The sequence below is a fragment of the Anas acuta genome, chromosome 29, assembly GCF_963932015.1.
Source record: "Anas acuta chromosome 29, bAnaAcu1.1, whole genome shotgun sequence".
Lineage (NCBI taxonomy): Eukaryota > Metazoa > Chordata > Aves > Anseriformes > Anatidae > Anas > Anas acuta.
Genome location: NC_089007.1, coordinates 1,899,802 through 1,961,463, shown reverse-complemented (window position 1 = coordinate 1,961,463; position 61,662 = coordinate 1,899,802). Strand labels below are relative to the sequence as shown.

General features: G+C 61.5%; 7 protein-coding genes across 15 annotated transcripts; 3 read left to right on the top strand and 4 right to left on the bottom strand.

Annotated features, from left to right (window-relative positions):
- Positions 1-9,978: 9,978 nt before the first annotated feature.
- Positions 9,979-25,319, bottom strand: SENP1 (SUMO specific peptidase 1). Of its 4 annotated transcripts, none has more exons than XM_068663438.1 (17): positions 25,198-25,319; positions 24,367-24,491; positions 23,465-23,537; positions 23,178-23,337; positions 21,830-21,989; positions 21,529-21,632; positions 21,204-21,451; positions 21,002-21,056; positions 20,637-20,675; positions 20,461-20,545; positions 20,069-20,215; positions 19,705-19,836; positions 19,120-19,323; positions 18,179-18,258; positions 12,615-12,699; positions 12,129-12,224; positions 9,979-11,540 (listed from the first exon to the last, which is right to left on the bottom strand). In XM_068663438.1, the coding sequence occupies exons 2-17, from the start codon at positions 24,478-24,480 to the stop codon at positions 11,478-11,480; spliced, it is 1,845 nt and encodes a 614-aa protein (XP_068519539.1). In that variant the 5' UTR covers positions 24,481-24,491; positions 25,198-25,319; the 3' UTR covers positions 9,979-11,477. The 4 variants fall into 4 exon arrangements, with proteins under 4 accessions (XP_068519539.1, XP_068519540.1, XP_068519541.1 ...); XM_068663439.1 differs by having other exon boundaries at positions 25,154-25,306; XM_068663440.1 differs by having other exon boundaries at positions 24,367-24,494; positions 25,154-25,292.
- A 2,003-nt stretch (positions 25,320-27,322) lies between these two features.
- PFKM (phosphofructokinase, muscle) lies at positions 27,323-34,792 on the top strand. The gene is given in 24 exon segments (XM_068663460.1): positions 27,323-27,535; positions 28,286-28,359; positions 28,450-28,527; positions 28,772-28,961; positions 29,160-29,325; positions 29,406-29,450; positions 29,537-29,645; positions 30,224-30,319; positions 30,415-30,507; positions 30,605-30,730; positions 31,529-31,593; positions 31,873-31,942; positions 32,006-32,152; positions 32,393-32,432; positions 32,435-32,462; positions 32,551-32,638; positions 32,735-32,887; positions 32,988-33,093; positions 33,096-33,151; positions 33,619-33,680; positions 33,743-33,854; positions 33,956-34,055; positions 34,178-34,283; positions 34,403-34,792. Coding segments are annotated over 24 exon segments (2,349 nt in total). The 5' UTR covers positions 27,323-27,444; the 3' UTR covers positions 34,551-34,792.
- Positions 34,793-35,102: 310 nt separating this feature from the next.
- ASB8 (ankyrin repeat and SOCS box containing 8) lies at positions 35,103-38,567 on the bottom strand. The gene is made up of 3 exons (XM_068663455.1): positions 38,230-38,567; positions 36,948-37,052; positions 35,103-36,670 (listed from the first exon to the last, which is right to left on the bottom strand). The coding sequence occupies exons 1-3, from the start codon at positions 38,344-38,346 to the stop codon at positions 36,038-36,040; spliced, it is 855 nt and encodes a 284-aa protein (XP_068519556.1). The 5' UTR covers positions 38,347-38,567; the 3' UTR covers positions 35,103-36,037.
- A 1,262-nt stretch (positions 38,568-39,829) lies between these two features.
- On the top strand, positions 39,830-42,591 carry LOC137845923 (zinc finger protein 853-like; the record flags this gene model as incomplete). Its single annotated transcript, XM_068663459.1, has 3 exons — positions 39,830-39,909; positions 40,038-40,132; positions 41,805-42,591. Coding segments are annotated over 3 exons (744 nt in total), but the record flags the coding sequence as incomplete, so codon positions are not given.
- Positions 42,592-43,085: 494 nt separating this feature from the next.
- Positions 43,086-50,289, bottom strand: ARHGAP9 (Rho GTPase activating protein 9). 5 transcript variants are annotated; one of them, XM_068663436.1, is made up of 18 exons: positions 50,022-50,289; positions 48,921-49,254; positions 48,557-48,750; positions 47,665-47,892; positions 47,123-47,185; positions 46,848-46,958; positions 46,702-46,763; positions 46,008-46,095; positions 45,773-45,868; positions 45,422-45,520; positions 45,224-45,347; positions 45,028-45,141; positions 44,568-44,666; positions 44,410-44,487; positions 44,225-44,278; positions 44,006-44,140; positions 43,817-43,922; positions 43,086-43,562 (listed from the first exon to the last, which is right to left on the bottom strand). In XM_068663436.1, the coding sequence occupies exons 2-18, from the start codon at positions 49,222-49,224 to the stop codon at positions 43,382-43,384; spliced, it is 2,136 nt and encodes a 711-aa protein (XP_068519537.1). In that variant the 5' UTR covers positions 49,225-49,254; positions 50,022-50,289; the 3' UTR covers positions 43,086-43,381. The 5 variants fall into 5 exon arrangements, with proteins under 5 accessions (XP_068519537.1, XP_068519536.1, XP_068519535.1 ...); XM_068663435.1 differs by having other exon boundaries at positions 47,123-47,191; positions 50,022-50,288; XM_068663434.1 differs by having other exon boundaries at positions 47,111-47,185; positions 50,022-50,287.
- Positions 48,294-57,059, top strand: MARS1 (methionyl-tRNA synthetase 1). Of its 2 annotated transcripts, none has more exons than XM_068663432.1 (22): positions 48,294-48,426; positions 51,646-51,736; positions 51,832-51,910; positions 52,013-52,147; positions 52,308-52,383; positions 52,468-52,640; positions 52,760-52,872; positions 53,008-53,124; positions 53,738-53,941; positions 54,099-54,300; positions 54,402-54,476; positions 54,559-54,729; positions 54,817-54,912; positions 54,996-55,113; positions 55,336-55,549; positions 55,625-55,756; positions 55,852-55,956; positions 56,032-56,215; positions 56,314-56,385; positions 56,477-56,503; positions 56,608-56,721; positions 56,800-57,059. In XM_068663432.1, the coding sequence occupies exons 1-22, from the start codon at positions 48,309-48,311 to the stop codon at positions 56,950-56,952; spliced, it is 2,769 nt and encodes a 922-aa protein (XP_068519533.1). In that variant the 5' UTR covers positions 48,294-48,308; the 3' UTR covers positions 56,953-57,059. The 2 variants fall into 2 exon arrangements, with proteins under 2 accessions (XP_068519533.1, XP_068519532.1); XM_068663431.1 differs by lacking the exon at positions 48,294-48,426 and adding an exon at positions 51,123-51,519.
- Positions 57,022-58,463, bottom strand: DDIT3 (DNA damage inducible transcript 3). Its single transcript, XM_068663458.1, has 4 exons — positions 58,351-58,463; positions 57,976-58,023; positions 57,701-57,865; positions 57,022-57,611 (listed from the first exon to the last, which is right to left on the bottom strand). The coding sequence occupies exons 3-4, from the start codon at positions 57,839-57,841 to the stop codon at positions 57,198-57,200; spliced, it is 555 nt and encodes a 184-aa protein (XP_068519559.1). The 5' UTR covers positions 57,842-57,865; positions 57,976-58,023; positions 58,351-58,463; the 3' UTR covers positions 57,022-57,197.
- Between the last annotated feature and the right edge of the window lie 3,199 nt (positions 58,464-61,662).

Below are 61,662 nucleotides of genomic sequence, written 5' to 3'. Positions count from 1 at the left end.
GGTGAGGAGGGGATTTGGGGGGATGAGAGATGGATTTGGGGGGGTGAGGGGGGGTAATGGGGGGGTTAGAGGGGTAAAGGGGAGTCTGGGGGGTAAAGGGGGGGGTAGGGAAGGGATTTGGGGGGGGTTAGGGGGGTAAAGGGGGGGTTAGGGGGTGGGGAGGGGGCCCCCCCACACCGCTGGATGCCCCCCTCCCGGCTTTGGTATGAATCCTGGTGGGGGGGGGGGGGGTGAGACCCCCACCCCCAAGATCCCATCCTGGGGGTCTTAAGGAGTTCGGACCCCCCCATCCCATCCTGGTGGTCCCCGGTAGTTTAATCCCCCCCCCAGGTCCAACACATCCTGGGGGTCCTGGGGAGTTCAGACCCCCCCATCCCATCCTGGGGGTCCTGCAGAGCTGATGGCCCCCCCCATTCCCATCCCATCCCATCCTGAAGGTCCCATGGGGCTGAAATCCCCCCCCCCCCTCCCCAAATGTCCCATCCCGGGGAGTTGAGCCCCCCCCATCCCATCCTGTCTGGGGGGCCCAGGGGGCTGAGACCCCCCCCCCCACACTCCAGTCCCATCCCATCCTGGGGGTCCTGGGGAGCTCCCCCATCCCGGGGGGGGGGGGCAGCAGGGGGCTTTAGCCCCCATCCTATCCTGGGGGTCCTGGAACTGGGCACAGTAGACCCCCCCCCCCAAAAAAAAAAAATAAATCAGGAGGGACAGGACCCAGCATGACCCCCTCCAGCCCCCCCAAGCCTTGAAAATGTGCCCCCCCCAAAAAAAAGGGGTTCAGGATGTTGGGGGGGGTCCCTGCACCCCAAGGCAGCTGTGGGGGGGGGCCACAGTGGGGGCTGTGCAGTGGGGGGGGGACATTTCCCAGCTCACTTCGAGCTCCAGAAGAGGGGGGGCTCTGCACCCCCCTCCCCGCCACGTCTGCACCCCGGGAGGGCCCGGATGGGGACATGGGGGGGGGGGGGGCCTCCTTGGTGGCCCCCCCCCAGCATCAGGTGATGCTGGGGCCGGCCCCAGGGCTTAAAAGAGTCCGGGGGGGGCTCCCAGAACGGCCCCAGTCTGCCGAAAGGGGGGTCCCCAATAAGGGGGTCCCCCCCATGGGGGTCCCCAACAAGGGGGTCCTCAATAAGGGGGTCCCTAACAAGGGGGTCCCCAATAAGGGGGGGGGTCCCCAGCCCATTTCTAGGAGTGCCCCATAGAAATAAACGTGTGGGGGTGGGTGGGTTGTGGGGGGGGGCAGATATTGGGGTACAAAGGGGGGGGCAATGGGGAGCACCCCCAGGGCTCTGTCCCGCAGGGTTTTTGGGTGGTGTGCACGGGGATGGGGGGGGGGGTCCCCGGGGTCTGTGGGGGGGTGGGGATGGGCAGGGGGTGCTCCCCCCTGGCCTGTGGGGTGGGGAGGGTCAGGACCAGGGAGGCTGGGGCTGAGGGGGGGGCGAGGACCGGGGAGGGAGGCTGCGGGGGGAGGCCGGTGGTGCTGGGGGGGCACAGCTGGGGGCACTGCTGGGGGCACTGCTGGCCTCCCCCGGCCTCCCGACCTCCCCCTCCTCCTCCCTGACCTCCCCTTCCCCCCCCCCCCCCCCACCCCTCCCCGACCTCCCCAGCCTCCCCCAGTCCTCCCCAGCCTCCCCCAGTCCTCCCAGTCTCCCCAGTCTCTCCATTCTTCCCAGTCTCCCGACCTCTCAATCCTCCCCCAGTCCTCCCCATCCTCCCCCGTCCTCCCCAGTCTCCCCATTCTCCCCAGCCTCCTGAACTCCCCAGTCTCCCCCAGTCCTCCCCAGTCTCCCCCAGTCCTCCCCAGTCTCTCCATTCTTCCCAGTCTCCCGACCTCTCCAGCCTCCCCACGTCCTCCCCCATCCTCCCCAGTCTCCCCCAGTCTCCCCAGTCTCCCCATTCTCCCCGGCCTCCTGACCTCCCCAGTCTCCCCCAGTCTCCCCCAGTCCTCCCCAGTCCTCCCCAGTCTCCCCATTCTCCCCAGTTTCCCGACCTCCCCACCCTCCCCACGTCCTCCCCGTCCTCCCCGACCCCCCCAGCCTGGGCTCTGCCCCGCAGCCCCCCACCAGGCCGGGGGGGGGGGGGCGGACAAAGCCCCTGTGTTCCCGCTGCTGCGGCGCCCACGGCCCAAAATAAGCCCCCGGGGGGGCCTCGCCTTTGGGGGGGGGGGGGGCTGCAAACCTCGCCCACCCCCAAAACGCTCCGCAGGCAGTGGAGACCCCCCCATTTTATCTACAACCCAAGGGGGGGGCTGTGATGCTCCTGCTCTGTCCCAGCACGGACCCCCCCCCCCCCCCCCGTGCCTCAGTTTCCCCAGGTGGTAACGGGGAGCGGAGGCCACTCAGGGGAGGTTTTTTGGGGGGGTCACCACCGTGCTGTGTGTGTGCCCCCCCCCACGGCCCCTCCAAGGAGCAGGTGGAGGAGCCCGGCCCTTGGCGGCGGCAGCACCCGGGAGCGGGGCCAGGCCCTGGCCCCGGCACCACTTTCCAGTGGATTTTAACCCAAAAGCGGGACGGGGGCGCACAGCCCCGCTGCACGGGGGGCACCCCCTCCTCGTGATGCTCCCACTTCACGGAACCGTTTTCTTTTTCCTTTTTTTCCCACCCGCAGCCCTGCACGTCCCCCCCCCTCCCCCCCCATTCCTATCAAGCCCGTGCTCGCCCATCTTGGGGCGATTTGCTGCTTTTTCCCCATTTCTGCGGGAGCGGAGGGCTCTGGAAAGGCAATCAGGCCGGGAAGCATCCAAGTCAGCTCAGGAATTCGAGTGGAAGGAATGAAAACGGCCTTAACTCTGCCCGCCCCGGCTGCCACCGCCACTGTCACCGTCACCATCGTCACCTTCATCACCTTCATCACCATCATCATCGTCATCATCATCGTCATTGTCACCGTCACCGCAGGAGCCCCCTTGTTTGGGATGCTCTCGGTTTGGGGCTGTCCCCATCCTCGTGCTGCAACCCAGGGCGATGTCCCCATCCTGATGCCACCAGCACAGTGGGTTGTCCCCATCCTGGTGTCACCTGCCCCGGGTGGACGTGGTGGTGGCAGCTGGGGCTGCTGTCCCGTCCCCGTGTCCCATCCCCATGTCCCATCCTGTCCCCATGTCCCATGTCCCCGTGTCCCGTCCCCGTGTCCTGCGTCCCCCCCCGTGTCCCGTCCCCGTGTCCCGTCCTGTCCCCATGTCCCATGTCCCCATGTCCCATCCCTGTGTCCCATGTCCCCGTGTCCCATCCCCATGTCCCATCCCTTCTCCCCATCCCAGAGGATTGTCCCCAGCGCGATGCCACCACCCGTGCTGAATGTCCCCGAGCTGATGCCACCAGCCAGGACAAGTGTCCCCTCCACGATGTCCCCACCGGTTTTTGGCCCCGTTTTGCTCACTTTGGTGATTTGGGAACAAAACGTCCATCCCTCTCCCTCCCGTTGCCCCATCGCGAGCCTTTTGTCCCAAAACACCCCAAACGGCCCCAAAACCTGCTTGGGAAAGCCAAACAGCAGCTTTCCAAGCACCCCCCACCCCCAAGGAAATTGGGGGGGGGGGGCTCAAAAGCAACCCTGGGAAATTTGGATGATGGGAGCTGGGCATCGCCCTGCCTCTGAGCCCCATTTTGGCCCAATTTTGGCCCCATTTTGGCCCCGATTCAGTCCCATTTCAGCCTCATTTCTCCCCATTTCTCACCCTGCTCATCACACCTCCCAAAATACACTCGCCCCCCCCCCCCCCCCCGGGGGCCATCCGTAAAAATAGCCTCAAAATAGAGGGACTTCCTCGCGAGCCAGCCCGAACACACGCTTGGTTGTTTGGTTTTACGGGCAAGGAGGGGGTGACCCCCCCCCTCGGTGCTCTTTTTTTTTTTTTTTTTCCTTTAAAAAGAGCGTTTTTCAGCAGGGGTAAAAAAAAAAAATAATATAATCCACTTTTCTCCCTCGAGCGGCGCAAGTCAAACCTGGCAGCTCCCATTAACCTCAGACCTTCCCCCAAATATTTCCCCTGGCTCGGCCGGCCGGCATGGGAACGGGGAGCAGAAAGGAGCTTTGTCCCCGCCGTCCCCAGGGTGCGGGTTTGGGCCAAAAAAAGGCCATTTCACTCCCTTGCATGATGCTATTTGATTTTATTTTTATTACTCCCGTCCCTCCCCGGTGTCTCCCGGTTCCCAAATACACCGGGGCGAGCCCAAAAAGTGGCGAGCTGTTGGGTGCTCGGCTTCCCCGAAAGCTGCTTGATGATGCAACGCTGCAGCATGCCGTGAGCAGCCCCATTTAAGGGAGAATTTGCCCCAAACCAGCCCCTTTGCTGCAGTTCCTCCCCGCCGAGACCCTCGTGGAGGTTTTTTGGGTCCAAAGGGGGTGAATCGCACGCCTCCAGCATCCTTCCTGCAAGCTCCAGGGCCAGGCTCCAAAAACACCCCAATTCCTGGAATTTCTCCCCAAAATCCCACCTGAATCCCTCCCCAAATCCCCTTCATGCCCACATCCATGCCTCTTTGCATCGCCGGGTGGGAATCCGGCCCCGGCTCCTTTCCCAGCTGATCCCAGAGCCGCACGCGGGAAGCGTTAAAGACTCAAAAAGGGATTTTTTTCCCCCATTTTTTTTTCCCCTTATTTTTTTTCCCCCCGCATCGCGTCGCACACAGCCCCTTTGTCCTCTTCGCCTTGCCCCCCCCCACCTCCCCATTCCTCGCCCCTCCTCATCCAAAGCTCTTCTGCCCCGGCCCCTCGTGGCGCGGCGGAAAGGTGGGAAGGGGGCCCCGGGGCCGGGGGAAGACGCCGGCATTTTTGTGAGATGATGTCAAATAACTGCAGCCTTCGCTCAGCCCCCTGCCCGGCCTCTTCCTCCTCCTCCTCCTCGTCCTCCTCCTCCTCCTCCTCCTCCTCGGTCGGAGGTGGCGGGGAACAGGCGGCTCTTTGGGAAGGTGGCGATGCACAAAGAGCTCCTTTGAGCCGCGGCAGACGCCAGCCTCGGCCCGCTCGCCGCCCACAGCCTCCCCCGCGGGGGGAGGTTTTTTGGAGCAAACTGGGGTGATTTTGGGGAAAAGGCCCCCTTACGCACCCCTCCAGGCTGGTTTCTTTCTCCCGTGAGGCACGGGGAAGGGGGTGCTGGGGGGTGCCGGAGTTTGGTGCCGAAATGGGGGACCCCAGCATGTTTGTCCTGGCAGGAATCTTGCCCCAAACCGTGCCATTATCAATACATCGAACTGGATTCCAGAAGGGTTTATTTCAGGAGGGGGCTCCCCAAATCACAGCCCTTCACCCCCCCCCCAAAAAAAAAAAACAACAAAGAGGAGCAAAACCCAACAGCACCGTGTGGGCACAACCTTGTAGTAGCCTCCAGAGAATCCCCACGGCTTGGGGACGCCTCCAGCAGAGCCCAAGCATGGGCTTGGTGGTGGCTTCTCGGGTGTCTCGTAGGGATGAAGCCTGGACCCTGCTCCGGAGCTGAGCGTCCCTGCAGAAAAATCTGTTAACAGCCCCCCCCCCCCCAACCCCATCCCACCAAAAAAAGAAAAAAATCAGGAAAAAAAACGAAACAAAGCCGCGGGCGCCGGTGCCAGGGAGCGCGGCGGGGTCGGGCGGCACTGGCAGGCGCACGCCCCGCTAATGAGAGCGGCGATTATCCCAAATTAATGAGGGCTGCAGGGAGGCCGGCAGCGTTTGCAGGGCTGGGGAGGTTTGGAGGTGTTGTGGGGGGGCGCTGGATAAACCCCCACCCACCCCCTTCCTGGCTTGTAGATTTGGGGTAAAATCCCTCCTGTTTGGGACAGTTTGTGCAAAAAGTGTGACTTTTTATTTTTTTTTGGTAGTTGAAGTGATGGAAGTGGCCTCAATGTGTGGTCACTGGGGGTGACAATTCAAAGGGGGGGGTCTTTAGGATGTCACCAAAGCCCCGTCCCCTCCCAGTGGTGTCACCTGGATGGAGACAACCCTGCCACCGCCGTCCCTCTCCCAGCCTGGGGGGTCCCTTAAAAAAAGGCAGAAAAAGGCTAATTACAGGAGTTATAAACCCCGCCCTGCATCCTGAGCATCACAACGCCTCCTCCGACCCCAAAACACAAAGCGTTGCAGGTGGTCCCCCAAAAAACACCCCCGGCACCCCAAATCCACCCGGGGGGGACGCGGGGACGGGCGTCCAGGTCCAGCCACTGCAGCGTTCCCAGCACGGCGCCGTCGCACTCCGGGCTCCTCGAAAACCAGGAGGATATTTTGGGGATTTTTTTTTCTTTTTTTCCCATTTTTTTCCCTGCATAGGGAGCGATTCAGCCCCCTTTGAAACGCCGCCCCCCCAAAAGGCCACCTATTTACGGTGGAAAGCAGCCAGGGCGCAGCCCGAAGCACTGCCCCGCGGCGTCCTCCAGCCTGCACAAAGCCACCCTCTGTGTCCCCGGCCCCGGCCGGAGGATGCCGGAAAAAAAAAAGGAAAAAAAAATAATAATAATAAAAAAAAAAAACTAAAAGCAGCTTTTTTTCTTTCTTTTTTTTTTTTTTTTTTTTTTTCGAGGGTCCCGGGGCTTGAACGGAGAAAGGGCTCGGGGCCACGGCACCCCAGGGTGGCCGTGCGGTGGGACGAGGCCGTGGATGGGTGGTTTGGGTTTTTTTTCGGGGGCTTTTTCTGGATGGCAAAACCCCAAGCAGCGGGGTCGTGGGGCCTAATGAGCGGCGGGGGCCGAGGGATTAGCGAGGGACCCTGGGGGGGGGGACGCGTTGTTAGCAGAAATTACGATCAGGAGTGTCGTGGAGTGTGCAGCCCCCCCGCCTGCCCTGTGGCTGTTTTTTTTTGGGGGGGGCTGCCATTAGGGTGCCCTCCCCCCCACATTAAACATGAGCATGAATTGCCTGATTTTTTTTTTTTTTTTTTGAGGGGGGGTAAAGCAGAGGTGGCATTTGCGGGGGGAGAGTGACATCTAGAGGTATTGTCACCTCCCCCTCCGTTGGCAGCTGGGGGGGGGCAGGAGGGGAAACTGAGTCACCGCACGTGTGTCCATCCCTCCACCCATCCGTCTGTCCCGTTCTCCACCCCCCACCCCCCAAAAAACTCCTTTTTCAACCCCCCCTTGGTGGGTGGGGGGGTTTGGGGGTGTCCAGCCCCAGGGGTTCCCCCCCAGGGTCTCAGGGTGTCTGTGGTGTCCCCAAATGTCACCTGCCCTAAGGACAGGATGGGGTGGGGGGTACAGGTGGGATGCTGTCCTTGACCCCCCCCTGGTCCCTAAATGCCACGAATTGAGCCCCCTACCCCATCGTTGGACCCTGAGCTCGGATGGGGACCCCTCCCCTGCCTTTCTGGGGGCTCCCCCTGTTGGGGCCGGGGCTGCTCGCCCTCCGCCGGCCCCCCCCAGCCCCCTGGCACAAGGGCAGCTGTGTCCGCAGCCGCCATAAATCTGGGGCCGAGCCGGAGCGCCGGGAAGCAACCCGGAAAGGCCGATGTTCCCGACAAAGTTTACCCAACAATACGGATGCCAATCGCAACACGCAGCCGCGCGCTGCAAGCCTACAAAGGGCATTTCTGTCCGGGACGGCTTCTTTTTAATTAACGCCGCGGCCCCGTCAGCCGCGCTGGCGGCGGAAATGAAGCTGTAGGGGAAGGAGCGGCCACCCCATAGGTGATGGGGAGCTGCGGGACGAGGAGATGGCGCCGCGTCGGCACCTCCCTGCATGGCCAGCAGGGTTGGGGTGATGCGTTGTGGGGTCGCTGAGATGTGTTGTGGGGTCCCCATGGTGTGTTATGGGGGCCCTATGGTGCATTGTAGGGTCTCCAAGATGCATTGTGGGGTCCTTGTAATGCATTGTGGGGTCCTCATGATGTGCTATGGGGGCCCTATGGTGCACTGTGGGGTCCCTGTGATGCATTGTGGGGTCACTAGATGTGCTACGGGGTCCCCATGGTGTGTTATGGGGGCCCTATGGTGCATTGTGGGGGCCCTGTGATGTGCTATGGGGTCTCTATGGTGCATTGTGGGGTCGCTGAGATGTGTTGTGGGATCTCCATGGCACGTTATGGGGGCCCTAAGGTGCGTTGTAGTGTCCTCGGGATACATTGTGGTGTCCCTGTGATGAGTTGTGGGATCCCCATGGTGTGTTGTGGGGTCCCCATGGTGTGTTGAAGCGTTCCCCTGGTGTGATGTGGCATCCCCATGGCACACTGAGGTGTCCCCACAGAGAACTGAGGTGTCCCCATGACATATTGAGGTGTCCCCACAGAGAACTGAGGTGTCCCTGTGGCACACTGAGGTGTCCCGGTGATGGCGGCACACACTGGAGGACTTCTTGGAGCTCAGGGCTGATGGATCAGAACCTTGTGGGGCTGCGAAGACCCTCGGGCCGCAGAGCATCCACCAGCCACACCACACATCCCTCCTGCAGGCAGCTCCTGTCCCCACCTCCCAGTGGGGCCTGGAGGCCTCCTGGTGCCGGGGCCTCCAGTTTGGGCCGTTTTCCACCCATTTTCACCCACCCCCTCCATGCCTGGCCCGGCTGCAGCCTAGCATGGGTGGGGGAACCGGGAGCCATCAGTGCCCGGCCCTCAGTGTCCCGGCCTCCCCCCGGCAGCCAGGAGCGGGTGGGGAAGGCTCCCCGGGCACGGCGGTGCGGGAGGAAAGGAACAAAGCCGACCCTTTTAGCAACCCGCACCGCATCTGCAGGCCGGTGCGAAGAGAGGGAGGGTTTCAGCCCCCGTTTTGGTGCGATTTCACTCAGAAAAGGGGTCGGGGACGTCCCACCCCGCAGCGAGAAGCGGACGGGGGAAGCGCCAGCTCCTCCTCGCCCCCATCTCAGAGGCCCTGCGAGGAGCCCCCTGCCCGGCGCGACGCGAGCTCGGCCGCCTTCGAGGCACGGCTCGGCTCGGCGGGTGGATGAATGGGGCATTGAGGCTCCTGGGGGGGGGGAGGCAGCGGCGGGGGTATTTACAGAAGCCACGCGTGTGTTTGGGAGGAATGTCAGAGAGGCTGACAACCGGCTCTTTGGAAGCACCGGGCAGAAATCTCGCTCATGTCTAGGAATAAGGATCCAGGAAGGAGGAAAAAAGTCAATATGACCTGAAAATCCCCAGACTGGGACAGGCGGGCTGGGCAAGGTGATTTATTCTATTAATAAGCCAGGGAGAAGGGCAGGGATAAATGCTGAATGCATTTTTGGTGGCCGCAGAGGGCTGGGAGCCGCGCGCGAGCCCCTGTAGGTTAGGGGCACACGCAAGGCACAAGCCGCCTTTGACGGGGCCCTTTTCTCCCTGGCTTTTTTGGAAGCAGAGAGCCAAGGAAAACAAGGGGCGCCTTGAGCTCGGCGCAGGGACGTGGTGAGGGGCTGCTGCGGCCGCAAACTGCTGCTCAGGGGGGCTGAGCCCAGCTGATAGCAGGGAAGGGACGCAGCCCCCAGCCTGGGAATGAGCCTGGGAACGGCGCTGAGGCCCCCAGCCCCAAACCCAAGGGCGAGGGCGCCCACCCTAGGGCTGCAAAGGGTTTTTAGCGCTCGCAGCAGCGTTAAGGAAGAGAAAGCGCCGGCTGTTTCCTCCCCGTCACGTTGGGTTAGGTGAGAACCACGAGCACTGAACCTCCTCTGTCTTCGGAGAGCCTGAGCCTGCTGAGAGTGATTTATTTTAACTAGAGGGGGAATTATGCGAGGCAGCCGTCCCCGAGCAAGCCCGGGATGCTAACAAAGACTCCTGCTCCTGGTGCTAGCAGGGCTACGGTTCACAGCTAGTTTTATTTCACAGGGAATCATTACACGCACCCCGAGAAAAGAAAAGATAGCAGTCTTTTTTTTTTTCCTCAGATCTTTACTTGCAGTAAAAGATAGAAAAAGGTAGTAAATGAACTCAGTATAAAACACACAGAGGGGAGAGGAAGGAGAGGGAAGGATACAAACCAGCCTACAAAGAACACAACGCGGCAGGGGCAAGGGCTAGAAGGGAGAACTTTTGTACAAAACTACTGCTTACAGGTACAGAAAATGTATAAAATGTCACTCCCTATCTGGAGACAAAAATACAAAAGTGGACATTATTTAATTCTTTACTTATACTTAAAAAGGTTATGTACACGAGAGAACAGAACCAGGGTCAGCTGCTGGGGAAGCCTCTCAAACACCCACCGCTTCCTCCCACATCGCACTTGAGAATAAATTAAAAGAGTTGAAAGCAGGAGCAAAGCCCCACGTGAGCCCAGAGGATTCAGGCGCCCGGGGTAAAATGTTCAGAAGCCTCAAGGGCCCCCGGATCCCAACTGCGGAAGGGGTTAAGTGCTTCTGAATATTCTACTTCTCCCCCCAGTTGACAGGGATGAAGATCGCTCATCCTCGAGGCTCCCGGGAGGCGCACGCCGAACGTACTCAGATACCTTTGGAAGCACTTCTCAACTCGCTGCCTGCCTTCGCTGCAACCTTTGACCTCGTGTCAGCATTCGGCCCCCAGGCAAAACATGTGCAAAATATCACGGAGAGAGGAGCGATTCATCCTGCTCAGCTGGGGCTGTCCGCACAAGGACAAAGGTGGCAAGAAGCCGCGGCCCCAGCTCCTGCGAGGAGGCGAAGCCAGGGCGGAAAAAACGCAGACTTTGTTCTCTGTCGCTCTGGAAAACGCTTGGAAATATATACAGAACAATTCAACGTTGGCTCTACTCTACAGTAAGTCAAACTTGTACCTGAATTTCCGTAAACACTTGATGCTAAAGAACCGGGAGATAAATTCCTCGAGGGGAAAAGCAGCTCCGCAAAAACGGGACCAAAGTTTCCCCCCCCCGGAGACCCCCCAGCTCCTGGAGGATGCCCCCAGCCCGGCTGTAACCTCAGGAGGTGACAACAGGCAGAGGTTGGGGTGGGCGAGGAAATGCTGGCTTTGGGGATGGAGGGGAGGCGATGCAGGAAAGGACAAAGCAAAAACCACTTCGACCAGTGAAAAGGAGTCAAGTCCCACTTCCCGCTTCCTCCCAGCGACTGCTGGCCCAGCCCTCTGCGGGATATCCATGCTGGTGTTCAAGCAGGGCCGCCTCTGTGGGCAAACTCTCCCAACATCCACCCCCAAGCACATTTTTGCCCACCCCCAACCCACTCGCAAGCCCCCTCGGTGCAGAGCAGAGCATCCAGAACCACCTAAGTGCTTTCTCCTCCCCTGCAATCCCCCGCCCCGAGAGTCGCGCCGCCATCGGCACAAAGCTGGCCGCAAAGGGCTGAAAAAGCAGAAAAAAATAATAAAAAAAAAAAGTTCCTCCAATGGCCAAAGCTGCCCCCTCAAGTCTCAGCACCTGAAATTGCTTGTAAAAATAGGTCTCGGAAATACAAAAAAAATAAAATAAAAAGGCAAGTGTGCTTCTGAGCATTTCTATTGCGCATTGGTCCGTGAATGGTGTTTTATCAAAAATATCATACAAGAGTTCGTTTGCTGTTTCTTTGACTGAAGCCCTGGGCAGATCCACGCTGCCATGGCTCAAAACCGCTGAGCTGGGCAAATTTGGGCACTTCTGATACAATCTCGCAGGGAAGCAGCTTTCGGCACAGCGTCATCATAGCAGCTTGCGGTGCAGGATCTCCCAGGCCATTCGCTTTCGGAAATAGGGCATATGTTGCTTTTTTTGGGGAGAAAGAGAGAAAAGAAAGAAAAGGGACATCAGCCCTACAGGACCACACGTCTAACGGCCGCTCTCCTGGGTGCAGCCTTTCTGGGGGCAGGTTTACTTTCAGATTATTTAAAACAGCTCAGTGAACGAGATGGGATTTAGGTAACAACTTTGATGACATTCTCTAAGCAAAACAGTAAAATAATCACGCATGGGATACCACACGGAGGCTGACAACGTCAGGTAACCTCAGAATTTCTTTGGATTCAGGCCACAATGCCCTACTTTCTCTGCAACTATGACTGGGTCCTGTTAGGGGTTTGTGAGCTATCACCAGCCCCGTGGGTGACATGCCCCATGTGTTTCAGCGTAACAGACGGCCTGAGGAAGGCTTCTGAGGAATTTTGCATGGTGTAAAGAACTGCCCCGGTGCCTTGTGTCAGCTCAACTCCAAGGAACGTCAGCACGATCCGTGCAGAGGAGCCTTAAACCAATGGAGAAGGGAGCAAAGGGCACTTGGAAGAATGAGAAGGTGCACAAGGGTCCCAAACCCGTGCCTCTCGTGATGCACGAGGATCACGGTGAGGTGGGGTTTACCTGCGTGAAGTTGATGGGCTTGTCTTTGGTAATGCAGTCGGCGTATTTGCAGGCAAACATCCCGCAGTCGCTGCCGTTCATCTGCTGCGGGATCTCCTACAACGAGAGGACACAAACCCAGGCGTCATTCCCCGAGGAGCCAGACCCCAGGTGTCAGCTCAGAGAAGCGAGGAGCCTCTCCCAAACGAGCCCTAACGAAGCGTGGGTGGGTGAATGCCCACAGGAGTAAGGGGAGCTGAGGGCAAGCCTCATGCAGCAGGGCTCGAGGTGGCACTGTGGCACCCCCCGGCCTCCCTCCCTGCTTCCACGCAGGGCTGGATGGGAATTCCAGCCTGCCACGGAAGCCCTGTGATTTGCTCACCCCCTAGAGTTACCACGAGAACACGGCCACCAGAAAAACCAGCCAGGAAAGGTGCATCCAGGCCAGGAACAAAAGCAAGGACCAAGCCAGACCCCTTCTCCACACCTCAGACTGTGCAAACCCACCTGACTCTTCTTGCTCAGCAGCGACCAGCCATTAGTGTCGAATTCTTTCCTTTTCTTGTCAAGACTTTCCTGTTTTAAGTATTGCCTGTAGGAACGAGAGAACAAAAAGGCTTACTTAGAGGAACGGGGAAAGCCAGCCAGTATACTATATGTCAGTTTACCTAAAGTGTCCTCTGCCATGTTTGCAGAATTAATGCAAAATGGAAGTCCAATATTTTCTTCTCGGTACTGGCCATTTTAAAAAGGGCTCTATAGACCCGGGCTTTGAGGCAGCCAAAAGAAGGACCAAGCAGAACCTAAAAACCCGTCCAAAATAAGTACCTGCCAAGCAGAGAGTCAATACCACAAACAAACCAGCGAGCACAAATCTAATTCATCAGAGAGTGACTCAGAGCAGAGAAAAGCTCGGCAGCCACTGGGCTGCCTCAAACTCCAGCCAAGGGAGCGCTGTACTCGAGAGGAGATGTCCGAGACAGCCTCCGACAGCAGCCTGTGAATCGATGCCTCTTGTCTTTTGAGGAGCTTATTTAGCATAAACATAGACAGCAGCAAACGTGTCAGCATCCCAGCAGCTCCCACACAGTCGCCCTGTGTGTAGGGCAGCAAACACACATCGTGGAGCTCCTCTGCAGGCTGGCGGCAGGTCCGACACGCTGGCAGATCTTCTCCCAGAGCTCTTCACCTGGGTTTCCCTTCCAGTACTGACCTGAGTCTTCCCTACCGTGGCAGGAGAGATCGAGAGCGCTTTTGAGGAGAGGCAAAGTGGGGCAGGTGAGCCCAGTGGCCCCGATCTTCTCCGGTAATGTCCAAGAATGGGGGAAGAGGGGAGGTAGCCACGGGCAAAGCCACAGCGCAGCCAGCTCTGGAATGGTTTGACAGGACGTGACTCGAGCAGGGAACACAAGCAGGAGCAGCCAGCTGTGTCAGGGGGATGTCAAATGCCTTCTGGAAGCCTTCAGCAGAGGAAGAGGAGCCCCACTGCCAGCCCCATTCCTGCTCCTAGAACTGGAGAACAAGGAAAGCTCGCGGGTACTGCTCCATCTCCTCTGCCCAAAGAAGCTGACACGAGATTGGCCTAACTGACACCCCCTGGAAGAACAGAAGCAGCGTGGTTTTGTTTTTCCTCAAACACCTTTGGGCTAAGAGCTCTGCCTCTCTGAAGACATTTAGAAACTCTCCAAGACAACGCACAAAGCGTACCCAGGTAACTGCCATGCTTTATCCCTTGCAGATATGAACGCCTTAAACCATTTCCCTTACTGGCAAGTACAGAAAGGGGGGCTCAAGAGGGGCACTGACACAAAGTTTGGCTTGAGGGAGCCCGAGGAGACCCCATTGATGGGTTCAGGATGTTCCTCGGGGCCATAATGGAGCCCCCAGCACCAGCTGCTGCTGCCAGTAGGCAACGTTCAGCTCTGCAGACACCCTCCGTTCATCTCAGTTACCAAAAAGACCAAGAAGATCTACAGAAACCATCCCCTTCACGTCTGGCATCTTCTCGGAACAGTTTGAGGACTCTTCTCGCTGCTGTGGCTGCGATCAGACAGCTTGGAAAGGAGAAGCAGAGGATTCGATGCTGCTGGCTCGAGCGCAGGGGTCAAGAGAGCACCTGGCATGGCAAGAGGCGGGTTTGGCCGGCAGCACGTGGAGACGTGCCATGTCCCAGCAATCTGATCCACAAAAGCTTGGCCAAAAAGCACCTTGCCATTGGTAAACTCCAAAAAGAGATGGGAGAAGGGGGTGAAGCGACCTGCAGACAAGCCCAGAAGATGCACGATGCCTCCCCAGTGCTTATCAGGGGATATTCGGCATCGCAACTCCAAATAAGCCAAAGGAATCAAGAAAACTTCAGGCACGGCAGAGAAAAGCTCCCCCAGACCTGGGTGACGGAGGACAGACAGTGACCTCTGAAGACTTGAAGCACCCAGGGACAGGCCCCTGCCAAATTTAACGCCACTGCTGTGAAACGTGCGGGTCCTCGAGGGTTGGGGGGCTGCTATCTGCTTAGCGACCCCGACTCTCCTGGGCTGCAGACCCCAAACACCCCGGGGCTGCTGAACGAGGCGCAAGAAACGGCAGCAGAACCACGCAGCAGGCTCCGAACGCGGAGCCAGCCCCTTTCCAGTGATCGCATCTCTAGGAAACAGCCAGAAATAGGCTTTGCTGGGTGTTAAAGTGTCGGGGAAGGGAGCCTCCCTTCTGGCAATCCCCCGAGACCAGATCGGGTCCAGACAAGCGTTTTCTATCAGCCTTCATTAGCCGGACACACGCTCCGAGCCCAGTTTCCCAGCACAGGGGCTGCTGGCTGCCAGCAGCTGCTGTAATTGCTCTCGGGAAGCTCCCTGCTCGGCTGCTTTGACTCCGCTGCAGCTTGGACAAGACAACCTCAGCGGGGGGCAAATCCCACAACAGAGCAACTTCCATTGAGAGCGAGATGTCCCCGCATCTCCTCTCCAAAAAAACCCGAATGGATGGAAGAGAAACTCCTCACAACTCGTCCAAACGAAGGCTGAGCTGACTGCACCGCGATACGAGCACGGTGCAAACAGTAATTAATTAACAGCCTCGTTTCAGCAGCCACGAACAAAAAGCCTGGCAATTACGGCCTGCCACAGAACCCACTCGAGTTCCCAGCTGAAAAAGGAGCAGTGCAGCATGGCCTGCTCCGCTCGCAGGTGGCAAACAGGGAGCGAAGCTGCGTGGATAAATAGAGGGATGCTTTGTAAAAGGAACAGGGACGAGCCACCACGCAACGCTGCAGCTCTGCGCACAGGGAGAAGGGGTGGGTGCAAGCACAAGACCCCATTTGGCAGCGGGAAGAAACTGGTGAGGTTTGAGCTGAGCTCCAGCATCTGCAGCTTTACCTGCAGCTCAAGCCACAGCTCCAACGCTGACAGGCACGGCTTTGAGTTCTCTAAAAGAGCAAGGAAAGAACTCGCTAGGCACAGCTCACGCCAGTCGTGACCAGAAGCAATCTCCAGCAATCTAGCAGGCACACAGAGCAGCGAGCACCACGTGCACGGTGTGAGAAATACAGTCCTGGTCCTGCCTAGGTGACACGCTGAATGATTTTTTAAGGAGAAACAGGAAAAAAAATGCCTTGACTTCTAACTGCAAGACAGCTTCAGGAGGCAGAACTTAATTGTGCCAGGCCAACTTTGTCAGGACCTCAAGAAGAGAAGTTTGACACGGTTTTAAACATGATTACTTGCCAAATCAGAAACCCACATGCCTGACACCCCCCATCAAACACCGAGGGCTTTTAAATCTCATCTTCCTAAATCTGGAAATGGATTTCTGCCCTCCGCAGCCCACACACACAAAAACCTGAGCAGGTGCCTCGAGGAACTGTTGAAACCAACAGCACACTGCTAAATGCCTGAGAGCCTCAGAGCAAAGGGCATGCGAAGGGAAGCACTTGGAGGGCTGCTGCGAGCCGCAGATAAGATTTCACAGGCACCATCAGCGTTATGTGCCCCATCCCAAGCCTTCCTCCAGCCCTGGGACACCAGAACCAAGCTTTTAGCAAACTGTGACAGGTTTACATCTGCTCCAGAACACACACCCAGAGGAGCCGGGATGCTGAGCACCACGTTCCCAAGGAGAAACCCCCACAAAGCAGGGGCAATTTTCTCAAAATCCTCTCCAGGTCTCCCAGTTGAGCCGTGTGAAAGCCCAGACACTAAACAAAGCGCAGCAGCCAGGCCAGCTACCAGCCTACAAACATCTGCGGTCCCTGTCACGCCCAACGGCCATTGTATTTCATCAGATTCCCTCCTCGTAAGACGTGGGCTAATTACAGACACTCACCACCTTTAGGAAGCTCTAAAGATTGAAAGCATGAAAGGGTCACTAACCATGAATAGGACCTCCGTCCCTTCTTCCCGGTGTGATCCTCCCACTGCATTCAACCAATAAAAGCCTCCTAAAAGGAAACAGAGGGAAAACAATTACGTCCAGGGCAACAGTGACCTGAAATCCCGGGTCTCTACCACTCATCCTACACCTCGCGTCCTCTGGAGCTCTCTGCAACCAACCTGGGGACCTGCTTCCTCATCCCAGACCCCTCAATGAACTACGGACGGGACTCCTGGGTCCCCCGCTCACCTCCCAGGTGCTTCACCTCACCAGACGTCCCTGCTTTCTTCCTCGTCCCTGCTTTCTTGCTCGGAACCACAGAAATTCAGGCTGAAAGGAGCCGATTTCACCCAGACCATCCCTGCCCCAAGGCAGGCCAGCTCTGCTCACACCATCCTCCGAGAAACTTTGCACACAGAGGCAGCACAAGCAACGCAGCGAAGCTGAGACAGCTCTGAGCTGTTTCTAAAGATGTCACACATTTCCTTTCCGTTTCCTCCCTTTAAACCAACACCACAGCACCGTGGAAAAGGGGAAACGGCTCCTTGAGCAGTTATTTAAATCAGCCCAGCATGCACAGAGCACCTGAACTGGAAAAGGCGCTAAGCAGACTGGAAATGATTAAGCGGCATTTGTCTCCTGTCTGCCTTCATCATCGTTAACATTCCTCGACTGCATGAGTGGCACCGCGGCCGACGGCCTCAGCCTCGCGCCACGAGGCTCGGGATCAGGTTCCCAAAAATCAGCGCCGGAGCAAAGCCGAGACGAGAAACAGAACCGAAGGACGACCCCGGGGTCAGCAACACGGGCTCGCGACTGCGTCTCGTTAAGTCGCTCTGGAATCCGATCGGTATCAGCCCTACGTGACAAGGAGCCTTCGGGAAGAGGCGTTTCCTCCTCCTCCCCTGGGAGAAGGGGCTCGTTTTTATCGCATTCCTGGAGCTCCTTCCAAAAATGTGGGACAAGAGAGCATCGAGCTGGCTGGTTCTAGACGAGGCAGGCGCGCTCCTCTCTTCGATGTGAGGTGGGGAGGGCCTGCGGACAGCTCCACTCCCACAGCAAAGCTCAGGAGGGTGAAAGCAAAACTTCTCTGCGGCTCGAGCCCAGGAAGAACGGCTTTCACCAGCTCCCTTTGGAGGCTCTGTGTGCCCTGCGAAGTCCTGGTGGAGCTCAGGATGAAGAAACCTGGGCAAAGCTTCATCCACGTCCTGATGCGACTCTCCCGCACCCTGCAGGTGCTCCCGTGCTCTCCAGAAACTCCTCCTGATCCTCGCCACAAGCAGGAAAAGCCTTCACAGCCAGGAGACGCCGCTCCTCCATGCAGCTGCAGGACAAGCAAGGGACCCCTGGTCCTCGGGGTGTGAGAGGCTGCTTTCCTTTCAAAGATGATGCCCAGCAAGACTGGGAAAGCTCCAAGTCCTTAAACAGAGCAGGTCTGAAACCTGCTTATACCTACAAAGGTAACACCAGCCTCACTACGGGATCCTCTGGGAGGAGGAGGCTGGACAGGACTCTCCTGCAGACCAAATTTGCACTGTGTGAGCAGTGGGTGGTGAAACAAAGCCAGGATATTCCCCTGACTGCCCCTCTCGGGGCCCACGGAGGGTCTGGGCTGTTCCCACCACAGGGTTGTCGCTTTGCGACCAGAGCAGAGCAAGAAGCCGTCTGAGTTTTGAACGGGCACAGCTCAAACAAGCGTTACTCACAACAGGATCCTGCAGGCTTCGCTGTTTATTCCACCCATGGAGTCATAGTAGGTGATGGTTTTCTTCCTGAAGTCTACAACCTACACAAAGAGAGATTCGTTAGGGAGGCAGGAGACAAGGAGCTCGTCTCCTCGCCCGGACGCACGCTCTGCCAAGCTCAGCCTTGCTAAAAGGCAGGCTTTTCAGCCCATTTCACAGCAGCAAGAGATTGCTGAGGGCTTCGACCTTCCTTGGCACACCACAACCCTCCCAAACTCCCCTCCCTTGCTGCCGTGTTATTTAAGCACTCCAATCTCTACATCAGGCTCTCCTCAGAGCACCCCGGTGAAACACAAGAGCGCCGTTATCTGCATTGTTAAAGCCACAGACCCAGGGATACGTTTACAGCAGGCTTTGCTCCACCTGACGTCTGCACCCTGGGCTGTTCTTTGGGGCCCCTCGCTCCCTTTTCACATCCTCGCCCACCTCTCTGCCTCGCTGGGCAGCTCACCAACGCTCCCAGGGCTGAACCAGAGCGGGCTGAAAGGCCACGCGGGATCTGGTCCTGCTCAGGGGCCAGGAGAAGGGACGCAGGAGGTGGAGAAAGCCGCGCGGTATCACTCGCCTGAATCTTTCAGAAACAATCCCGTGGCAGCGTCTCTAAAGGCGAGCTTGTGGGAATGTGGAAATGAGATCTTTCTCCAGAGAATAAGCTAGCCTAATGTGAACTTCACAGTTACCTGTTGTTTTTTTTTTTTTTTTCTAAGACTATTTAAAGACTAAAAGACACCAGAAAGCTACAGCTAGCTTTCCACTCACTTCAAATCTTGTTTTTAGCCACCAACGTACATTTCTCTCCCCACGCACAAACACCTGACAACTGCCTCTCTCAAGAGCCAGGACATTTTTGATTCAATCACAGGTGAGTTTATAGGACGGTCAGGAATAACAAGAGCACTCACTGCGAGGCACCAGTGCACTCCCAGATGAATAGGCACCAGGAGGAGATCCACGGAGAAGATATCTACTTTCTTAGTCCACCTTTTCACGGCCTGGTACCCCGCTGTTTTTAATTTGGTAAAGAAGAAAGTATTGAACGCGTGAACTGTCGGCAAGCCCTTTTCTTTGCTCCGCTCCATCAGCAAATTCATGTAGAAGTTAATTATCTGGGAAAGAAAAAGCAAGAGTAGCTAAGAAATTACTTTTGCCTCCACTGTCACTCTGCAGACTTGTCTCTTGGGGGGATTTACAATATAAAAGCCCTGAAACCTACAAAAAATCCAGAAATATTTAAGTGCACAGACCCCTAACACTAAGATTTACATTTTATCCCCTGATCACGTCCACTGGCAGTCCCAACATTATTTTTTCAAGTGCCTGTTCTACACAGGGATTTCCTCCACAGATCAATCACTCCAGAGCGTGAAGCACAGCCCATGTGTCCTGCTCTGACTTCCTCAGGCAAGGAGAAGGCAGACATTTCTCTCTTGAACCTACTTCTAATTGCCAAAGGACAATGCCTCGATGGCACAGGACAGGCTCCTCACCTCGTCGTTGAGCCAGTTCAGATTATTGAGGGTCTGAATGTCCTTCCGGGTGATTGTTAACCGAAAAGCTTCGCTGAGGACCTCGTCCTGGTTCCCTCCTCGGAACACGTTCTTGATTTCCTTCTCCATTTCCTACAGGGAGGACACAAACAGCATTGGAAGGGAGAACTCCTGCTTTACCCATCACAGAGGCTATGTGCAAACCCACATTTGCTCTTTGCTCCTTATAAACTGGCTACAAAACACATGAGAAAAGGGAACAGCTGTCTGTGCCTATGCACAGACCTCAAGAAATGGTATTTGTATTCACAACTGTTACACACACAAGTGTCTGATTCTGTCCACCAGACCCCTGCAGATTTACCTCGGTGATTTCAGGGAATTCCTCTTCGCCATCAGCTGATTTCGCATCCTCTTTCTCTTCTGGGACCACAGTGACGGGGATTTCCTTCTCGAGGGGTACTCGAAGATTCAAATCCACCAGATCCTGCACCGAGTGTTCCTGCAGCCGCTGTGGAAAAAACCTTCAGATTAGACAGCACCCAAGGGAGCCACCTCTCCAGGGCTTGTGAAGAAGCTACGGCAGCATTTAGCCCGGCCACAGGACTACCGAGAGCCTTGCCACAGCAAGGAGAAGCAACAAAGACACCGGAGCTGCAGGAGCAGATTTTTGCCATTTTTCTCTTCCCAATCTGCCTTCTGCTCCGTGCTCTGACATTCTGACTCAGGCTGTTTGCTCAGTAACTGTTTCCTTACCTGGCTCTGCAGCTGTAGGGCCAGTGCTTTCTGTTCTTCAATTTGCCGCCACCTCTCCCGAGCTCGTGAATCATAGACACTAGTCCTGAGAAGCAGAGTTCATGTGAGCAAATCGATATTGATTTCTACACGTTCACACTCATGACAGGAAAACAAAGCAGAAAACATCTACTTACAATTCTTTGATCCACAGTTCTGCCTGGAAGAACGGGGGGCTAGAAAAGGGGAGAAGGACATGTGTAAGTGCTCTCCTGTACATGGAAAGCAATTACCTGAAAACTGGTTTGTAATATCCCAGGATATCCTTATTCCAAGAGTGATAAGAGCTACAGACAGATCTGACAGTGATTTGCAGCCAGGTCTCCAGAAGGAGGTTAAGGCATCACCCTACAGCTCCTCTATCTATGGCAAACTGCTCTGTCTTGGTAAAACATCCAGTCACCTTTTTTCTACTCTACAATCTCACCTCTCAGTGAAACCAAAAAATTTGGAGTCAATTTCCCCCCCTTGCTTCCTCCGGATGCCATCTCCAGCCTCTTACCTTGGAGCTGGGGTTCTGGAATCCTTGACCTTGAGTAAAATGACAGAGTCTGACCCTAAAGAGAAAAAGATTAAGGAATGTTATCCCCATGATCACTACCACCTTCCCCAACTGCTGCAGAAGCCCAAACACGGAGAGGGAGGGAAAAAAAAAGTGATTTTGCCTTTTTTTTGATTGCTCGTTTGCTGTTGTTGGTTTTTACCTTCAGACTGCGTGCTAGATGCTGGTACATTTTCTTGGTGCTGCTGGGCAGTGGAGTTTGGGGACTCAAAGATACTGGAGGAATAGCTGGGTGGGGAGTAGAGCGGAGCTTTGTGTGACGGCTGCTCCGGTGCTCCAAGAATGCTGGTTGAGGAACTGGCTGGTGCGATGCTGGGAGTTTCAAACAGCTTCGAGTTCTTGCTGGGAGTTTCTTTCACTATAGTTTTACTGGAATTTGAACACCTGGACCTAGGAACGGGAAAAAGTAAGTTCCCAGAGAACCCACACGGTACCACGTGCTGGGGAAGAGCCTTTTACATACTCACAGGTGGAAGGGGAATAGTGAAGAAGGTTTGGACGTGGAGAATTGTTTGCCCGTCACCATCTGAAGCAACTGCCTGTAGATCTCTCGCTCTTCCTCCCGAACAGTCTGCAGGGAAACAAGCAGAGCACTGTAGCCAACACGATTCAAACAGCGACACCACGCACACTGCGGAGGCACCCGTGGAAGTGGAAATTTGACTGGTGCAAGCACATCCAGAGACCCTCAAGAGTCCACCCCTCAGCCATGATCCGATTGAGCACAACTCGAAGCCCAGAGCTGAAGCTCTCGGCCTTTCCCTTTACCTCTTCCGCCGTGCTGATGAAGCGCCGCGGCGTCTTCTTGGGGCTGAGCAGGCTGCGGCGGCACGGGCCGCTCCAGGAGGGGCTGGGAGCGGGTTTGATGGGGAACGCCGAGGCATGGCAGTGGTGGTTCGACTTCCCTACGAAGCTGTTGGACGTCCCGCTGCGAGGGGAGAGGGAAAAGAGCTCCTTTCACCTCACCCTTGTTTCACTCCGTCACCTCGCTCTCCTCCAGCCCCTCAATCAGTCAAGGCCCAGGCTACCCCGATTTTGATCAGGAACCAGCTTTAAGAAGGCAAATAAAACCTCACCTGGGAGCTGCAGCCCGGCTCTCAGCTCGGCCTGAGAGCGCTGCTGCCAGTGCCTGATGCCGGCAGGTGGCACTGCGAGGCCGGGGAAGCCCAGGCTGCAAACCCCGGGCCAGACCTTCCCGCCAGATCCCACAGCTCCCCTCTTCCAGCCGCGTCCACAAAATGGCTGAAACCCGTCTCCAGGCACAAAAATCATTCTTTTTTTTTCCCCTTTTTAACACGAGGAGATGCTCTCCCGTCACCCTGCCTCTCCCCGCTCCCACAGCTCACCTGACAGCCTGTTAAAAACACAAGGGCTGTTGGGGAATTTCTCCCGTTTAATTTAATTTCACACATTGCAACCAAACCTTCTCCATTACAGGGATTTTCCAGAGGAACAAGACTCGCCCTGACCTGGAGGCACCACCCTACGAAGGGGCTAACAGCGCGTTTTCAGCACAAAACCACACGCTTTGTGCCTCTCTCCTGACCTCCCATCAGTGTAACTGCTCCGTTCCCACCTGGGCGCTCCCAGAACTCCAAGGTTTCTCCCAAAACCACCCCTTCCCTCTTCCATCACACCCGCTGAGCCTCACAAAGAGGCTCCAGGCTGCAGCAGGTCAAAACCTTCACACTGCTCCTGCTTTTCTTATCACACCTCCAGCAGAGCGGCCAGGAGAGGTCCCCTTGGCCGGTCAAAGCCTAACCACCTCTTTCTCCCCCCCAAAATCGCAGCATCCCACCTTCCTCCATCCTAAACGGCCCCATCAGGGTGCCTGCAAGACACCTGGACGGGCTCAGCAGCAGCCTCTCACGTTACCTTCCATGAGAGAGAGGTGACCCCACACCACGCACCATTTCCACTCTCAGAAACACCGCCTGCACCCTTTGGGAAGCCCCTTTATGGGGCGGGTCAAAAACAACCCAAAAGCTCCCAAATCAGCACGCCAACCCCTCCTGCTGACACCAACTCACCACCAATTCCCACCCCGAACTCGCTCTGAGTACCCCCGGCAGGCTGCGAGGGGAAAATTCCCCCCCCCCCACGGCCCCGCACGCACCTGGGGATTTTGCGAGCCTCGAGGTAGGAGCCGCGGCTCAGCCGGGGCTTCGGTGGTGCAGAGCCCAGGGTGGGCACCAAGCCCCTCCACTGCCCGTTGGCGCTGGACCCGAAGCCTCGAGGTTCTGCTGCTGGCCGGAAGGTCTCAGGGCACGGGACTTCTGCGGGGGGGAGAAACAGAGGGGTAAGGAGTTTATGAGGAGCAAATCTTCCTCCCCATGCTGCTGTGGGGAAGGAATGGGTGAAAAAATAACGAAAAAAACACTCTGAGGTTGAAAACTGTCTGACCTGGTCTGTAATTGAGAGCACACGAGGCATTTCCAGCAGGGCACGCGAAGCCGCCGATCTTATTCGGTAGAAACTGCGTGGAGAGATCACAGCTCTGCATCAGGAATAAAGCACAGCTCGGAAATTAAACCCCGGGGGCAAGAGGGCCACAGAGAGGCATGATGACGAGGGGCTGCTCCTCTCCCTCCTTGGGTTCCAAACCGTTACAAGCTCTTACTAACGGTTAGAAACGTCCCTTCTGTTGCCAGAGGAATAAAACGGTTGCAAACACCGGCCTGGCAGAGCAGCACCTCGCTGTCAGGGTGCTGCTCGCCCTCCTGTCCCCACTAAATCCCTCCCTGCCAGGAGGGATCACAGTTTTAACGAAGAAAAGAAAGATGAGCTTCGTTTCCATCTCATTAAAAGCCAAAACCTGGTTCTGTGGCCATGCTGGAGCTCCTGATTCCGGGAGCCAGCAGCTCAGGAAGCGCAGGGCGTTACCACCACGGGGCACTTTGCACACCCACAGGGTTTGGAGTGGAACAACGTGGCTCTGCTGGATGGGACCCCAAAAAATTGAGCCCCCCGGCCTCCTCCAGGCCAACCAGATGCTGAAGCAAACAGGCACAGTGCATCAACCCCAATGGGGTCGCCTCCCGGCCCTGCTGGCCCCAGGCTGGACATCCCGAGGCTCCTGGCCTCTCCTTCAGCCCCTGTCCCAGCCTCTCCGCCCCTGTCCCGTCCCTACCACCCTTTTTTATGTCTCAGAGCCCAGAATTGTGTGCGTGATGCTTGTGGTGGGGCCAAGCAGCGCCTGAGGCACCCCAAAAGGACCCAAAGAGCAGCAGAATCCCCAAAGGGGGGAGCCCCAAAGGGTCTCGTGGTGGTGGTGGAGGGGAACGGGGACGAGGCGGGTGACAAACCTTGGTGTCGGGCTGGCCCAGCGTGTCCCGAAGGCCGGCCCGGGGCTGCGGGGGGAAGGCCTTGAAGAGCGAGCCGTGGTTGGGGTGCGCGGCGTCCCTGGCCTCCATCCTCATCGGGTCCGGGGCTGCTCGGGGGAATAAAAGGGAAAAGGAGGGGGGGGGAGAATCAGACCCTGAGAGATGTGCTTGGGGCTGCTTATGGGAATAAAAGGGAATTGTGGGGGGGGAATCGGACCCTAATAGATGAGCTCGGGTTTCTTTATGGAAATAAAAAGGAACGGGGGGGTGGGACGGGCCCTGGTGGATGTGCCCGGGGGGAATAAAAGGGAACAGGGGGGGGGAAACGGATCGGATCCAAACGGCTGGGAGTGAGGGGGGGGAACCGGGGGGAGAACCAGGAGGGGGGGGAGCCAGGGGGTCAGGGGGGGACCAGAGGAGGGGAGCTGGGGTGGCTGGAACGGGAACCAGGAGAGGAACCGGGGGGGGAACCGGGAGGGGACGGGGGGAACTGGGGAGAACCGGAGGGGGACCGAGGGGGGAAGCGGGGAGGGGGGCTCGGGAGGTCCGAGGGGGGGCAGGGGGGGAACCGGAGAGGGAACCGGGGGTTGGGGAGGAGAAACCTGAGGGGAGAAACCGGAGCGGGGGCCGTGAGGGGACACCGGGGGCCCTCCCGCCAGCCCCGGGCCGCTCCCCGGGGCCCGGGTATAACGGGGGGGGCCCCGAGCGGGCCCCGGTCCCCACCGCAGCCCCTCCCGGCCCCCCTCCCCCCGCTCCGGGCCCCCCTCACCGGTCCCGGTCCCGGTTCCGGTTCCGGTCCCTTCCCGCTCTCACCGGAAGCGGAAGTGGCCCCGGGGCGCCCGCGCGCCTCTGCCGGGCTCGGCGGCGGCGACGGCGGCTGCCGGCAACGAGGCGGGCGGAAGCGGAAGTTGGCGCCGCCGGAAGTGACGGAGGATGCGGGAGGGGAGGGGGGAGAGGGAGGGAGATGGGGGGGGAGGGCGCCCCCTGGTGGTGGGGAGGTCCCGGGGGGGGTCCTGGGGGGGGTTGAGGGGGTCTGAGGGGGGCAGGGGGGGTTTATTGGGGGAGGGGGGGGCTTCTAGGGGGAGTGGGGTGAGGTTTTAGGGGGCTTGGGGGGGTCTGAGGGGGTCCATTGGGGGAGGGGGGGCCCTGAGGGGGGGCTATGGGGGGCGGGGGGGGGCAGGGAGGTCTGGGGGGGGGTCCTGGGGAGGTCTGGGGGGGGGCTCAGGGGGTTATTGGGGGTGGAGGGAGCAGGGGTGGTCTGGGGGTGTCCTTGGGGGGGTTATGGGGGGTCTGGGGGGGTCCTGGGGGGGGGTTATGGGGAGGGGGGGACCCGGGGGGTTCTAGGGGGGGTGTGGGGGGGGGTCCTGGGGAGCGCACATGGGGCCATATGGGTGCCAGTGGGGGTCTGTGGGGGGGGTTCCTGGGGAGGGGGCTATGGGGGAGGCCAATGGGAGTCTGGGGGGGGCCTATGGGGGGGGGTATCTGGGGGGGGAGGGCATAGGGGGGCCATAGGGGCGGCCAGTGGGGGCTTATTGGGGGGGGGGGGACCCTGGAGGGTGGAATCCGTAGGGGGAGGCCAATGGGGGTCTGTGGGGGTCCATAGGGGGCAGCCAGTGGGGGTCTGGGGGGGGTCTGGGGGGGGGTGAGCACCCTATGGGGGAGCCCCCTGTGGAGCAGCGTCACCCTATGGGGTGGGGGGGGGAATCACACGGCCGATCCCGTTCCAAATTCCCCCCCGTGGGAGATCCCCTTGCAGCCGATCCCATTACAGCCGATCCCATTATAACCGATCCCATTATAACCGATCCCGTTACAGCCGATCCCATGACAGGCGGTCCCCGTGGCCGATCCCCGGGGGCGATCCCATTACAGCCGATCCCATTACAGCCGATCCCGTTACCGGGGATCCCCTCACCGCCGACCCCCCTGGGCCATGGGGGCTCTCCCCGAGCTCTCCCCCGAGGCCGCCCGGCTCCTGGCCTCGGCTGCGCTCGGCCTCGCTGCCCTCCTCGTCCTCCTCACCCTCCTGCCGCCAGGTCAGAGCCCTGGGACCAGTGAGGGACAGGGACTGGGACCAGTTAGGGACAGGGACTGGGCCAGTGAGGGACAGGGACTGGGGCCAGTGAGGGACAGGGACTGGGACCAGTGAGGAACAGGGACTGGGACCATTTAGGGAACAGGGACTGGGACCAGTGAGGGAACAGGGACTGGGACCAGTAAGGGACAGGGACTGGGACCAGTTAGGGACAGGGACTGGGACCAGTGAGGGAACAGGGACTGGGACCAGTAAGGGACAGGGACTGGGACCAGTTAGGGACAGGGACTGGGACCAGTGAGGGAACAGGGACTGGGACCAGTAAGGGACAGGGACTGGGACCAGTTAGGGACAGGGACTGGGACCAGTGAGGGAACAGGGACTGGGACAGTAAGGGACAGGGACTGGGACCAGTTAGGGACAGGGACTGGACCAGTGAGGGAACAGGGACTGGGACCAGTAAGGGACAGGGACTGGGACCAGTTAGGGACAGGGACTGGGACCAGTAAGGGAACAGAGACTGGGACAATGAAGGAGGTCAAACTGGGGTCAGCAGGGAATAGAGACTGGGACCAGTAAGGAGGGCAGCCAGGGACCAGTAAAGGAACAGAGCCTGGGACCAGCAGGACCCCTCCCCTGGGACACAACGCCCCCCCCCGCCCCCAGACCCCCCCCACGCCTCAGTTTCCCCCCAAACCTCCCCATTTTTACACCAGGCTGCAGGAAAAAAACAAAACCAAAAAAACCATTTTGCCATTTTGCATCAAAACAACCCCAGAGGTGGCACTGGGGGGCGGGGGGGGGGGTGTTGGGGACAACCCAGGGCCACGTCCCCCCCCCCAGTGCCACCCCCGGGGCCGCCCCTCCCTCCCGGTGCCCGATTTAGGGGCTGACGCGGGGCTCGCTGTCACTTCGCCGCGTGACACCGGGGCCGCGCTCGGTGCCTCTCCGCCGCCACCGAGCCCCCCCTGCAGCCCCCAAAAGTTTGTTTTTTTCCCAATTTCCCTCTTTTTTCAGCCAAGAAGATGGCGCAGCCGCCGAAGGCCTGCGTGCACACGGAGAACCTGGGTGCCGGCAAAGCCATCGCCGTCCTCACCTCCGGGGGGGACGCGCAGGGTAAGGATGGGATGGGACCCCCCAAAACCCACCCTGGTTGGGCTGTTTGGGGGCAAAACAGGCTAAAATGGGGCAAAATGGGATAAAACGGGGCTTGCATGCGCCTGGCTCTTGGGGCTCGTTGCTTGTTGTGTCCCCCAGGTGGTTTTTTGGGGGGGTCCCCGCGGGCTGGTGGGGGACAGGAGGGTTTGGAGCTTGGGGGTGACGCGGTAACGACCACCAAGAATGGTTTGCGATGACAATTTCCAGTCCCGATTTGGTGTAAATTATAGGAATTTTTGCTAATTGCCCCGCACGGGGACGCGATCACCCCGGTGCTGCCAGCAGCCCTGGCGGGGATGTCCCCGAGGTCCCCAAACTGGGGACACGCAGCGCGGGGTGGCCGAGAGAAGGAAGCCAAAACAGCCAAAACCTGAGGGTTTTGGGCAGCAGGATGGCCCAAAACCACTCAAATTGAGCCCAATTTTGCTGTCTGTCAGCAAAAGGGGCCCTCATCCAGGCCGGGGGCTCTGCTTTGCCTCAGCGCCACCGCGGCGTGCCACCAGCTGTCCCCAACACCGGCGTCACGCGGACCCGGCGCCGCTAAATGTCAGCGGGGCAAAAATAACCCGCAGCTGCGGGGCCGGGGGGGGGGGGAGGAAAACAAACAGGGAGCTTTGCGAGATTAAGGCTGGGGGCGGGGGGGGGACACGGGGATGGTTTTAGGGCCCCCCCCCAGCCCCGGATTTGGGGACTCTCCTCTCCCCGCAGGCATGAACGCGGCCGTCCGCGCCGTGGTGCGCGTGGGCATTTACACGGGTGCCAAAGTCTACTTCGTGCATGAGGTTGGTGCCCCCCCCCGCCCCAATTTTACCCCCCCAAACCCCCACGGGGACCCCAAATCACCGCCACTTCCCCCCCCCAAAATTTTGCAGGGCTACCAGGGGCTGGTGGACGGCGGGGACAACATCAAGGAGGCCACCTGGGAGAGCGTCTCCATGATGCTGCAGCTGGTGAGCTGGGAAGGGGGGGACACCGGGGGGGGGGGGGACATGGTTTTACCCCCCCTTGACCTTCTCAGCTGTAACCCAACGCCACGGGGGCGAAGGGCCGAGCCCGAAAATAACCCGAAACCGGAGCCTCCCGCTGGCACCCGCACGGCGGGGAGCACGGCGCCCGTTTTCGGGGTGCCGCTGCCTGTTTTTAACGACGATTAATCCTTTTTTTTTTTTTTTTGGGGGGGTGGGCGCCCCCCAGGGCGGCACGGTCATCGGCAGCGCCCGGTGCCAGGATTTTCGGACGCGTGAGGGGCGCCTGAAAGCCGCCCGCAACCTGGTGAAGCGCGGCATCACCAACCTCTGCGTCATCGGCGGCGATGGCAGCCTCACCGGCGCCGACACCTTCCGTGCCGAGTGGAGCAGCCTCCTGGCCGAGCTGCTGAAGACAGGTACACCCCCCCCCCCAAAAAAAAAAATAAATTTCCCCCTCTTGGGCTTCCAGCGCCTTCCTTTAAGCGTGTTTGGCACAAAAATGTGGTTTTCGCCACACTGCGATTTGGGCAGTTTTGCCCCAAATGGGTAGGGGGAGGCAGCAGGAAGGGGGGGTGTTGCCCCACACCCCCGCCACCCCCTTTTTTTTTTTTTAGGGGGGATCACGGCGGAGGAGGCGAAGAAGTCGAGCTACCTGAACATCGTGGGCATGGTGGGCTCCATCGACAACGATTTCTGCGGCACCGACATGACCATCGGCACCGACTCGGCGCTGCACCGCATCATGGAGATCGTGGACGCCATCACCACCACGGCCCAGAGGTGACACGGGGACGGCCCCGTCCCATACCCAGGTCCCCCCTATTTCCCCGTGGTGTAACTTGGCCCCGCGTCTCTCGCAGCCACCAGCGGACGTTCGTGCTGGAAGTGATGGGTCGGCACTGCGGGTACGTCCCCACGCTGCCTCCGGGAGCTGGATCCTGATGAAAAATGGGGAAAAAGCCCCAAACGGCCTCTTTTTCTGCCCCCGCAGCTACCTGGCTCTCATCACCTCCCTGGCCTGCGGCGCTGACTGGGTCTTCATCCCCGAATCCCCCCCCGAGGATGACTGGGAGGACCACTTGTGCCGGAGGCTGACGGAGGTAGGGTGGGGTCCGGGGGGGTGCCACCTGCCTGTCCCTGTCCCCATCCCTGTCCTTGTCCCTATCCCCATCCCTATCTCTATCCCCATCCCCATCCCAGTCCCCATCCTTGATCCCATTCCATACCTTTTCCCGTCCTTGTCCCTATCCCCGTCTCTGTTTTGTCCCTGTCCCTATCCCTATCTCCAACCCCATCCATTTTGTCCCCATCTCTGTCCCTGTCCCTGTTTGGTCCCCATCCTTGTCCCCATCCCATCCCTGTTTCTATCCCCGTCCCCATCTCCATCCCCATCCCTATTTTGTCCCCGTCCCCATCCTATCCCTGTTCCTGTCCTCATCCCCATCATTATTTTGTCCCCATTCCATCCCTGTTCCTGTCTCCATCCCCACCCCCATCCCTATTTTGTCTCCATCCCATTCCCATTCCCATCCCTGTCCCTATTCCTGTCCCCATCCCATCCCCGTTCCTGTCCTTGTCCCCCCTCCCCGTTCCCATCCCTATTTCATCCCCATCTCTGTCCCCACCCTGCTCCATGTCCCCGTCCCTGTCCCCCTCCTCACCCCCACCTCTCCCCCAGACCCGCCTGGGCGGCTCGAGGCTGAACATCATCATCGTGGCCGAGGGCGCCATCGACAAGCACGGCAAGCCCATCACCTCCGACGACATCAAAAACGTAAGCGGGACTGTGGGAGCCCCATTTCCACCCCCATTTTTGGTCTGGGGGGGGTCCGGGCACCCCATCCCTGAGCCAAACCCTCCGTCTTGCAGCTGGTGGTGAAGCGTTTGGGCTATGACACCCGGGTCACCATCCTGGGCCACGTGCAGCGCGGCGGGACGCCCTCCGCCTTCGACCGTGTCCTGGTAGGTGGCTCCATCCTCCTGTCCTGTGCCGGTCCCAGCTGAGCGGGGCCGTGGTGATGTCCCCGTCCTGTTCCCAACCCCGTCCCTGTCCCCCCAGGGCAGCCGCATGGGCGTGGAAGCCGTCATGGCCCTGCTGGAGGCCACCCCCGAGACCCCCGCCTGCGTCGTCAGCCTCTCGGGCAACCAGGCCGTGCGCCTGCCCCTGATGGAGTGCGTGCAGGTGGTGAGTGCGGGGCAGGGACACGGAACAGCTCGGGCTGCTGCCATGCGAACCCACCCAGCACGGTGCAAACCCATCCAGCACGGTGCACACGGTGCAAACCCCCCACGTGCGGTGCGCAGTCGTGCAGTGTGCTGCAGGCCTGGCTGGCGTGGTGCAAACCCAGCTGGGTGCGCTGCAAACTGACTGGTGCAGTGCAAATCCATCTGGTACGGGGCAAAAACTGACCAGCACGGTGCAAAACCAGCTGGCATGATGCAAAACAACCCCTGGTATGGTGCAAATCCGTCTGGTATGGGGTAAAAACATCCAGCACGGTGCAAACCCGTTTGGCGTGGTGCCAAAACATCCCTGGCACAGTGCAAACTCATCTGGTATGGGACAAAAACATCCAGCACAATGCAAACCCATCTGGTATGGTACAAAACCATCCCTGGCATGGTGCAAACGCATCTGGCACAGTGCAAACGCATCTGGCATGGTGCAAAACCCACCCCTGGCACGGTGCAAACCCATCTGGTATGGGGCAAAAAACACCCAGCAGAGTGCAAACCCATCTGGTATGGTGCAAAACCGTCCCTGGCACAGCGCAAACCTGTCCCTGGCATGGTGCAAACCCAGCCGGTGCTGTGCAAATCTGGCCAGAGTGATGCAAAACCATCCCACATGGTGCAAACTCGGCCGGCACGATGCAAAACTCATCCAATATGACATAAAACCCGGCCGGTGTGGCACAAACCCATCAGCACGGCACAAACCTGGTGGGCACGGCACAAACCTGCCCGTCTCTGCTCCCCGCAGACCAAAGATGTGACAACGGCGATGAACGAGAAGCGCTTCGATGATGCCCTAAAGCTGCGGGGCCGGTGAGCACCCAGAGCACCCACAGCACCCACAGCACGTCCCTCGTGGGGCTCTGCCCATCCCCAGCGCTCCCTCAACTCTCCCTATTTTATTTTATTTTATTTTATTTTATTTTATTTTATTTTATTTTATTTTATTTTATTTTATTTTATTTTATTTTATTCCATTCCATTCCATTCCATTCCATTCCATTCCATTCCATTCCATTCCATTCCATTCCATTCCATTTCACTATTTCATGCCATTATTTAATTATTTTCTTTTCCTTTTTCTTTTTGCAGGAGTTTCCAAAACAACTGGAACGTGTACAAGCTGCTGGCGCACATCCGCCCGCCTCCACCAAGGTGAGGCGTTGAGGAGGGGGTGGCAGGGGGCACCCCGAGCCCCCTAAAACCATCTCCTCGCCCCCCCCAGAGCGGCTACACGCTGGCTGTGCTCAACGTGGGCGCCCCGGCCGCCGGCATGAACGCGGCCGTGCGCTCCACCGTGAGGATCGGCCTCATCCACGGGCACCGCATGCTGGCGGTGCACGACGGCTTCGAGGGGCTCGCTTTTGGGAAGGTGGGTGAGGAAATGGGGGGGGGAAAGGGGGCGCACGGGGAAAGGGGGTGCACGGGGGAAGGGTGCAGCCCCCAAACCTGCAGCCCCTAGGGATGGGGCTCCCCTTGCAGCCTTGCTCGGGGGTACCCCAATATTGATGCCCGACCTGCACGGTGAGGTCGGTGCGCCCCAAAACTCTCCTCTTCCTTCTTCTCCCCCCTCCCTGCTCCCCAATTTTTGCGTTTGGCTTCCCCCCCCCAGGTGGAAGAGATCAGCTGGGAGAGGGTCGGCGGCTGGACGGGCTGGGTGGCTCCAAGCTGGGGACGAAGAGGTAACGCCGCCCCGCGCAAACCCGGGTGTGGGGCCCGGGCAGAGCCCACCCCCGGAGGTTTACTCCCCCCCCACCATGCTTCGGCCAGGACCTTGCCCAAGAAATACTTCGAGGAAATCAGCGCCAACATCAGCAGCTTCGGCATCCACGGGCTGATCATCATCGGGGGCTTCGAGGTGAGCGGGGCAGCAGTGGGACAAGGGTGGGGGGCAGCTCCTGGTGCCTGTGCCCTCATTTTTGGCTGCCCCCCCCCAAAAAAAACCCTTCCCAAGGCCTTCACGGGCAGCCTGGAGATGATGGAGGGCAGGGCCAAGTTCGAGGAGCTCTGCATCCCGCTCTGCGTCATCCCCGCCACCGTCTCCAACAACGTCCCCGGCTCCGACTTCAGCATCGGCGCCGACACCGCCCTCAACACCATCACCACGGTGCGGCACCCAGCCCCCCCGCTTCCCCCCCCCGTTAATTAGTCGCCCCGTTAATTAGACGCCGCCCCCACCCTGGAAATGTTTTCTTGCTGCCCTGCAGACCTGCGACCGCATCAAGCAGTCGGCGGCGGGCACCAAGCGGCGCGTGTTCATCATCGAGACCATGGGCGGCTACTGCGGCTACCTGGCCACGCTGGCGGGGCTGGCGGGGGCGCCGACGCCGCCTACATCTACGAGGAGCACTTCAACATCCGTGATCTGCAGGTGGGGGCCCCCCCCCGGGCACACAGCACCCTCCTCCCATCCCCAGGGCACCGCAGCGGGGCCAGGCTGTGTTTGTCCTCTTGGTGTGCCCCAAACGGAGCCTGGTTGGAGGGGTGGGGGCTGCCTCGATCCCTGTGTACACCCCCAAATTGATTGCCATTTTAGGGTGGGGGCTGCATTTATACTTGCCCACATCGCCCCTAAACTGAGCCCCATTTTAGGGGTGGGGGCTGCCTTTGTCCCTGTCCGTGTGCCCCCTAAAATGAGCCTCATTTTAGGGGTGGGGGCTGCATTTACCAATTCGTGTCCCCCAAAACTGAGCTTCCTTTTAGGGGTGGGGGCTGCCTTTATCCCTGCTCACACCCCCTCCCCAGCCAAACACCATCACAGGGACAGGGCCGCCCCATTAATCCCCCCCCCGTGCTTCCAACACCCACCTCCCACCCGGCTTTTCCTCACCCCCCCAGATCAACGTGGAGCATTTAACCGAAAAAATGAAGACGACAGTGAAGCGGGGGCTGGTGCTCAGGTAAGGACGAGGCCGGGGGGGGGCCCCATGCCTTCGAGATGCCCCCCCATCTCCTTGTGCAGGAACGAGCGCTGCAACGAGAACTACACCACCGACTTCATCTACAACCTCTACTCCGAGGAGGGGAAGGGCATCTTCGACTGCCGCAAGAACGTGCTGGGGCACATGCAGCAGGTACGGCTGTGCCCCCAAACCCCCCCGTGAGGGGCTGGAGCCCCCCCCGGGACGCAGCTCTCCCCGCTCTGCCCCATCACCCGGTGCCGTTTGTCCCGCAGGGCGGCACCCCGACCCCCTTCGACAGGAATTTCGGCACTAAAATGGGCGCCAAGGCGGTGGCTTGGATCACCGGGAAGATCAAGGAGTGCTCCCGGCACGGTGGGTCCTGAGTGGGGGGGTCACGGGGATCAGAAATAAACCAAACCCCCCCCCCGCACACGTGCTTGGGGGTCTCGGGGAGGGGGGCGAGGCGCTGAGGCTGTTGCTGCCCCTCGTTGCAGGTCGCATCTTCGCCAACACGGCCGACTCAGCCTGCCTGCTGGGCATGCGCAAGCGCAGCCTCGTCTTCCAGCCCATCACCGAGCTCAAGGAGCAGACAGATTTCGAGTAGGTGCCCCCCCTGCAGCCCCCCAGGGCTGGGGAGGAGGAGGAGGATGACGATGAGGAGGAAGGCTGCGGGCTGGGAGCGCAGCAGGGGGTTCACGCCGCCCTCTCCCCCCTCGCAGGCACCGCATCCCCAAGGAGCAGTGGTGGCTGAAGCTGCGCCCCATCCTGAAGATCCTGGCCAAGTACAACATCGAGCTGGACACCTCGGAGAAGGCGCACATGGAGCACGTCAGGCAGAAGAGGATCTCCCTCGAATCCAACATCTGAGGGGCGACCGGGGGCCCCGCGCAGCTTTCCCGGTTGGGGGGGGGCATCCTCGGGGTAAATTCGGGCTGGGTGAGACCCGGCCCGGGGGTGTTTCGTGGGCTTTGTGAGCAGAGCGGCGCTTCCCCAGCGGCGGGGAGAGCGAGGGCTGTGTCCCCCGTGCCCCACGGGCAGCTCTTTAGTTCTGAATTCCCAATTAAGACGCTTCAATAAAACTGGCACCGCTCACGGCGGCGGCAAACTCACTCGTGGGTGGAGGGAAACGCGGCTCCCTCGTGGCTCCCACCCCTTGCTCGACCCCACAGCTGTGTTTCCAGCACGGTGGGGAGGAATTAAAGCACTAAAATCTTCTTTTTTCCCCCCACGTTTCTCCCATAGCAGCCAGCACCCAGATTTACCTTCCTCACCCCACCCCAGGTGCCCGTTGCAGCTCTCCTGGAGGATCCCCGGCCGCCGACGCGGTGCCAAAGCCATGCCCCACCCCGGGAAATCCCCCGAGGAGAGCAGGGCACCCCCCTAACCCCCCCGGCCATCGACACAAACCTCCTCCAGGCCTTGCGAGGAGCCATTTATTTCTGTACACACAAGCTGGGGATGCGGTGGGCTGGGCGCGGGCAGCGGCTCCAGGGGGGTTTCGCCCCTCGCCCACCATCGGGAGCGAGAGGCAGAGACCCGGGGAGCCGCTGCCAGCGCCTCCGCGCGCACGCGGTACAAACACACACAAATAAAACCAGGCAGGAGGCGGGGAGGGGGCAGCGCAGAACCAAACCGAGAGCTCTGATGGCAGAGGGGAGCCAAAGCCTCCTGCTCGGGAGCGTTTGGTGCCCGGAGCGGAGCCATTCTGGACGGCAGGGAAATGTTTTCTTCTTTCGCAGGAATTTTGGCCAAATTTCTGGGGGGAGAGCAGCGAGTGCTGGGCCCCGGTGACATGGGGACACCGGGCCCTGGTCGTGGAGGCCTCCTCCCCTCGCTGGCCTCGTGCCCCACGAAGGTTTCTCACTCCTGTGGGTCCTGCATAACCTCGAGCTCCCCTCCTTCTGCCCCTAACGCGCCGTTACGTCTTAAAACTCAGGGGGACGGGGGGTGAACGAAGCTGCCCCGGGTGCCCAGAGGGCGCCCCGGGTGCTGTGCGCGGTGAGGAGGGCGCTCACCCCACAGGGCTGTGGGCTCGAGGCGTGTGGTCGCCCACCGGGCCTCTCCGTGCCCTGCAGCACCTCGAGTCCTTCCCAAAGGGGGATATTGCACCCGGAAAGCCTCGCTTTGCCCACCACAGAACAAAAAACAACAAAAAAAAACACCAAAAGAAGGACCAGGTTAATCCAGCGGCTGCGACAGCTTCACCATCTGTTAGAGGGAGGCTCGAGCTTCCTCGCCTGGCTGAAAACGCAGCGCAGGAACAAGCGTGGCAGAGAGGAGCACGGAGCCTCCCGGAGCGTCCTCCCCGCTGCTCACCCAGCACCCATGGGTGCTCAAATCGCTGCTCCGGGCGCCTAGCTGAGGAGCAGCACGTACTCCTTCAGGCAGGTGGGCAGGGGCAGCTGCTCCACGGCCTCGGGCAGGAAACGAACGCCCAGGCTGCGGCGCACGGCGTAACGCGAGAGCGTCTGCAGCGTGCCGGGGGCCGAGCAGAGCAGGGTGAGCTTTTGGCAGAGCTGCTGGTCCCTGGTCACCTCCCAGGGCATGCTGCCGTTTTTACGCAGCTCAAAGTGTCCGATGGCGCGGTGCAGGAGGTCGAAGCAGGAATCCTCACGCTCCGTGCCCAGTCCCCGCACCAGCAGGGCCACCAGGCGCGAGATTGGGGTCTGCCCCTTCAGGTTGACCACCCGCACCTCGGCCCCGAAGTCGAGCAGGACGCTGACGCTCTCCAGGTTGCCCTTCATGGCCGCCCAGCTGAGCGGCGTGTCGTCGTTGTAGTCGCGGGCGTTGACCAGGGCGCCGTTCTCCAGCAGCGAGCGGGCGCACTCGGCCATGTTCTTGAAGGCGGCCCAGTGCAGCGGGGTGTCCTTGTTGCCATCCAGGGCGTTGGGGTCGGCCCCGTACTCCAGCAGGATCTCCACGCAGGTCTCGTCCTTCTCGGCCGCGTAGTGCAGCGCCGTGCGGTTGTAGCCGTCCAGGGCGTTGACCTGCGGGGAGGAAAGGGCGGGAGGGAAATGGGGTGAAAAAATGTGGGGCAGGGGGTGGGGGCGGCGCGAGGTTCCCCCATAAAAAACAGGTGGTGTTTGGTGGCCCTTCAGGTCTCGCCCTTCCCACCCCAAACCAGCAAAATCTCAGCCAAAAACACCGAGGTGTTAAAAAAATCCCTCCCTGCTCCCTCAGAGTGCCTTCATCCCACCCGTTTTGCCCCAAAAAGGGGCAGAGCAGCCGGTACCGGGGTCGGCACCACCCCAAAGGCGCCATTACCTCCGCTCCCTTCTGCAGCAGCAGCTCCACGCAGTCGGCGTCGGCCACCATGCAGGCGCAGTGCAGCGGCTTCAGGGTGCCGTGCATCCCGTTCACGTCGGCGCCCTACGGGGACACGGAGTCGTTAATGGGGTGGTGATTAGTTACCAGTAATTAATGGGGTGCCCCCAACCAGTGCCTGGAATTAACAGGGTGTCCCTAAATTGGCACCCAGCATTAATAGGGTGCTCTCAACAAGTGCCTGGAATTAACGGGGAACCTCCAATCGGTGCCCATCATTAATGGGGTGCCCCTAATTGGTGCCTGTCGTTAACAGGGCACCCCTAATTGGTGCTTGTCATTAATAGGGTGCCCCTAATCAATATCCATCATTAACAGGGCACCCCCAACCAGTGCCTGGAATTAACGGGGCACCCCTAATTGGTGCCCATCATTAATGGGGCGCCTCCAACCATTGTCTGTCATTAACAGGGCGCCTCTAATTGGCGCCCATCATTAATGAGGTGCCCCCAACCGGTGTCTGGAATTAACGGGATGCCCCTAATCAGTGCCTGGAATTAATGGGGCGCCTCCAACCAGTGCCGATCATTAACAGAGCACCCCTAATCAGTGTCTGTCATTAAGAGGGTGTCCCCAACCAGCGCCCGCCATTAATGGGGCACCCCCAAATTGGCACCTGTCATTAATGGGGGAACCCCAACCAGTGCCTGGAATTAACGGGGCACCCCCAATCAGCGCCCATCATTAACGGGGTGCCCCTAATTGGTGCTCATCATTAACAGGGCACTCCCAACCAGCATCTAGTCACTAATGGGGCGCCCCTAATCAGTGCTGTTAATTAACAGGGCGCCCCTAATGGGTGCCTGTCATTAACAGGGTGCCCCTAAATTGGTGCCTGTCATTAGCGGGGCACCCCTAAATTGGTGCCTGTCATTAATGGGGCATCCCCAACAAGTGCCTGGAATTAATGGGGTGCCCCTAATCAGTGCTTGTCATTAATTGGACGCTCCCAACCAGCATCTGTCACTAACGGGGCATCCCTAATTGGTGCTGTTAATTAACGGGGTGCCCCTAATGGGTGCCTGTCATTAACGGGGCGCCCCCAACCGGTGTCTGGAATTAACGGGGTGCCTGTAATCAGCGCCAGTCGTTAACGGGGCACCCCTAATTAGTGCCTGACACTATCGGGGTGTCCCTAATTAGCACCTGTCATTAACGGGGCACCCCCGGGGGGGCGGAGGCCCCGGTTCCACCCCCCCACCCCGCCCCCCCCGGTGCTCACCCGCCCGATGAGGTCCTCCACGTTATCCCGGGGGAAGGAGCGGATGGCGGCGATGGTGCGGATGAGGCGCTCGGACAGCGAGTACTTGCTCTGCACGCTCTGCATGATGTACCACATCCTGCGGCACCGGGCGCACCGGGACACCGGGACCGGGCGCACCGGGACACCGGGACCCCGCCGCCGGGCCCGGCCGGGCCCCGACGAGGGGGAGGAGGAGGAGGCCGGAGGGGGGCGGGGCCCAGGCCCAGGCCCAGGCCCGGAACCGGCGCCGCCGCCGCCGCCGCCGCAGGCCCACCGGGAGGCGGAAGCGGCCGCCGCCACCCGGAAGTGGAAAGCGGCGGTGGTAGCGCATGCGCGGAGGACTCACCGGCCTCGCCCCGCTCGCCTCTCCGCCAATCAGCGCGCGGCGTCCTCCCGGAAGCCCCGCCCCCTCAGCGGGCGCGGCGCTTTTAACCAATCGGTAAGCTCGGAGGAGGGTAAGCCCCGCCCTCGTGGTGGCTCTCAGCCAATCAGCTGCCGCCGAGCTCGGCTCGGGGCGCCGGGGCCCGGCTGGGGGGTTCGGGGGGGGCGGGGGCGCTGGGACGGGACCGGGAGGGGGGGGGAACGGGGAGGGGGGCGGGAGGAGCCCCCCCCACCCCCGGGCAGCGGGGCACTGGGGTGTGCTGGGATATACTGGGATGGACTGGGACGTACTGGGAGCACTGGGATGTGCTGGGAGGCACTGGGAAGCACTGGGACATACTGGGGGCACTAGGATGTACAGGGAGTGCTGGGATATACTGGGACATGCTGGGGGCACTGGGATGTACTGGGAGGTACTGGGATGTGCTGGGACATACTGGGGGCACTAGGATGTATTGGGGGCACTGGGATATACTGGGATATGCTGGAGGAACTGGGGGCACTGGACCTGCTGGGATATGCTGGGGGCACTGGGATGTACTAGGGCACTGGGACTCACTGGGTACACTGGGATGTACTGGGAAGCACTGGGTATACTGGGACACACTGGTGCACTGAGATGCACTAGGACACACTGGGATGTGCTGGGAGGAACTGGATATACTGGGGATGCTGGGAGGCACTGGGACTCACTGGGAGGCACTGGTACTTACTGGGAGGCACTGAGTATACTGGGATGCACTGAGACACACTGGATGTACTGGGAGGCACTGGGTTGCACTGGGACACGCTGGATGTACTGGGAGGCACTGGGGGCACTGGATGTACTGGGACACACTGGATGTACTGGAAAGCACTGGGAGGCACTGGGACACACTGGATGTACTGGAAAGCACTGGGGGCACTGGACGTACTGGGACACACTGGATGTACTGGGAGGCACTGGGATGCACTGGGACACCCCCACCAGCCCCACCCAGCTGCAGACACCGGGGGGGGTGTGTGTGCAGAACCCCCCCAGCGCCCCCTGCACCCCCCCCACTCCATCCCACCCGGGGGGGGGTCCCCATCTCCCCCCATTCACCCCCCCGGTGGGGCCCCCCTTTGTCCCCGCCCCCCCCCCGGGCTGGGGGGGTCCCGTCCCCCGGTCCCCACGGCCGGGTGGGTTTGATTTGGGGGGGGGGCGATGTAAGGGAGGGGGGGGCAGGAGCTGCGCCATCGCGGGGGCCGAGCAGGAGGCCCCGCCGCTGCCGCCCCCCCCCCCTGCGCCAGGCCCCGGTGAGTCTTTATTTTTGGGGGGGGGCGGCGACGGTTCCGCTGCGGTTGTATTTTTTGGGGGGGGGGTCGGTGGTCTCCCCCCCCCCGCGCCCACCCCATTTCTTTGCTTGTTTCCCCCCCCCCCCCAGCGGCGTTTCCCCGTCGGAGCGTGATGGACGCCGAGGGGGGCCGTCAGCCCGGGACCCCCCCCGGGACCCCGAGACCCCCGAGGGCACAGCCGCAGGTGAGCCCCCCCCACCCCCGACCCCAAAATCCCCCCCTCCCCCTGTAGCGTGGGGATGGTCCCGTATTGGGGGGGGGGGGCACGGGTGTGCGGGGAGCGGGGGGATTGGGGGGAGATGGGGGGGGGATGCTGCGATCCTACAGCGTGGGGGTGTCGCCATCCCATAATATGGGGGCGTCCTGATTCGTTGGGGGGGGGTAAAAGGGGGGCAGGGGTGCCCCCATCCCATAATAGGGCAATGTCCCAGTCCCACAGCATGGGGGTGTCCCGATCCCAGGGTGTGGGGATGCCCCGTCCCCATTTTTTAGGATTACCCCAAATCTGGGGTATGGGGGTGCCCCAATCCCAAGGTATGGGGGTGTCCCGGTCCCTTGGCACAGGGATACCCTAAACCTGGGGTATGGGGGTGCCCTGATTCCTTGGCACAGGGGTGCCCCAATCCCATGTTATGGGGGTGCTCTGATCCTAGGGTAAGGGGTTTCCCTGGTCCCTTAGCACAGAGATACCCCAAAATGTGGTATGGGGGTGCCCCAGACCCAGGGTGTGGGGATGCCCCGTCCCCATTTCATGGGGATACCCCAAATCTGGGGTATGGGGGTGTCCCGGTCCCTTGGCACAGGGATACCCCAAATCTGGGGTGCCCTGATCCCAGGGTATGGGGTTGTCCGAATTCTGGGGTGCAGGGGATGCCCCAGTCCATCAGAACAGGGGAACCCCATCCCTACGGCACGGGGGTGCCCTAACCCCGCAGCACAGGGACGCCCCGATCTCGGGGTGCAGCGGAGCCCTGCTCCTGCCCCATGGGGTTTCCCGGGACCCCAACTCCAGGAATTTGGGCTCCGGGGTCCCCCTCAGGGGTGCCACCCCCACGCCTGTCCCCACCTGGGACGCGCTGTCCCTGTCCCACACCCCAGACCTGTCCTGGGGGGGGGTAACCTCCATCTGCACCCCAATTCCAGCCTCCTGTCCCCAGGGGGCTGGTGGGGGCGCCCAGCGGGGTGCCAGCGCTGTCCCCAAAGAGGGGAGGGGGCAGAGGGGACAGGGAATGGGGGACGGAAGGGGTGGGGAAGGGGAAGGAAGGGTGGAGAAGGTGGGAAGGGGGATGGAGGGGCCAGGCCAAAGGGGTGAAGAAGGTGGAAATAGGATGGGGAAGGGGATGAGGGGGTGGGAAAGGGGTCAAGAAAATGGGGAAGGGGTCGAGGAGATGGGGAGGGGGTCAAGGGGAGGGGAAAGGGGATGGGGAAGGGGACAGGGGATGGGGAAGGTGCAAAGGGGTGGAGAAGGTGGGAAAGGGGCTGGGGAATGACGGGGCCGAAGGGGTGAAGAAGGTGGAAATGGGATGGGGAAGGGGCCGAAGGGATGGGAAGGGCCCAATGGGATGGGGAAGGGGTCAAGGGGGTGGGGAAGGAGCCAAGAGGGTGGAGAAGGTGGGAAAGGGACGGGGCAGATGGAAAAGGTCTGGGGTAGGGACAGGGGCTGGGGAAGAGGTGGGGGACATGGAGGAGGTGGAAATGGGATGGGGAAGGGGCCGAGGGGATGGAGAAGGTGGGCGAGGGCTGGAGCAGATGGGGAAACAGGAGGGTGCAAAAGGGATGGGGAAGGGGCAGAGGGGTCGTGGCCCCCCCCGCCTGCCCCGCGCCCCCACCGCTGCCCAGCTCCGCTCTCCCCGCAGCCCTCCCCGGCAGCGAGACCCCCGGGTGCCCGGCGGCGAGGCAGCGGCGGCGGCAGAAGGCACCCGCCCGGCCCCGGGGCAAAGCGTCGGGGGGCTCGCGGGGTCTGGGACCCCTGGAGGAGCTTTTGGGGCTGCGGGGGGGCCGTTTGCGCCCCACCATCTGCGGCGAGTGCGGCAAGGGCTTCAGCCGCAGCTCGGACCTGGCGCGGCACCAGGTGACGCACACGGGCGAGAAGCCCTACACCTGCGGCGCCTGCGGGAAGGGGTTCAGCCAAAACTCCAACCTGGCCACCCACCGGCGCATCCACACCGGGGAGAAACCCTACGGCTGCGGGGCTTGCGGCAAACGTTTCAGCGAGAGCTCGGCGCTGGTCCAGCACCAGCGCACGCACACCGGGGAGAAGCCCTACCGCTGCGGGGAGTGCGGCAAACGCTTCAGCGTCTCCTCCAACCTCATCCGTCACCGGCGCACCCACACCGGCGAGAAGCCCCACGGCTGCCCCGAATGCGGCGAGGGGTTTCGCCATAAATCCCAGCTCCGCCGGCACCAGAAGCTCCACGCCGCCTGACGGGGACCCTGGCGCACGGGGACAAGGAGAGGTGGTGCTATCGGTGCCGATGCTCGGCCAGGATGGGGACCGTAAGGGATGGGATGGGGTTTGGGGACGCGTGGTACCCGTGCGCCCAGCCCCGGTGCACCCAAAATCCCCAGGACTGGCCTCAAAAGCCAGGCTGAGGAGGCGCAGCGGGGCCGCAACCTGGATCAATAAAAGGTCCTGGTGCCGAATCGCTCGCCCAACGTCTTCCCCAAGCGCCCCCGGGCAGTGCGGGCTGGGTTTTGGGGCCCCCACCACCATAACACTAAATAGGACCCTAAGAAACACGAACATTGACGGGTTCTCCCATTAAAAATGCTCCCAATGGAAGCCTTTGGGTACACCTGAACTCCCCAGGGGAGCTTTCACACAACCCCACACCCAACAGGACTCTGCGCCTTCTCTCCTTCCAAACAACCCTAAACATAAATGGGACTGTAACACTCAACCTTAACTAGGACCCTAAAAAATGCCTACGTCGCCACTTTTTCCCATCAAAGTGCTCCCAATGGAAGCCTTTAGGAAGACCTAAATTCCCTTAGGGATCCTTTATGCAACCCCACTCTGCGCTTTCCCTCTTCCCAAACAACCACGCCGTGCCACTCGGCATGCTGCAGACCCCCTGGCCCCCCCCAGGCACCCCCCAGAGGCACCCACCAGGGCCAGGGCACTCTCCCGGTGGGTCTGACGGTGCCAGATTGGTTTTTAATGAGTGGTGGAAATGAATCAATGCCGTAACAGCCTTGGGGAGGCAAACGGGGCATGGCGGAGTGCAGCAGGAAGGGAAATTTGGGGCCGCCGAATTCCCTACTGCACGGAGAGGGGGCTCCAGGAGTCCTCTTTGGGAAAGGATCGGGAAGAGGGCAGCTCCTGGTGCCGACCCCGATCCGAGCAGTCCCAGGGAAGACGCCTGCTTACTGCAGAGTCCAAGGGCAGGATGGGGCAACGGGAGCTGTGCCCGGTTTGGGGGGGGGATCAGGCTCAAGGGGGGGTGGGGAAGATGCGCTCGAAGTGTGCCAGCAGCAGCTCCACGGCTTGGTTCTGCTGGGCCATGCCCACGGCCAGGCTGCCGGGCTCCCGCTCCGGGCGCAGCAGCGTTGGCCCGAACACGATGCCGATGTTCTGGCGCGTCATGAGGTTGACGTCTGCCCGCTCCATCACCCTGGGAATGCACGAAATTCGGGGAAATTCATGCAACCCACCCGGCCCCCCCCATTCTCCCTCTGTTGTCCTTGGGGGCTCGTCCCCCACGGCTCCATCGCGCTGATGGCGTGCCCTAATCCCTCATCCCACCCCATGGAGACCACCCCATCCCTCCCCAGCTCAGCCCCTGTGATCCTCCCCAGCTACCCCATACCCTGAACCCCCTGTGGGGTATCCCCAAGCCCACCCCCAGCCCGGCAGCAGCCCCCTTACCGGCAGAGGTGGGCCACGAGGTAGCGCAGGGTGGCATAGTTGGGGGGGGGCAGGCTCTGCACCAGCTCAGCCACCCGCTGCACCTGCTCCTGGGGGTCCGGCAGCTCTGGGGGGAGACACAGGGGTCAGACACCACCCCCCCCCCCCCGAAATCCCACAGCCTGGGGACCCTGTGGGGGAGGCACTTACTGATGGCTTCAATGAAGGGGTTGAAGAGCTCGTAAGGCACGAGGGGTTCGGGGAGCTCGCGGAAGAAAAGCTTGAGGGCACCGGTCACCACGTGGATGTCGCTCCACTCGGGGTCCTCCAGGCTGAACCGCTCCTCTGGGGGGGGGAAATGGGGGGGCTCAGCCTGCACCCCGGCCCCGACAGCACCAGGGCAACCTCGGCACAGCCACCCCGGCTCACCTTGGCACGGCTGCTCGGGGAAAACGTAGCGCCCGTCCGAGGTCACGGCTCGTTCTGCAGAGATCAAAGGGAATTTGGGGGGGGGGGGGGACAGGGATGGGTGGTCACCTTCCCCCTGTCCGTGTGTGTGTTCTCCAGCACAGCCCCCCTGCCCCTGCCCAGCAGGTGCCCCCCCGTCCCCTCACCCTGGTCGACAGCAAAGCGCAGCTTCTGGATCACGGACAGGTTCCCATTGATCCGGTAAATCCCATCGACGTCAAGACCTGGGGACAACGATGGGGTGAGATAAAGCAGGTGGCTCTGTGCTAATTGTGGGGGGGGCGTGCCCCCTCGGGGTACCGACCTCGCTCCTCAACAGCCTCCACGCAGAGCCGGACGAAGCGGGGCACCGTGGTGTTCTCCCGCTGGCACAGGGCTTCCAGGCGGCACCCGAACACCTGGTCTGGGACAAGGCAGTGCTGGGGCAAACTGGGAGCGGAGGGAATGGGGTTTGGGGACTGGGGCCGGGGGGGGGGGGGAAGCAGGGAATTAGGGAGAAGCAAGGGCAGGGAGGGGCACCAGGAATGGGGTAAGTCACTGGGGTCAGAAAGCGGCGCTGGGATGGGAGACACCGAGTCCAGTTGGGGGCACGGGGACTTGGGGTGGGGATGGGGACAGTGGGACAACTGGGGACCAGCATCCAAATCTCGCTCTTACAACCTCCCCTCCTGCTTTCGAGTGCAAAGGGGGGATGTGGAAGGGTTTGGGGGGGTTCCAAGGGTGCAGTGGGATTTAGGGGAGGTCCCAGAGCTGGGGATCCCCACCTCGAATGAGCCCCTTCTCCTGCAGGCTCTGGAGCGGGGGCCGTTTGATGATGAAGCGCCTCAGCCTGCTCTTCACCCGCTTCTTCTCCGAGCTGTCCGGAGCAGGGGGGGTACCTGGAGGCAGAGCAGGCCTGGGGGGGTCACCACAGCCCCGAGCCCTAACCCTAAGCCTGCCACCCTCAATCCCCAGCCCTACCTGGGGACCTGGTCCCCTCGGTGACCCAGGGCGCCTCATCCTCGTCCCCGCTGAGCTCCGCCAGGTCCCTGCTGGGTACGTGGCGCAGCCACCCCAAAGGCACATCCATGGGGTTCTCCAGGTCCTGGTGGTGATGGGGGGGGGTCAGCAGGGAAAGGTGGGCGACCACCGGGCAGCCCCCGTCCCCCAGGCACTCACCAGCCGGTGGATTACGTCCCGTATAGCCCGGGCCCACTCGTGGATCGTGGCCTCGTGGTCTGACTGCAGCAGGAACTCGTTACCCGTCACCGTGCGGAGCTGGGGGAGGTAGCAGGACGTGGGAGAGGGGCAAGGAACCCAAGAGACCCCAGACCCACCCACCCTGCCCTAAACAGGGGCTCCTGGGGTGCCCCCAACCCAAATGGGGGTCTCCGTGGCCCCGGGTGAAGTGGCAACCTGTGGCCCATTCTGGGGCATGTTTTAGGGGTCCCCTTGTCCGAGAGGGCATCGCTGCAAGGTCTGGATGTTTTTGGGGAGCCCGCTGTGCTTTTAGGGTCCCGCTGCACTCACGTGGATGACGTTCTTCTTGCTGGAGAGGTGCCGGGCCCAGTCCAGCGCAGCCCCTCGCAAATCCACGCTGCTCTCGGGGCGGCTGCTGGCAGGGCACTGCGGGGCAGGGGGTGTCAGGGGTACCCTGCGTCTCCACAGCCCCCACCCCTGCTGTCCCCAGCGTCCCCCCGTGCCTCCCCTTGCCTTGGCAGCCCCCCCAGCTTCCCCCCCAAGCTCCTCCGTGCCCCCAACTCACCCAGGTGGCGGGTGCCGGGCCCTTGGGCTCCTTGTAGAAGACGAGGCTGTTCCCGGCCAGCACCACCCAGGAGACCCCCCAGCTCTTCCTGGGGGCAGTGGGCGAGGGGCACCTCACCAGGGCTGGGGGCAGGCTCGGTGCCCCCCGCCCCAGTAGAGGGCCTCCAGTGCTCTTTGATCACTCTTGCCCCAAATTTCCACCCCCCCCCCATCCTGGCACAGCCAAAATCACCCTTTTTTTGCCCAGAATATTGCGTGTCTGAAGCTGTAGAGCCCCCCCCTCGCCCCCCAGGTATGGCACAGCCCCTCCAGCCTGGCATAAACCCCCCACCCCAGCTCGCACGGTCCCCGTCCATCCAAATGGGGATCCCCTCTCCCCCCAAATCCGGCATGGACCCACAGCCTGACACAGCCCCCCCATCTTAATACAGACCTCTGCAAGGCTGCACAGTCCCTTCTGCTTTACCGCAGGACCCCCCTGCCCTGGCAAAGCCCCCCCATGCCCTGACACCTCCCCTTAATTAATGAGATCCCCCCCGCCCTGTGGTGAACCCTAGCTTAACCCCTGATTTAGCACCCCATGATGTGCCCCCTGCCCCATGAGCTCCCCGCCCCCAGTCCCCCCTGGGGACAGCCCCTTCCAGCAGGACCCCCCCCCCATCCTGGGGCACCATCCCACCTCCCCCAGCCCTCACCTGAGCTTCCTGCCCCCCTCAGCGATCTTGGTCCTGTTGAGCTGCCCGGCCTTCTGCACCTCCTGCGGGAGCACAGCCCCAAGCAGTCAGCGCTGCCCCCGCTGCCCCCGCTGCCCCCCAGCCCCCCCAGCCCCAGGGTAACTCACGGTGGGTAATTCAGGGCTGCAAGGAGGGGGCTTGGCGGGGGCCGGGGGGGGCAGCGAGGTGGCTGCGCAATCCTCCTGGCCGTGCTGGGGTCGGGGCTGGCCATGGATCACCTGCGGGGAGATGGGGAGAGCCCCGGATACCTGCCAGGCTCTGGGTGCTGCTCCTGTTTCCCATCCACGCTGCCTCAACGCCCCCCCCCCTGCCCAGCCTGGTGCCCCCCCATCCTCCTCCATCCCCTCCCACCCCATCCCCGTGCCCGCACCCCGTGGCTCACGGTGCCGCCGCTGTCCGGGGAGCTCTGGTGTGCCGGGCTCCTGGGGCGCTCCGCAGCGGGGCTCTGGTCCTGTGCACGATGGAGGGGACACGGCTGGAGACCCTCGAGCTGGGGCTCCCCACGGCAATTAACACGAGTGTTAATTGCCAGCAGCACAGTGGGGCCATGCCAGGGATGGGGGTGGGTACGGAGAGGGTTTGGGGAGGCAATGGGAGAGGTGCGGGGGGCAGTGGTGGGGCCACAGGGGAAGGGTGGGAATGAAGATATAAGATATAGGATTTAGGATATAAGATATAGGATATAGGATATAGGATATAGGATATAGGATATAGGATATAGGATGTAGGATATAGGATAATGGAAGAGCATCAGGGGGTCACGGGGAACATTGCATTGGGGAGATGGAAAGGGGTGGGTGGGCATTGGTGGGGGCACAGAGGGCACGGGGAAGGATGCTGGTGGGGAAATGGAGCACAGAGGGGTGCACGAAGAGGTGGGGGTGTGTAGACCCAGCCATTTGGGGTGCTGCCCCCCATGCCCACCGCTGCTTCTCGGTGCCGCCGGGGGGGTTTCCAGGAGGTCACGCCCGTCTGGGGGTTGTAAAAGAAGCAGCGACCGGTGCTGGGGTCCTGGTGACGTTCCCAGGCCCCCAAAACCTGGAGGGGGGCCCCAGCTGGCACGGGGGGCTCTGCTTGCCCCCCCGCCCGCTGCAGCTCCTCGAAGTTGCAGTAGATGGGGGGGGTCACCATGCCAGCTCCGGGCAGGGGCACCTGTGCAGAACAGACCCCCACCTTGACACTGCCCTGTCCTGGGGGCTTAACCCCTGCACCCCGACCCCCCTACAGCACCCCCAGCCCCAGGAGCCCCCCCCCAGCAGCAGCACCCCTTCGCCTTGCCCTTCTGCCGTGCCCCCAGCCCCACACCGTGCCCCCCCCCCACATCACACCCCAAAACCTGCACCATGCCCAGCGCAGGTCAGGGTTTTGCAATCACCTCCCCGCAGACATTTCCCCTGCTGTGTCCCCCCCCCGGCATCTGTGCCCTGTCCCCCCCCCCCAGGCCCGATGCCTCTCTCCCACCTGATGCCCGCAGCAGCGCAGCCCCGGCCCCTGAGCCCTGCTGTGGGCAGCACGGCCCCCCCCGGACACCCCCCCCCCACTGCACTTCCTCCGCTGCCCCCACCGAGATGAGGAAGCGGTGGCAGCGGGGGCGGGGTTGGAGGGTGCTGGGGTGCAGGGGGGGGGTGCGTAGGGTGCGGTCCAGCGAGGTTCAGGGTGCAGGCAGGAGGTGCAGGGGTGTGGAAGGTGGGTGCATGGATTTTTTTTTTTAATTTTTTTTTTTTTTGGGGGGGGGGGCAGGAACAGGGGGGGCAGGTGCTCCGAGAGGGACAGGGCTGGGGGCTGCCCTCGGAGAGCCCCCCTCACCCCCACTTACCCCAGTGCCCTGGGCCAGCAGCTCCTGCTGGGACTGGGATGGTGGCGGGGCTGGGGGGCCAGGCAGGGCCCCCCCCGCCAGCTGGCTGGTGCTGACGCTGCGGCCCACGGGGCGCAGGGGTCCGCTGGCCTCCCGGGGAGGGGCAGAGGGGGGGCCACACAGGTTCTCCACTGAGTGGTACTTGGACAGCAAGCCTGGAGGAAGAGAGCGGGGCACCCACCAACCTAAAAGGATGCTCCAGGAGGGGCAAAGCCCCCAGCCCCATGACATTTGTCCCCCCCCAGTGCTGTACCCCCTGCTCCCAGTGTCCCCAAACGCCCCCAGCCCTTTGCTCCCTGCGCCCCCCCCTCCCCACCTCACTCACCCGTGTACGCCGCCGGCAGGCTCGGGGGCTGCAGGTCCCATCTCCCCGCCTCACCGGGCTCCAGCTCGGCCACGTAGGTGGCGGGGACGAAGAAAGGCCGAGCCCAGCGGGGCTCCCCGGCCCTCCTCACCTGCCACCAGTCCTCGTTGGCCTTGCGGAGCAGCAGGAACCGCTCGCCCGCGGCCATGGCCACTCGCCGCCCGTCCTCGGCACAGTAGGCGTAGTCGTAGAGGGCTCGCAGCACCACGGCCTGCTCGGCACGCCGCCACCGCCTCCCCTCCAGCCGCCACCTCCCCGCCAGCATCCTGCCTCAGGACGCCGGAGCCCCCGCCATCTGTAGGCCGCAACGTGTGGGGTCAGATGTGCCCCCGGCCCCATAGCCGAAGTGGCTCTGGGTTGTGGTGCAAAAGGGATTGGAAGTGGGGAAGCAGCGGGGATCCCATCTGTAGGGTCTGGGGTCTCCGGGGAGCACCGAGCCCCAAAGCCAGGCTGTGCCCTGCCACCACCGCGATGGCACACGTGTACCCCATAAAGCCTGCACCCCACTGTCGTGGGTTCCCCCCCCAGCCACAGCAGTGCCCCGTGGCAGGCCCTGCCGTGAGCAGTGCAGGGATCCGGGTGCTGCCCCCGTTCCTGATGCCGAGGGAGCCGGCGTCTGAACCTTGGTGTGGGGGGCACCGAGGGGAAGCGAGGGGGGCTGGGGTATGGGGTTGGCTGGGGGTGCGGGGAGTGCTGGGGGTATGGGGTTGGCTGGCGCTCGGGGACCTGACGGAAACGCAGCAGTTTCTGCAGCAGGAAGCAGCGAGGCTGCGGCTTCCTCGCACCACACGCTATGGGGTTGGGGGGCACTTCCCGGGGTGGTCTCGGCCCCATGTTCCCCAGCGCCCATCTCCCACGGTCCCACGTCCCCAAAACTCCCCGCGTCCCCCATTCCTCATCCCACAGCCGTGCGGTGTCACGGCCCCCACTCCTCACCCACGGCCCCGCCGCTTTCCCGGTTCCCCGCTCCCCATCCCAAAGACCCTCCAACCCCAAAACCGTGCTTCCGGACCCCCAACCCCACGGCTCAGCAGCTCCCGGCCCTATTGGGGTCCCACTCACCATCTTTGGGGTTCTGCCATGGAGCCAGCGGGCAGGACCCGACGCCGGGTCACGGGGGTGCCGGGGACGGACGTGGGGCACGGGCAGAGGAACTGGGCGTCCCCCCACCCGCCCCCCCAAGCCCCGCTCGACCCCAAAAGCCTTTCGGCTCTGCCCACCCGTTAAGCAGAGGGGGCGACACCCGTGGGGCCGAGCCCCGGTGGCAACCAGCCCCGGGGTGCTCGCACCGCCCTGGTGGCAAACCGGCCCTGTTCCGGGGGAGGACCCCAGCCCGATCCCCGCCGCCCGCCCCCGCTTCCCTTCGCTCCCCCCCCCCCGTCCGCCGGTTGCTGCTGCACGGCGGCGGCCCGGGGAGCGGCACCGGGACCGGGACCGGGATCGGGACCGGGATCGGGACCGGGTGGGGTGAAGCCGGGCTGTGTTTGCACGGAGCCCCCGGTGTGGCCCCCCCCGACGGCACCCCCGGTGGCTCCCCCCGGGACCTGCACCTGCCCGGGGGGCGGTGGCGGTGACATGGGGCGTGCTGAGAGGCGGGGCGCGACGGGACGGGACCGGACGGGGCTGGACGGAGCGGAACAAGACCGAACGGGACGGGACCGGACGGGACGGGGCTGGAGGGGACGGGACGGGACAGGACGGGGCTCGACGGGACGGGACGGGACGGGACTGGACGAGGCTGGATGGGACCGGACAAGGCTGGACGGGACCAGACGGGACCCGGTGGGGCTGGACGGGACGGGACCAGACGGGACAGGACGAGGCTGTACGGAACCAAACGGGACCAAACGGGACGGGACCGGGCTTGACGGGACCAGACGGGACGGGACCAAACGGGGCTGGACGGGACGGGACCAGACGGGACAGGACGAGACTGTACGGAACCAAACGGAACCAAACGGGACGGGACCGGACGGGACCGGGCTTGACGGGACCAGACGGGACGGGGCTGGACGGATCCAGACGGGTCCAAACGGGACCAGACGGAACGGGACGGGGCGGGACGGGGCACTCTGACGCCCGCGGGACGTTCTCGGTCCGAGGTCCCGGGAACGCGCCCGGTGCTGGCGGCTGCCCCGTGCGGGGGGGTGGAGGGGGGGGGGGGGGGCCACAGCGCCTCTCCGTGACGTCACCGCCCCGTGCCCCGACGGCGGCGGAACCGCAGCGGCCGCGCTCGGTTGCCATGGCAACGCCGGCCGGCGGGCTGCGCCGCGAGGAGGCTCTCGCGAGAGCTTGGGCGATCCCGCGCGGAGCATTGTGGGAGTTGTAGTTCTACAAACGGGGCTCCCTATGTCGGTAGCTCCCCGCGCGGAGCATTATGGGAGTTGTAGTTCCGGGCCTAACCGGACGCCCGGTCCCGGAAGCCGTCGCCCTCCCGCCCCGGTTGCATCAGCGGCGATGCGGCTGCAGGTGGCGGCGGGCGGCCCCGCGGCGCTGAAGGTGGTGGCGGCCGCCGAGTTCGCCGCCGCCCCGGTGCGGCTGTGCTGGACCCCCCCGGCAGGTCAGGCCTTTGCTGGGAGGGTTGGGGGGGGGGACCGGCAGCACCGGGAGGGGGGGACCAGGGGCACCGGGAGGCCTCCCCCGTGCCCCCCCCCCACGCCTCACGGCCTGCCCGCCCCCCCCTCAGAGCAGCCCCTGTCGCCGCTGTGCTCGCCGTGGGTGCCCGCCCTGCAGCTGGACAGCGGCGCCGTCCTCTTCTCCCCCAACGCCATCTGCCAGTGAGTACCGGGGGGGCTGCGGGGCACCGAGAGGGGACCGGGGACCGGGGACGGAGCCGCAGCGCTGCCCCTGCCCTCCTCTCCCCCTCCTGCAGGTATTTGTTCCTGGCCGGCGGGCAGGAGCCGACCGACCTCACCAACCAGTGGCTGGAATGGGAGGCCACGGAGCTGCAGGTGGGTGGCTGAGGCGCTGCTGGGACGCCGTGGTGGGGTCGGGCTCGTGGCCTCACCTGCCTGACCCCCAACCTGTCCCGTTCCGTCCTCTGCTCCTTCCAGCCGGTGGTGGCAGCAGCCCTGTACGCGCAGCTGGTGCATGGCAAGAAGGGGCTGGAGGCAGCAGGGCAGCTGGGAAAGCTGCTGGCTTACATCGAGCAGAGTTTGTCCGGGAGAGGCACTGCCTACCTTGCTGGGGTAAGTGGGACCCCAGCACGGGGGAATCCTGCTCTTGATGGGGGAATTTGGAGGGCTGCCCTTTCCCTGGGGAGCTGTGCGCCCTCCTGTGTTCCCTGAGGCAGAGCCCAGTGCCTGGGCTGGGGCTGTCTCAAGGCTTGACGCTGCCTTTCTGGCCCAGGATACGCAGTCGGTGGCTGACGTGGTTGTGTGGGGAGCCCTGTTCCCTGTGCTCCAGGATGAGGCCAGCCTGTCAAGTAAGAGGGAAATCAGTGTGTCAGGAGGGGGATATTTCCTGTGTCCCCACAACTATAAGAACCGCCTACTGTCTCCTCCCCAAGACGAGCTGCAAGCGCTGAGAACCTGGTTCCAGACCATGACGCTCTCGGAGGCCTGCAGGAAAGCTGCTGACTCCGTGCTGATGCCCAAGGGGCTCCTGGAGTTCAAGTCCTACCTGCAGAAGCAGCCCCCACCTTGCCTGGCCATGGAGAGAGCCACCAGCAACGAGCCTGAGGTAGAATCGTGCCCCCCTTGCTCAGCCACGGCACAGGAGCAGGTTCCCCCTCGGGCTGATGGCAGTAATCACGCAGCCCCCCGCTGGGACCCGCTGACCCCTCGCTGTTTTCCCCACAGGAGGAAGAAGCTTCCGAGCGGGCCCTGACGGAGGAGGAAATCAGAGCTGCTGCAGACGCCTGGGCCCGTGGTGCTGCGGCACTGCCCAAGCCCTGGCATCCACAGAAACCTGTGTGAGTCCCAAACTGACGCAAGGTTTGGGCTGTTGCGGACGTCTGGGCGAGCTGGAAGGCTGGTGCCATGTTGCTGCGAGGTGAGCTGGCCTCGTTGCCCTTTGTGTTTGCAATAACTGCTCCTGCCCGTGCCAGGTTGCCTGTGGAGGGCATGAGGAACGTCCTGATCACCAGCGCCCTGCCCTACGTGAATAATGTGCCTCACCTCGGGAATATCATCGGCTGCGTTCTCAGCGCTGACACCTTCGCTAGGTGAGTTCTGGGCACCACGGTACAAGGACGTGAAACTGTTGGAGAGTTCCAGAGGAGGGCGATAAAAATGGTGAAGGGCCTAGAGGGGAAGACGTATAAGGAGCAGCTGAGGGCACTGGGCCTGTTCAGCCTGGAGAAGAGGAGGCTGAGGGGGGACCACATTGTGGCCTACAACTTCCTCGTGAGGGGGGGTGGATGATGCAGGCGACCTGTTCTCTGTAAGACCAGTGGTAGGACCTGCAGGAATGGTGTGAAGCTGAGGCAGGGGAACTTTAGGCTGGACATCAGGAGGGGGTTCTTCACCAAGAGGGTGGTTGCACGCTGGAACAGGCTCCCCAGGGACGTGGTCACTGCACCAAGCCTGTCTGAGTTTAAGAAGCAATTGGACTGTGCCCTTAGTCACAGGGTCTAAGCTTTTGGGCAGACCTGTGCGGTGCCAGGAGTTGGACTGGATGATCCTTAAGGGTCCCTTCCAACTTGGGATATTCTATGATTCTATGATCAGATTCTGGCCGGTGGAAGCTCCCTGGTGCCAGAGGTTCATCAGGGGAGGTGGAGGGGGCAGCCATGCTGCCCCCAGCACCTGCACAGATGTCAAAGCCTCTGCCCACAGGTACTGTCGCCTGCGGAACTGGAACACGCTGTACGTGTGCGGCACAGACGAGTACGGCACGGCCACGGAGACCAAGGCGGTGGAAGAGGGGCTGACTCCTCGGGAGATCTGTGACAAGTACAACGCCATCCACGCTGACATCTACCGCTGGTTCCACATCTCCTTCGACTACTTCGGCCGCACCACCACGCCTCACCAGACCACGTGAGCTGCTGCGTGGCCCAGGGCTTCGTGGGGGGGTGGTTTTGGTGCTGTGGATGTTGGGGGAACCCCAGCGAGCCCGGCTGAGGGTGTCCTAGGGCTCTCGTGTGTCTTCTGGCTGATTTGTGACTGCTCTGTTCCTTTTTCTGGGCTTTTGTAGGATTGCCCAGGACATCTTTCAGCGCCTGCTGGCCCGTGGCTTCCTGCTGCAAGACACCGTGGAGCAGCTGCAGTGCGAGGGCTGCCAGCGCTTCCTGGCTGACCGCTTTGTGGAGGGCATCTGCCCCTTCTGCGGCTACGAAGAGGCGCGGGGGGACCAGTGTGATAAATGTGGCAAACTCATCAACGCCGTGGAACTGAAGGTGGGATGGGATCCCTCTGGGAGGCCCGTTGCTTTGCCTGGGACCCCAACCGTGTCCTGGGCTCTATCCAAGCTGTGTTTTTCTGTTTTTCTTCCCACCAGAGGCCCCAGTGCAAGCTTTGCAGGGGCGTCCCTGTGGTAAAGCCCACCCAGCACCTCTTCTTAGACCTTCCCAAGGTAAGCTTCCCTCCCTGGGGGACTGGGGAGGGGACAAGACACCCCCCTGGCACCGCTTCCCATCCCGGTGTGCTGCCAACAGCTGGAGGAGCAGCTGGAACTGTGGCTGGAGCACTCCTGGAGCAGCGGGGACTGGACAGCCAACGCTCGCTACATCACTCGCTCCTGGATCCGGGATGGGCTCAAGCCCCGCTGCATCACCCGTGACCTGAAGTGGGGCACGCCCGTGCCTCTCGATGGCTTCCGTGACAAGGTGGGGGGCTCCCCAGCCACACGGTGTCCTCCGGTGGCCATCCGGGGCGTTTCTTGCTCAGATATTGCTTCCCCCCTTGCCCCCCAGGTGTTCTACGTCTGGTTTGATGCTCCCATCGGCTACTTGTCCATCACGGCCAACTACACGGACCAGTGGGAGAAGTGGTGGAAGAACCCCCAGCAGGTAAGAGCTGGGGCAGGTGCAGGGTTAGGATCGGGGCAGAGCTGGGCTGCTGGGGTCTGCTCACGTCCCCCCCTGCTTCGTAGGTTGAGCTGTACAACTTCATGGCCAAGGACAACGTCCCCTTCCACAGCGTCATCTTTCCCTGCTCGCTCCTGGGCGCTGATGACAACTACACCCTGGTGAACCACCTCATTGCTACAGGTACCGGGGGGCTCTCTGGGGATTTGGGGGGGTCTCTGCGTTCCCTCAGTCCTGGGAGCAGTCCCGTCAGCCCCACACGGGCACAAAACAAAAACATTTCCCTACTTTGATTTGGAAAACCCCCGTGAGCAGAGCGTGGGGCTATGACTATATGGCCGTGCCCTCTGTGTTGTGGGACCGTTCTCTGCCTGGGTCCCACGGTGGTGTCTCTGCCCTCCCCAGAGTACCTGAACTACGAGGATGGGAAATTCTCCAAGAGCAGAGGCGTGGGGGTGTTCGGGGACATGGCCAAGGACACGGGCATCCCAGCCGACATCTGGCGCTTCTACCTGCTGTACCTGCGGCCTGAGGGGCAGGACAGCGCCTTCTCCTGGAGTGACCTCATGCTCAAGAACAACTCAGAGCTGCTGAACAACCTGGGGAACTTCATCAACAGGTGAGGCACGGCGGGGAGGGCAGAGAGCACCTCTGGCTCCAGCCTCTGCTCACGCCTGTCCCTCCGTCTCCCCAGAGCTGGAATGTTTGTCTGCAAGTTCTTTGGGGGCGTTGTCCCCGACATGGTCCTGACAGCGGATGACAAGAGGCTGCTGGCTCGGGTCACCCTGGAGCTGCGCCAGTACCACCAGCTGCTGGAGAAAGTCCGGTGCGTGGCTGAGATCCCGGGGCTGGGCAGTTCAGGGAGGCCAGGGTGAAATCTGAGCAGGCACTCAGCCCCTCTCTGCCCTCCCCCCCCCCCAGAATTCGCGATGCCCTGCGCTGCATCCTCAGCATCTCCCGCCACGGCAATCAGTACATCCAGGTGAACGAGCCCTGGAAGAGGATTAAGGGCAATGAGGAAGACAGGTAGGAAGAGGTTAGGAGCAGGGGGGGTGCCAGGGCCCAGGAATTAGTGCTGACAGAGGGGTTTCTCCCTGGCAGGCAGCGCGCAGGCACCGTGACCGGCGTGGCAGTGAACATGGCCTCGCTGCTGGCCGTCATGGTGCAGCCCTACATGCCCAGCGTCAGCCTGGCCATCCAGGGGCAGCTCTGCATCCCCCCGGAGTGCTTTGTCCTCAGCCACATCTTCACCTGCACCTTGCCCCCTGGGCACCGTGTGGGCACGGTAGGCGGCCGGCTGCGCTCCTTGGGCAGGGGATGAGTGGGGTGGGGGGGGTTAACCAGAGCCCTGCAGGGCTAAACCCTCTTTTTCCCCGCTTCCAGGTGAGCCCCCTTTTCCAGAAGCTGGAGAATGACCAGATTGAAGCCCTCCGCAAGCGATTTGGGGGAGGGCAGGTGAGTGGGGGCCCTAACGCTCCTCTGACTTGGGCAGCTCCTCTTTGCTCCATCTCTCCTGCTTCTTTCCTCACTGTCTCTCCTTTCCCAGCCTGAAGACCTCACTGTAGTACGTCAGGTAACTCCCTGGTGCTGCTGTGACCCGTCCCCAGCATGCAGGGGGTGCATGGATGCATAGCTCTGCTTCTGGACCCTACACCACCCCTTTCTGTCCTTCCACAGGCTAAGCCAACCCCTCCAGCCTCAGCCCCTGTTCCAGCTCCAGCCTCTGGGCCTGTTGTGGCTCCAGGTGACCCCCAGCTGATCCAGGAGCTGACAGAACAGGTAGCCAAGCAGGTGAGTGCATAGAAGCTGCCCCATCTCAATCCTTTTCCCCTCTCCCTGGCCTCAGCCCTCACCCCCAGCCTTCCCCAGGGCAACCACGTGCGGCAGCTGAAGGCCAACAAGGCAGAAAAGGCAGAGATTGACGCTGAGGTGGCCAAACTGCTGGAACTGAAGAAACAACTGGCACTAGCAGAGGGCAAAAGTCCCGAAGTCCTTGTACCGAAGGGGAAACGGAAGAAATAGCACCTGGCTTCCCTGTACCGCGGGACAGCTGCAGCCCTGGAGCTACAAAGAGACCAGACTGAACTGTGCTGATGGTTACATGCGTGTAATAAAATGCAAGAACTGTACAGTGTCTGGAAGTTATGCCTTCCCCATGGCATCAGTCTGTGCCAGTTGGGCAGCGCCCTTCCAGTTCATGGCTGCCCCCCAAGTCCATCGGGGACAGCAGAGTCCTGGGCCCGGTGCCTACAAGGCCGTGTCAGCATCTAGGTCTGGCGGAGGTTCACTATGCGGTTGATGAGCGCTCTCCGGGTGTTCTCCACCTCAGCACTGAGCCGCCGAATCTCCTCCCGGAGCTGCTCGTTGCGGGCTGTCAGCTCCAGCACCCGCTGCTCGTTGCTCTGCTCCCGGTTCTTGGCCAGCGCCTTGTTTGCTGTCACACCACTGCCCCTCTTCCTCTTTGCCTTGTGCCCCGCCTGTTCATCCTCGGTGCCCACGGGGGTGGGGGAGCTCCTGCAGAGAGCAGGGTCCGGTGGCTGCACTGCCTCCGTGCCTGCTACGCTGTGTGGTCCCAGCAGCTCCTGCAGCTCTGCAGTCAGGGCAGCATCCAGCTCACAACCCTCCGGAACGCTGCCACTCCCCTCCGGGCCCCACAGCGGGGCTGTCTCTGATGGCCCCTCCTACAGGGGGAAAAAAGAAGCCAGTCCCAGATGACAGACACCCCCTGGCCCACCTCTCCCCGCAGAGCATCCCCAGCCCCTCCGCTCACCTGTTCAGCCCCCCAGGGTGCTGGGAGGCCCGTGGGCTCCGCTGCTGCCAGCACCTCCTGCAGGTCCTGGTACCAGGCCTCAAGTTCCCAGCCAGGCAGGCCACCAGCGGGCCCTGCCACAGGCAGCCCCTCAGCTGCCATCGTCACCTGCAGGCCAGCCTGGGGCTGCGGGGAGAGGGGGATAAGTGCAGTCAGGACCCCCGACACCACAACACCGCTCCCTGGGGCAGGGTTGCTCCCCCACCCCCTGCGTGCAGGGTGAGGCTCCCATTTACCTGCTCTCAGGTGTGGTGATCCACCAGGATGCACTTTCTCCGTGATGCCTGAGGAGCGAGAGGAGCGGGATCAGACGCGCTGCTGTGTCCCCCGCGCTGTGCCCCCCTCCCACGGCTTTGGGGACAATCCCGGAGCCCCCAGCCCACCCCCAGCTCCCCGGGGCTGCACACGGAGGCCACGACCCCCCCCCCCCCCCCCCCCACAATACCACAGCCGGGCCTCCCTCCCGCCTCACACCCCGGGGGCAAGGCCTAGGCCCTAGGCCCCGGCCCCCGGCCCCCCGCCCCCCGCAGCCGCCGGTGCCTCAGGACCGGACCCCTCGGGACCGAACCGCACCGAACAGAACCGGGCAGCCCCGCGGGGTCCCCCCGCACCTTCCTGCGCGGCCCCGGCTCCCCACGGCTCCGTCCCGCGCGCTGCCCCCGGCCCATCCTCATCCGCATCTTCCCCGCTCCCGCAGTGCCGCCGCCCGCCGCCGCCGCTCCTTTTAAAGCCTCGCATGACGCAAGGCTTGCGTCAGCCGCGTCCAATGAGCGCCCGCGGCGGCCGGAGGGGCGGGAAGAGCGAGCCAATGGGAGAGGGAGGGAGGGGGCGCGCGGCCCCCCTCGCCTGGCGGTCACGCGCCCCGCGGTGGGTCACGTGGGGGGGTGATGCAAGGGCTGGAAACAGGGCGCGCTCTGCCCCGCCCCGCCTTAAAGGGCCCGCAGCGAGGCCGTGCGCATGCGCAGAGGCGCTGCCCCGCCTCTGAGGGGCCTGGGGGTTCGCTTAATGGCGTTAAGGATTTATAAATAAAATAAATAAAATAATCATTATTAGGGAAGCCAGGAAGGGCAGAACTCTAAATCGCGTTAAAATCGATGTTGCTGAGCGTCTTTGCTTAGTACCGTGTAAATGAGGAGCCTCGGGGCCCCTCGCAGAGGGTGTTTCCTGGCAAAAATGGGGAATCTGCCTCAAAAAAACAACAAAAAAAAACCAAAGCTGCCTGAAAAGACCCGAGTGAGTGGGTTGGGAAGAGCCGAGGAGCAGCTGAGTCTGTACAAAGGCAGGGGGTGACGATGAGGGGTCACCAGCCTTCATCCCCACGGCCCCCAGCAGTGGGCACCACGCAGGCAATTAGGAGGCGTTTATGCAAATGACTCCCTGGAGCTCATTTTAATACAAAGCGGGGACTGATTATGCAAATGTGTAGGCGGACTGGGAAACTTCACGCATACGTAACCCTTGTGCTGCACATAGCGAAGGCGAGGTGCCACGTTGGGGTGCGCACACCTTTGGGAGCTATCCCAGCGCCGAAATAAACCACAAATCGATTTTCTATCTCATTTGCTTTGAGCTGCAGAATTCTTCCACAGATCCCACGAGCAGAGAGCTGGGAGCAGGGCTGAGCATGATGGAGACACCGAGCCCTGCGGCTGCTGCTTGCAGATTGTCTCATGCTCAGGAGCAGCGGGATGCGATGGGAACAACTCAACAAGGTCCCACGCCAGCACAGAGCCTGCTCAGAGAGGTGACAGATGCAGAAGGGGGTCTGAGAGCGAGCCCGTTCCCCTGTATCCCAAGCATGGGGAGGGGAGAGCCGCACGAAGGGAGACACAGTGCTGGGCTGGGGCATGAGCCCCCCGTCAGGCTCTTTCCCACCTGCATCTTGCCATGAGTCTTTGCAAAGACTTTGCAAGTCTTTGAGTGTTTTCAAAATGAGGGGGGTTGGTTAAGGAGGCATTGGGGAGGCATTGGGGAGGCAAGGACAATCCCCAGACTGACCCCCTTCCCCACTGACCCCCCTGCAGGTCCAGAAGACGATGAAGGAAAACCTGGCCATTGCAGAGGACAACTTTGCCGACATAGAAGCCCGCATCAAGCGGCTGCAAAAGTGAGAGCACCCTGGAGCACCTCCCTGAGCATCTGCATCTCCCCCCCTCAGCGTCGTGGTCCCCTGGGAATCTCTCCCTCTGCCTGCAAGAAGCTGTCCCTGTTTGTGTGTACCTGGCCGTGCTCCCCTGCACAGAACGGGGCTGTGGAGGGGCCCTTCCCACCCCCCAGTTAGCACCCAGGGGTGGGTCACTGCCCCCGTAGCTGTGGTCACACTGAGGACTGTTTGATGCCCCCACACACTGGTAAGCTGCCAAGCAGACATTCAGCCAGCATATTTGGCTTTGCTCCATCACTGTTTTCAGCAATAAATATATTGCTGCTTCTCTCTTACAAGGGAAGTGTATAATCCTTTTGCAGCACAGGGAGAAGCACCGATTTCTGAGCTGGGATTCTTGTTGCTGTTTGATATTGCTCACTGTGGGGTGCATCAAACACCCAGCAGGCCACCAACTGCTCGGCAGCATCACGCAGTCAGCACCGGCCGTGCAGAATGTCTGCCCTTCCCTTCCCCACTAATAAAAGACCGCGGATTATTGGTAGGGTTATTGATAAAGGGCTGCAGTTTATTGGTAGGGTTAGAAGAGAAAGGGTCGTGGGGGATGGCTTCCAAGGGCAGATGCCAGCCCTGGAGGAAGGACCCAGTGGAAGATGTCCCTCTTCAGCAGGACCAGGATGAGGAAGGCGAGCTGCAGGCTGGCAAAGGACAGCAGAGATCTCCTGCAGAACAGAAGGTTCAGACAGAGCCAGCGATAAATTTGTCCCAGCTCTTTCCAATCATCCTCTTTAAGCCCTGCCATGGGACCCTGTGCCGTGCTGGGAGCAACAGATGCTGCTCAGGAGTGGGGTGAGGAACCTGCCTATCCCTCTTGGCTCTGTGGTACTTTGCGGGCCAGGGGAGGCTGAAATCCACACCCCACCTGCTTCCCCAGCCCAGGAAACAAAGAAATGCTGAAGCAGTTCATCTTGGAGAAGTCAAAAGCTGCCTAACGCCTTGGGAGCCACAACCTCCGAGAGCAACTCACCGCAGCCAAGTAGTGATTCTGTGCCTCCTCGATGCAAACTGTTCATCCTACAGGACAAGGCAAAGCAGGGCCACGTGTTGGGGCACGCAAAACAGGGAAGGCACTGGGGGCGCTCAGACCCCCTCCCTCATTCCCACTGAGGTGAATGGCCCCATGTCCTCTGGGGCCGAGCCCAGACCGTCCCCCCCAGCCCCACAGCAGTGGTATCTCTCCTACCAGCTCCGCAGCCACGATCTCCTGCATCCAAGTCTTGGGCAGCTTGGCCGCCTGCATCCTCTTCCCCCTGTTACAGACACCACAGAGTTTCTGGGCTGCGAGAAGAGACTTCAGCCAGCATTAGGACTTCCCCCTTGACTGAGGTGGCCAGGAGGGGCTCAGGGTGCTGCCCAGCCTCTGCTGGAGCAGGGACGAGGCATCTCATTGTCCCAGCACCGCAAACTCAAACTCCCCCCCTGCATCCTCTGCCTCCTCCCTGCCCCAGGCCTTGGGGGTGGGGCTCTGACAAGAGGCTGGGAGCTGCTCACAGTCGTGCAGCATTGCTAAAAGGAGTCAAGAGTTGCTCAGAGACGCTTGGAGCTGCTTAGGAGAAGGCAAAAGGCTCTCCAAAGCAGGTGTGAGGAGCTGAAAGGAGCCCCCAAACTGTGACACGGGTGCCTGGATGCTGTGCAGATCCTCCCCACTGTCTACCCCTGGTTGGGGTCAGGGCCCTGTCCCTACTCACGTGGCAGTTTGTTTTTCAACAACCTCCTTTCTCTCCTGGAGGTGCTTAATCTCCTCCCTCAGCGCCTGGAG

Bases quoted from the DNA above. Each gene is read 5' to 3' on its own strand.
- SENP1 (XM_068663438.1), bottom strand. From the start codon at position 24,480: ATGAGGATGGAGGCCAGGGACGCCGCGCACCCCAACCACGGCTCGCTC. The intron at 12,700-18,178 runs GTGAGTAACGCT...TCGTTCCTACAG, and splicing joins GAAGCCTGCAGGATCCTGTT to GCAATACTTAAAACAGGAAA. The intron at 12,225-12,614 runs GTGGGTTTGCAC...CTCTCGTTGTAG, and splicing joins TGCTGAGCAAGAAGAGTCAG to GAGATCCCGCAGCAGATGAA.
- ASB8 (XM_068663455.1), bottom strand. From the start codon at position 38,346: ATGTGGTACATCATGCAGAGCGTGCAGAGCAAGTACTCGCTGTCCGAG. The intron at 37,053-38,229 runs GTGAGCACCGGG...GTGTCCCCGTAG, and splicing joins TGGAGGACCTCATCGGGCGG to GGCGCCGACGTGAACGGGAT. The intron at 36,671-36,947 runs GTAATGGCGCCT...TCCTCCCCGCAG, and splicing joins TGCTGCAGAAGGGAGCGGAG to GTCAACGCCCTGGACGGCTA.
- ARHGAP9 (XM_068663433.1), bottom strand. From the start codon at position 49,224: ATGCTGGCGGGGAGGTGGCGGCTGGAGGGGAGGCGGTGGCGGCGTGCC. The intron at 47,893-48,556 runs GTAAGTGGGGGT...TGTTCTGCACAG, and splicing joins TGCTGGCCCAGGGCACTGGG to GTGCCCCTGCCCGGAGCTGG. The intron at 46,764-46,847 runs GTGAGTTACCCT...GTGCTCCCGCAG, and splicing joins GCAGCCCTGAATTACCCACC to GAGGTGCAGAAGGCCGGGCA.
- MARS1 (XM_068663431.1), top strand. From the start codon at position 51,309: ATGTCGGTAGCTCCCCGCGCGGAGCATTATGGGAGTTGTAGTTCCGGG. The intron at 55,114-55,335 runs GTACCGGGGGGC...TGCCCTCCCCAG, and splicing joins GAACCACCTCATTGCTACAG to AGTACCTGAACTACGAGGAT. The intron at 56,504-56,607 runs GTAACTCCCTGG...GTCCTTCCACAG, and splicing joins ACCTCACTGTAGTACGTCAG to GCTAAGCCAACCCCTCCAGC.
- DDIT3 (XM_068663458.1), bottom strand. From the start codon at position 57,841: ATGGCAGCTGAGGGGCTGCCTGTGGCAGGGCCCGCTGGTGGCCTGCCT. The intron at 57,612-57,700 runs GTGAGCGGAGGG...TTCCCCCTGTAG, and splicing joins CACCCTGGGGGGCTGAACAG to GAGGGGCCATCAGAGACAGC.